We start from the raw sequence: 72,089 nt of genomic DNA, 5'->3' as shown, positions 1-72,089 counted from the left end.
TAGGGTGTTGGACAAGACTTGAAGAGACTTAAATTCAAGGCTATCATTGGGCATTGAAGCTGACTGAGTTATTTAGGGCCACCTATATCTTCTCAGCCCAGATGTGGTGGCTCAGTGGCTAAAACGCTAAGCTTGTCTATCAAAAGATCAGCAGTTCAGCGGTTCTAATCCCTAGTGTCACATAACAGGGTGAGCTCCCGTTACTTGTCCCAGCTTCTGCTAACCTAGCAGTTCGAAAGCATGTAAAAAATGCAAGTAGAAAAATAGGGACTACCTTTGGTGGGAAGGTAACAGCATTCTGTGCACCTTTGGCATTTAGTCATGCCGGCCACATGACCACAGAGAAGTCTTCAGACAGCGCTGGCTCTTCGGCTTTGAAATGGAAGTCAGCACTGCCCCCTAGAGTCGGGAACACTAGCACATATGCAAGGCGAAACTTTACCTTTATCTATATCTTCTCAGTCCAATCTCCAAATAACTTAATAAATAAAACAAATAAATAATAAATTCCAGAACGAGTAGCTCAAATGTTGACACCTACCTTATTCATTTGGCATTTGAAAATACATTCTGATTTTTTTTCAAATGTGCATATTAGTGTGGTGAAAGAGTTACATTGCTCCCTGTCAGAATTTAATTAAAAATAACTCCAAAGAAAATCATGTTTCACATTTCAAAATAGTAGTTTTCAAAGATTTCTAGGCATCTTGTGGGTTTTTCAGTCTTTCAGTTTTCTCAGTAAGAGAGAAAATACTCTTTCTGTGAAGAGGGGAAGGGTGATAAATCACAAAACAACATATGTATTAGTGTTCAACAGGACCAATATCAACACAAAGTATTTTAGTGCACTGTTCAGGTTTAGAAATGCAAGATCTGTCACATTTACCCTAAATATTACCATGAAATTTGAAAAGGTTGAACAAATATTTTCATTTGGGATTGGTATTTTGAATATGTTCTAATATTTTAGGAGAATGGTATTAAATTAGCTTTGTACAAGAAAGGCAAATTTAAATCTCTGAAGGCAAACTAGGCAATTTGGATTACATACTTGTGGATTTAACTCCTCCATTGGTAAAAGGAAAAGATGAAAAGTAGAGAATATTGTGATTATTCAGGGTTGAATTAAGGCATGGTTTATGCTGAGACTAAATAGGCTGTAATGGAATCTTATTTGTCCCAGCATATATTATTTGTGGTGTGCATATCCAAGTAAATATATTTTATGTATATAAAAAAACCTCTATATTTTGGTATGTATCTTACTGGAAAATATGTTCCATGTTTCCCATGACCAAAAGACTGATGTCTAATAAAGGAGCCTTTTTGTAGCTCAGGATTGAAATGAGGGGTCCTTGTTGCTCTCTTATCTTGCTTGTTTTCTTGCAGAAGTTCCATTACCCAAATTAGGTAACATCATCAGTGCTAGTAAAATGTGTGGTTTGCTGTCAGTTTATATTCTGGTGGCTTGTCCTATCAGTGTTGGTGGGGGTTGTCTTAGAAATTCTTTGCTTGGACTATTTACTGTTGGCTCTTTGGCAGTTTCTTGATTGCAATATTGTTTACTTGATTGTTAGTCTGATGTTAACCTTTGAGTTAATCTATGTTGATCTGGGTGCTGATTGCTGGTGGAAAGATGCTTGAATGTTTTTTTTCCTCTTTGGAATAGTTGGTTGCCTCTTTTGCATAGTCTATAGATATTGTTAATATCAATGTGTCTATTGATGGGTGAATTGTCAGAGTGCCAGGCTTTTCGATATTCCCTGGCATTTTTGGACTTGGCCCGGTCTAGGATTGTCAATTTTTCTCAATTGAAACTATGGTTAAATCTGTCTATAATGTCTGCTACAAGTATGCTGGAATTTTTTTTCCCCTTCAAATAAATAATTATTCTGCACCTTGCCTCTAGGGCTGTTTACAAACTGTAGCGCACAAGTATGGTGTTGTTGGCTAAAAACTTTGAAAGTCAGCAGCAAGTTTCTATACTAAGAAACTATCTGGTAGGATAGTGCCAGAACATTTTGAGCTGTATCACCAGTTTTATAAGTGTCAGAGATTTGCTTTTACTGCGCTTTACTTGAAAGCTGGAAATTTTGGCAAGCAAGTGGGTCCTCTGAAATGAAGGGCTGAGAATTATGGCTCCTTAAAATCCAACTAGTCTTCTGAGACTGTGCGTGTCACATAGAATTAAACTACTGGTGTTCATTTATTCATGTTCGTTTGTACACTGGTTTTTGCCAATCTCTGATATAGTCAAAGTCGTCTGTCAAGTCCTCTTCATGCCAAGAAACCCTGCAAGGCATAGCAATAATAAAGAGTAGCACACTTTCCAAGAAATACCACAAGATATCTTTGAGAAGAAATATCTTTGAAAAGAAATGGTGGCAGAGTGGGGAGTGGGTGGTGGTGGTGGTGGTGGAATTCATAATTTCAAAAGGAAAAAAAAACCACATGGCATGAAAGAAGTCTAACACTGTCTCTGCTGCCAAAAAAACCCCACATCATAAATTACTTGAATGCTCAGGAATTGCTACGTCTTTTGAAATACATTATTTGGCAAAAATTAGACTTCTCAAAAGGATTAAAAGCTTTAGTTAAAATAGATGTTTACCTCCTTTTTTATGAAATTTCCTATGTAAGTATAGACTTCTGTTTGTACAAGCTGTAATATTAAGCTCTATCTGCGAGCTCTGATATTAAATTTAGGATTATTCTTATTTGAATGAAATTGTGGAAGGAGTTTCTATTACTGATATCTTCAGTCAGTGATCTGTTATTTTGTAAAGAGTTATCTGTATTCTTCCTCCAAAAGAAAGTGTCCTAAATATCACCTACTGTTTTTCTTTAAAAAAAAATAGAGGAGGTAAGTGGCTGTATAATTGATTCCTGAGTTAGCTATATATTGACATGTATTCAGATATATTTCAGCTGAAAATCATTCTTGGAAGGAAGATTCTTGAAGACTCTTCTCTGTTGAAATCAGAAATACTTCCAAGAAGCTTTGAGCAAATTATCCCCTCAAAAGAACAAGGTATATAAAAGCAGCCCTTCGTCCAATTGTAGTGAATTATCCCCAATTTTGGAAAAAAATAAATGACCAAAACAGGGGTGTGACTAGAAAAAGTCAAACTTCATAGTTTCTTTTTGCTAAAATAAAAGTGAACTATGATGAATCAAGGTTGTATCATGGAGAGAAAATCATGACTGTTTGTCTGTGGAATACACCAAAAGGTAATCAATAGCTGGTTTGGACTAGCCTACAGGATGCAGTGGCTCAGTGGCTAAGATGCTGAGCTTGTCAATCGAAAGGTCAGAAGTTCAGTGGTTCTAATTCCTAGTGCCACGTAACAGGGTGAGCTCCTGTTACTTGTCCCAGCTTCTGCCAACCTAGCAGTTCGAAAGCACGTAAAAAATGCAAGTAGAAAAATAGGGACCACCTTTGGTGGGAAGGTAACAGCATTCCGTGTACCTTTGATGTTTATTCATGCCGGCCACATGACCATGGAGACATCTTCGGACAGCGCTGGCTCTTTGGCTTTGAAACAGAGATGAGCACCACCTCCTAGAGTCAGGAATGACTAGCACATATGTGTGAGGGGAACCTTTACCTCTACTTTTTTACAGGTCAATCAAGGAAGGGCCATGAAATGTAGACCACATTTAAATGCACACGTTAGGTTGGCCAAGACTTTCTGTGGTTTGTTAGGAACAAGATTGGTGCATCACTGTGTGCTGTGATGGAGAACAAAACTGGCAAATCTCACCAATATAGTTATCTCACCTGGACAGAAAGACATGCTTGATAAACTAAGGATTAATCAAGGTGAAATGCCAAATGAGACATTCAAATAAGCCTTACAGTGATATTTTCCTGCCTCATATTCCTTTTTTTTTTTTTTTTTTTGCAGCTAGTATATGATATAGAGGGATAACTTCTGAGTGGGTGGCATGCATATATGATTGAGCAATAAGTAATGAATAAGTAAAGGATATAGAGTTCCAGAATAGCAATGTTATGTAGCTGAAAGGCACTTGGCCTCAAAGATTTGCAAATAGTCAATGTGTGGAACTATTTTCCCTCCCCAATGTAATTTAATATGGAAAGGGAAGGGAACAGATACCAGGATAAGTATGATTAGATTGATCATCTCTTCTGCAGTTAGAAAAGTGTTCTCTATGAAGACACAGAAGTTCTATGAGTTTGCTTGCACCTGATAATACTTCTAATATGATTTATTGGCAAGGATTGTTGCATGGCACTCTTTTCACATTTTTGTACACAAAAATAGAAAGAAAATGTCTTGCCAACCATAATCATTGGCCAGCAAGCCCCTCCATCATCAATAGTGCACTTGTAATGTCCTTTTGGCTTAGTTCACCATGGAAACATTTCCAGTATTGCTCACACATTCACATCCTTTGCATCCAAACCAACTTGTCTGCAAAATAGATTACTCAAACATTTATTTCTTGTTTTCCCCAGAGGTAGTAAATGTGTGTGTGTGTGTGTGTGTGTGTGTGTGTGTGTGCATGCTCACCAGGGGTGGGTTCTACTTACCTTTACTACCGGTTTGCAATGGGACCGTGTGTGCGCTTCTGTGCATGCGCAGAGCATCAATTATGACGTCTAGGTGGGTGGGCAGAGCCTCCTGCCACTTTTACTACCGGTTCTAAAGAACCGGACAGAAGCGGTGTGCACACATACACACACACACACACACACACACACACACACAGTATATCACAGAAGTGAGTACACCCCCTCACATTTTGTAAATATTTAAGTATTGGTATATCTTTTCATGAGATAACACTTTTCACATTTCTGTGAAGAAATGACACTTGGCTACAATGTAAAGTAGTGAGTATAACAGTGTAAATGTGCTGTCCCTCAAAATAATGCAACATATAGCCATTAATGTCTAAACTGCTGGCAACAAAAGTGAGTATACCCCTAAGTGATAATGTCTAAATGGATCCCAAAGTGTCAATATTTTGTGTGGCCACCATTATTTTCCAGCACTGCCTTAACCCTCTTGGGCATAGAGTCTACCAGAACTTCACAGGTTGCCACCGGAATCCTCTTCCACTCCTCTATGATGACATCATGGAGCTGGTGGATGTTAGAGACCTTGCGCACCTCCACCTTCCATTTCAGGATGCCCCAAAGATGCTCAATAGGGTTTAGGTCTGGAGACATGCTTGGCCAGTCCATCACCTTTACCCTCAGCTTCTTTAGCAAGCCAGTGGTCGTTTTGGAGGTATGTTTGGGGTCGTTATCATGTTGGAATACTGCCTTGCGGCCCACTCTCTGAAGGGAGGGGATCATGCTCTGCTTCAGTATGTCACAGTACATGTTGGCATTCATGGTTCCCTCAATGAACTGTAGCTCCCCAGTGCTGGCAGCACTCATGCAGCCGCAGACCATGACATTCCCACCACCATGTCTTAAATCTGCTTGTCTGAAGCAAACCATTTGTGGGCTTTCTTGTGCATCATCTTTAGAAGAGGCTTCCTTCTGGGATGACAGCCCTGCAGACCAATTTGATGCAAGGTGGGGCATATGATCTGAGCATTGACAGGCTGATCCCCATCCCCCCACCCCTTCAACCTCTGCAGCAATACTGGCAACATATAGTACATACATCTATTTCCCAAAGCCAACCTCTGGATATGATGCTGAGCACGGGCACTTAATTTCTTTGGTGGACCATGGTGAGGCCTGTTCTGAGTGGAACCTGTCCTGTTAAACCAATGTATGGTCTTGGCCACCATGCTGCAGCTCACTTTCAGTGTCTTGGCAATCTTCTTATAACCTAGGCCATCTTTATGTAGAGCAACAATTCGTTTTTTCAGATCCTCAGAAAATTCATTGCCATGAGGTGCCATTTTGAATTTCCAGTGACCAGTATGAGAGAGTGAGAGCGATAACACCAAATTTAACACACCTACTCCCCCTTCACATCTGAGACCTTGTAACACTAATGCGTCACATGACACCAGGGAGGGAAAATGGCTACTTGGGCCCCATTTGGACATTATCACTTAGGGGTGTACTCACTTTTGTTGCCAGTAGTTTAGACATTAATGGCTGTGTGTTGCATTATTTTGAGGGGACAGCACATTTACACTGTTATATAAGCTGTATCCTCATTACTTTACATTGTAGCCAAGTGTCATTTCTTCAGTGTTGTCACATCAAAAGATATACTTAAATATTTACAAAATGTGAGGGGGTGAACTCATTTTTGTGATATACTCTGTGTGTGTGTGTGTGTGTGTGTGTGTGTGTGTGTGTGTGTGTGTGTAAATATAAATATATATCCATTAACAACATGTGAATAAAAGATTTGGGGAAATGGCAGCATAGGACTGTTTCTTCTCCAAAATGCCAAATGGAGATGGCAACGGAAGGACAGGGTAGAACATTCTGAATTTATGTTTCAGAGTTTTGTGCATCCAAGATTTTAAAAAAGCATGATTTTTTCCCCCAACAGCATTGCATGACAAATATTCAATCATACCTTCGTTTGTAAGCAACAGCGACTGTCTGCTGTTTTCCTAGGACCTTTACAAAGTATCAGCATTTTTTACAGACACTAAATGTATTTGGTATAAAGACTTGTTGACAGTGGAGTGATAAGCCATTCAAAGCATGACACTGCATGACAGGGTTATGGAAATCACACAAGAATATTAAAAACTCATTACCCAAATCACAGTGAAGTGTGATTTCTCGTTTCCTAAAATTGTTTATTTCGCTTAGATATTTTTGTGAAAGAGAGTGTTTGCTTTTCATTTCCCACCACTGCTTTCTGTTAGAACTTTGCATTACCAGTCTATCTGCATGTGAAATGCAGGGATGGAGAAAGATTTAAATTATTCAAGCTTCCAAATCAGCTGCCAGCTATAATTCACTCCAACTTCTTGATCAGCAATTGGAAAGGAGGCAGAGAAGGGGGGAGTCATCCTCTTTCTGAATATTTTACATACTATCTGCATAGTTATTGGTAGCATAAAATGACATAAAGCAGAAAAACCTTCATCAAAATAACGATTACATATGGGGGCCATCAATTTTTATTAAGATAACAGATTCCCCCCAAAAATGCTAGCTAGGATTGTATCTAGCCAAAAGAATACCACATTTATCTTGGTGATACAGACTTTTATTTAAGAACATCCAGACCAAAAATATTTGTAGTTATATTAAGTCATAAATATTCAGTGTGATTCCTACAATGCAATTACAAGCAGTTTACGAAGGAGTGCCCATTCATCTAAAAAGTTGTCTGTTGTTATACTTTTAAAATGACTGCACTTGGCAAATAAGCAGGTGAACATTGTTTCTCAATATAATTTTTATTTAAAAAAAAATTAAAAGGAAGTTTATTACTAATACAGACTAATATAAAAGAAGAAAAAGGAAAAGAGAAAAGAAGAAATAAGTTTGTTACTAAGTTTTCTTAAATAGAGATACTTTAGACTTTTTCAGATCATAATTCTATTAATTTAGTTTATAAAAGAAAATTGATTTTTTAGATGGACACTAAATAAATTGTTCCTACAGAAAGAAGCAATAGTGAAGAATACTAGACATAAATTATTATTTTTTAAATAATTCAAGGAAAGGCACTGATTTAAGAATGGTTTGTGATGCAAGCACACCTTTTATTAGAAATTATTTTATACAACATAATAGAGGTTAAAAAGAAGAATCAAGATAGAACAGAAACTATTTTTGATGAAATAAAGAGAAAAGAATTTTAAAAAATGGCAGAAAAGTATTTCTCAGCAAATTAAGCTTTTACAATGACAATTTTCTATGTTAATAGTAAGAGAAATTGAAAGAAAAATGAATTATGTACAACAAAAATAAGGCATTAGTGAAGTTGCTAGCATATACATTTCAAAGAGAAATAGAAAGAAAATGCTATTGAAATTAAAAGAGGGAGATACTGTATTAATAAACAATATGGCAATTTTTTTTCAATGTATATAAAAGAAGTGATATCTCTCTAGAAAAAAACAGTCAAATATCTAAAGAAGCAGAATTTATCAAGGTTTACAGAGGAATAGAAACAGATTATTATAACAATAACATTTCTGAAGCTATAAAAAGGTTAAATTAGAAAAGATGCTTGGACCAGATAGATTATCAGGTTATTATAACTATTTTGAGGGTGAACTTTATGGTACAATATGAATTTTAAAAATCATTGTTAGTCATGCCATATTGATAATATGGAATAGATACAAACCCAGATTGTGTCTGAAAACATGTTCTGGCTCTCAGCATAAGAAATGTTTATAGATGAGAAATAATAGGCAAACACAAATAGTTAATTTATCACTTATCCCTTTTGTCAAAAGGGATTAAAAGAAGAATTGGTGGCAGAGGATATAATTATTAATGAGTTTCTTGTTTACAATTAGAAAGATTTAAAGTACACAAAAGATTTTGTGGTTTTTAACAATCTAAGGTGGAATTTAAAATAGAACTCTGTACAAATGATCATCATGTAATTGCTAAAAATGTATCTATTTTTATTGAAATTTGAAATAGAAGAACAAGTGAAAGAAAGTATGATAAAGTGCGCTGAAATTTTTGGTTATAATATACAGATGGAACAATCAGAAATATGTGGTAGAAAGGTTTTAATATTACATTATATTATAATCTTTTTATTTTTTTTTATTTTTATTTATTAAATTTATATACCGCCCTACTCCCGAAGGACTCAGGGCAGTGAACAGCCATAAAAATAAAACATGGAAATACAAAATTTAAAATAGAAATAAAACAAATTAAATAAATTTGGCTGAACCATATTTAAAACCCCAATAATTTAAAACCAAATTTAAAATTCCCATTTAAAAGCGGAGAAGTTTAGGTCAGGCCGGCTTGCTGGAATAGGAACGTCTTAAGCGTGCGACGGAAGGTACGCAGATCCGGAATCCTCCGTATCTCGGGGGGGAGCTCGTTCCAGATAGTAGGTGCCCCCACAGAGAAGGCTCTCCCCCTGGGGGCCGCCAGTCGACATTGTTTGGCCGACGGCACCCGGAGGAGCCCCTCTCTATGGGAGCGTACTGGTCGGTGGGAGGCTATTGGTGGTAGCAGGCGGTCCCGTAGATAACCAGGTCCTAAGCCATGGAGCGCTCTAAAGGTGATAACCAAAACCTTGAAGCGCACTCGGAAGACCACCGGGAGCCAGTGCAGCTCGCGCAGGAGGGGCGTTACATGGGAGCGCCACGTCGCTCCCATCACCACCCGCGCAGCTGCACTCTGCGCCAGTTGGAGCCTCCGAGTGCTCCTCAAGGGGAGCCCCATGTAGAGATAATCTGAGAGATAATTATTATAAAATGATGTACTATGATATGTGTCACTGGAGAAATTGTCTAGAATGTATAAAAGCCCGTCAAATTGATGTTTTGAACAACAAGAAGTGACATTTTATCATGCTTGGTAGCTGTGTAAAAAAGAAAGAAAAATATATTTTCAAATACATATACTGATTAAAACGATTGAAAGATAAATATGATCTGTCCCCGTACCCACACACACACACACAGCCAGTCGAGGGTTAAGGAAACACTTTGGAATGCACCCAGTTCTTATCTCCCACTTGGCAGCGATAGACACACCGTCTGCCAAGTGACTTTATTTTCAAAGTAAAACAGAAAGACAAATACTCCAGAGTCCAAATGTCCGACACTTTAAATCTTTCTCTCAGCAGCTCCGGACGAGGCTTTAGTGACTATCCAAGGTTTTGCTTTGTTCGTCACAAGGATCCTTTGACCACTACCCTCTATTATATAGTCTCTGGGGTGTGGTCCAGTGACTCAGTTCTAATCCCTAGCACGCCTCCTAAGCTGCTGCAAACGTTTATCACGCCTTCGGAGGCGTGCATCCAGGAATGATGTTTCCTCATCACTCTGATTTGAATCAGCTGTCTCTTCTCCCTCGGCCGGCACTTGAGACAATGCCAGAGGGGAGGGGCCTGGAGAGGGAGGCCTGGCTGACTCCTCTTCCTCATGCTCGGAGCTTTCTTCCTCCGATGGGACAGGCTCAGAGGGCGGGGCCACAACAAAATATACAATTGAAACTAGAATTTTTATTTTGGAATTGATGGTCAAACAGTTGGAAAAATGTTATGGAACTTTGTTTTTGTATATGATAATTCCAGCAACATTATTTATACAGAAAGATGGAAACATTTTGCATTAGCTGCAATGGAGAATGGATGGTGAAGAGGGTGGAACCTGCTGCAACGGCTAAATTGATCTGGGAGAAAACAATACATCAGGAGTGTCAAACTGATGGCCCACGGGCCAGATGCATCATGCGCAGGCCACGTCCACCCCAGCTCTGCAAAGCCAAAAAGTGTCATGATATGTCATGTGACATCATATGACGTGATCGAGTTTGACAGCCATGCAATACATAATCTACACAGGTGAAGATTGTTTTTCATCTCTAGACAGTTTACACTTTTCACTTACCTATAGTGGCAGTGTGAAAAGTTTTGCTGTAGAGAGCTACTGAAAAGCTTGCAACTGTACATTAATAAGAACTTGCCCCTAAGCTACGCAATCAGAACATTATATCCCAAATGCTTAGATATACTCTCACTCAGGGGTGGGTTCTACTTACCCTTACTACCGGTTCGCAATGGGATCGAGGCGGGCGCTTGCTTCGCTCATGCACGTGCCTTGCTTCTGCGCATGCACAGATCGCTGATGATGACATCTGGGGCAGTGGGCGGAGCCTCGCACCAGTTTTACTACCGGTCCGAACCGGGGGCAACCCACCACTGCTCTCACCCCCTCGTACTTTGCCACTGGTTGGTTGAAATTTGGTATATGGGAGACAATGCTATTAACTGCATTTATTTCATTTAGTTATAATTTTAATGGAATATACAGATGAATTTGAAGATAAATTCAATATAATTGAATTTTTGTCCTGGTCATCCCCCAATGCTATTCCCTATTTGCAATTTAAAAGACATGAGCAGCTCTCAGCTCTTGTATGCACCAATTATTCAGAGTTCAGAGCAGCTCTCAGCTCTTGATTGTGTACACCAATGGTAGCTCATTATTCTACCTCTGGTCCTTTCCACTATTACAGCCTATTTCCATTTACCATTTTTACCCATTTACCAGTCCATCATATGGAAGTACTGAAATTGAATTTCTTTGATGAAGTTGTGTATGAACTTCAAGGTAGTTGGAGACTTCATTTATTCTACCTAGTGTTCCCTATACCACTACTTGCAAAAACAAGAAGTTTTAGAATATGTAGTGTCAGACCGTTATAGGATTTAAAAGACTTTCTAAAAAAATAAAAGAAACTGCAGAATTGCCTGTTTGAAGAACAAACAATGCTTGTTGTAAAACTTTATATATCCTGTTTTGCAGGTGCTCAGTGTTTTTTCAAAGCAAAACAAGAATATAGTATGAAAACAAATGATTTGGTGATTTTTTTCCGTTTTAAATAAATGTTTTGAATAATCCAGATTACAAAACAAAAGCAAAAATGCAAAACAAAAAATGAATCGACTAATAAAATTTCACATATGTTTGGTCTCATATTGTTTATTAGACAATAGCCTTGTTGATATTTCTTACATAATATGGTGGTCCAAGCAGTCTACATCAAATCAATATTTTTTTTTAGCAAGAAAAGGGTAGAATTTTGACATTAAGAACCATGGTGGCACAGTGATTAGAATGCAGTACTGGAGGCTACTTCTACTGATTGCCAGCTGCCAGATGTTTGGCAGTTCAAATCTCACCGGCTCAAGGTTGACTCAGCCTTCCATCCTTCCAAGATCAGTAAAATGAGGAGCCATATTTTTGTGGGCAATATGCTGACTCTGTAAACCAGTTAAAGAGCACTTTGAAGTGGATATAGGTCTAAGTGCTATTGCTATTGCTATTGCTATTGCTATTGCTATCACAATCCTATTTCTGTCTATTCACAAATAAGCCTCACTGAATTCATTGTTATTGTCCCCATAGATGTTTATGTTAGGCTAAATCATGAAAAATATGTTATTTTAAAAATATGTTAGCCAATGACTTACATGTGCAAAACATGCATTCTACTTTTGTGCTTTGGGACATCTCAGTCTCTGCCAACCACACAGCTAGCTAAAATACATTCATCACATATAAGTACAGCAGAATTGATTGTGACAGTAGTCTTAGGAGAAACAGAAAAGGAGCATCTGTTGTGTAACATAACCTCTCACTCATTCCATAATTAGCAACCTCAGAAAGGTAAGGGTTTCTTGTTGTAGTATGTGGAAGAATGTGTTCTTATTTACCTTATGTAAAATTTACACACAGATCATTGTCGCTCTGTCTAATTAAGAAGGATCTACTATGTTTGCAATTGTTAGGTAATATTAAGGAGGGAACTCTGAATGCCTGAGAGTAGCTCAAGCACATTTGCTTTAACGATTATTGGCAATATAACTATGTACAATAATATGTTCTCCTCCCCTTCCCCGCCATATCATCTGATCAACTCTTTTGGCCCATAGGCAGAATTATTTCATCACCTTGTTGTGATTCCCATATGTTGAAGAGGAAGCAGTGTTAAAAGAGGAAGCACTGGGATATTTGTGTGCCCGCCATTTGAAGAACATAATCTTTTCTGTATGAAGGCAACCTAAATTTGAATGGAGGATGCCCCATACATGTCAAACTATATGAAGAGACAGCCTTAACATCAACTATCAAGTACCCATAGAAAGAAGCTAGAAAAGGTATGCAGCAGTGGTGAAATCCAATTTTTTTTTTACTACCAGTGGCTTGGTGGGCGTCACTTGGTGGGCATGGTATGGGAGGGATACTGAAAAATGTCCCCACTCCAGGGGAAGGATATTGCAAAATCTCAATTCTCACCCCACTCTGGGGCCAGCCAGAGGTGGTATTTGCCAGTTGTCCAAACTGCTCAAAATTTCCACTATCGGTTCTCCAGAACCTGTCAGAACCCGCTGGATTTCAGCCCTGGTATGTAGACTAGAGTTCTTAATCCCATACTGGCATCCATGTATATGCTTTGATATCCATACATTATATAAATCCCTGCCCTCATCATCTTTGTGGCAGGAAAACAGGGGCACATTGGTTAAGAAAAAGAGAGTTGGAGAAGAGAAGTGTTTCAGTATATGAAAACAAATGGGGAAAAATGAAACCTGCCAGGGAAAGACTAAGTGGGAGATGGAATGAAAAAAGAGATGCATGTATTGCCAAGAACTACAACAGTGAAGATTTGAAAATTGGATCAAAATAAGTAAGTTAATCTTTGAGTGAAGGCTTCTAGCTTCAGCTGGATTTTGGTGCAAAATAAGAGGAATTTAATTATATGTCAAGAGAAACAATGAGCACAATGGTTTTTTTGTTTTTCTGCTCCAACTTCTTTTTTGTTTTTCATGGATCAACAATTGAAATGGATTGTTCAACTCCCATCCAAGATTTATTTTCAGTACCTTTTCTTTCCAGCCTCTTCCTCCTATATCAGTTCTTGGCTCCTGATTCACTTCTTCCCAGCTCCATAGATTTCATTATTGGCAGAATTGATAGAGTTTCACAAATGGTACCTTTTTTGACTGAACTCTATATCATCTTGGGTCAGCCAGGTCATTTCTAATTCATTTCTAGCAGGAAAAAAAAATGTCTTCAGCTGAAAGCTTTCTAGAAATCTAATCAAACAGCCAAAATCCCAAAAGTTTCATATGAAGCTGTAGCTTTAAAATCCCAAAGTCCCTTTTCAATAGGCGAACCAAAGTAAAGTTTCTAAATGCCATATAACTGTGTTTAGGCCAAATTTCCCAAAAATGTTCCTTGCTGCTTTTAGTTTGAATACAGATTTCTGTCATTCCAAGGAATTCCTCATTTTGATGGCTGAGTCTCGGGGTTGATGGTTGCATAGCACTAGAGACTTCTGGGAGAACAAAGAATTGCTCACCATGAGTTGCAGAGAACTGGGACTAAAAATTTAAAGCAGGAAGTCTACAAGAGAATATCTATTTGCATCTCCATAAATCCTGAAGAACAGCAAAGTAACAAAGTCATGGAGAAAAAGTCTAGTAACATTGTGACACACTTGCAACATGTGTGCTATGTTTGTATTCTTGGCCTTGGAGGACTCCAATTCAGTGGTGGTATTCAGCCGGTTCTATCCAGTTTGGGCAAACTGGTAGCGGTGGCTGCGGGAGGTTCCCCCCACCCACCCAGATGTCATCACATCCCGTTTTTGACGCTTGCTCACATTTGCAAACCGGTGCAAACTGATCAGATTATTAGAAGAGAATGTGGGAAATCAAACATTCCTTCAGGGCTAGGCCTGGTTTCCTAGTTCCTGATGTTGTCAACAGATATTCAGGAACTCTAACATATGACACAGTCCTTGTTTACCTGGGGAAGTACCAATCTAGTATAGGATTCTTTTTCTGTTTTCTCACCATATTAAATGGATTAATGAATACACTTAGTCTGGTTTTTCCTCTAAGACCTGTCTGAAAGGGGTGACCATTCTGGTAGAATACAGTACCATCAACAAAACTTTATCAGAGCATCACAAGCCCCTCTCTCATGACAGGGTTATGTATAGAGGAGATTATTTTTATTTAATACTAATTATCATATCATTGCCTGGGAGCAAATATCAGAAGGGCTGCAGATAATATATTGGTCCCTGAGAAGAATGGGATTATGGGACTCTGCTGTCAGAGTTTTTCATAATTTTAATAAGGATAAATTTCACACTACAGATTTTGACTTAAGAATTGCTATAAACCTACATCTTGTTTCTCATATGTTTTGGCATCTAGATCTGTAGATATGAGCTGAAGTGTTAGTTTCAGAACAGTTTATATTTTTTTACATATATACATCTACATATGTTGCTTTCTTCCCCTTGCCTCACCTGTTTTCCCCATTATCCCAAAGTTTCAGTAGAGTTGTTTTTAATATATTCATGTGGGTTGGGGTGTGTGTGTGTGTGTGTGTGACATCAGGAGTACATCAGGCATCCATTGAAAATTAATTTGGAAAATGCTAAGCAGCCATGGCTGATGTAGTCTAATGAGCTAGCTCTCTAAATGTTGCAAAAGTTCAAATCCCAGCCTACTTCACTATTGTTGATTTGTATTGGAACTGCTGGAAAATCAGTAATTATTGGAAAGCTAAATGTTCTATCTCCTTATGTCCAGGTTAATTTGATTTGACTCCAACAAGACTTAACAGCAGCATAGCATAAAAGATGGAATCTCTATTGCAAAGAGGCATCTTCCATAAACAATCAGCAAACTATCTTTCCACAAGTATTTAAATGAATCCTAGTTATGATACTTACTAAGGTAAAGTAACTAATTTGGACATTAGAAGTTAAAACTGTTTGAGACAATCCTAATATTTTGAATGTAGAATTTCAAAATGAAAATCATAGTGATAGCATTAGTTCAAAGTAAGGATTTTCAGCAACAAAATGTCTTCTTTTTCATTTTATGAATATTAATATGGGTACTTTATTTGTAGGTGCATCTGAGAGGCAGTTTCTGCATCTCTCTGGTTTAAAGGTACAAATCCATAGAAAAGGATTTTGTTGAAAATTGTGTATTGACTTTGGCCAAATCTCAAAAATCTAAATCTTTAGCTGTAAAGATAAAAGGGGCCTTCTGTGACTCTACAAGATGAAGTCAGAAAAGCAGATTTTAGGCCTCTTGAGGTATTATCTATAGTATCATCAGCAGCATACCATAATTCAAGCAAATCAGAGAGTAAAACTGCTAGATCCCACATATTATGGTGCTAGCACATGCAGAAAATGACTGTAATGAACAGTCTTCTGATTCATACAGAAATTAGGTAACTGAAAATTGAAGCACTTTCCTCAAAAGAAAATAAATAATGATCAAAATTCCTAGGAACTTACTTTGAAGTCCTCCACCAAGTTTTTATTATTTGGTGAGCCAATTCAAAATATTTTAGTATCATTTTAAAATCAATCTATTTTTACAGAATGTTAGTAGCTGAAAAGAACACAACTGCTAGGAAATAGAAAGTTGTTGCTGCTGTTGTTGTTGTTATGGTTGCACATTTTATGGGATTCTTGAAAATTAATTCCAGTGAAAATTGAAAAGTTTAAATATAAGTAAAATATAAATGCATTGCATAAAGAACACATATTAGAAAATACTAATTAAATAACCCCACTATCTTTCACTTAGCCTGAATTTATTAAACTTTAAATAGATCACAGGGCACAGTATGTCATCAGGCATTTTGAATTAAAGCCACATTGAAATCACCATGGTGATCAGATTATAGATGGCTCCTTTACTTCTGGTTTAAATAAAGGGTCAATCAGTGTGTCCACCATAAATCCTGGATTTTGTGGTTTATTATAAATTGTCACTGGGGTCAGACACATTGGGCAGTCTTTTAGTCCTTGATTATATTTTTAATGAGGTACAATGAAAGACTTCCTAATTTTGATTGTGCAGAAGATATTAAATGTAAAGTTCATTTGCTGGGTTTTATTAGAACTATGAGAGTTTTCCAAAGGCAAAAAGAAGTCTTTATTTTAGCACTTAATCAAAAGTCCTTTGTGTGAAGTTGAACAATACATCTAACTGGTCCTGGAAGTTTCAGGGATATTGCATCCCAAAAGCTATAAAACTGATGAGAGCAAAAGGTAAAATATACCTTAGGATTTGGATTATTTACAGACAGATATGTTAGAATTAACATTGAGAGGGAGAATATTTCCATCTTGATTTCCATAGCTGCAATGCAGGGGTGGGTTCTACTTACTTTTACTACCGGTTCACATCATGCCTGCATGCGCGCATGGGCAGTTTGCTTTTGATAACATCTGGGTCAGTGGGCGGAGTCTCCCACCAGTTTTACTACTGGTTCTTGTGAACTGGTCCGAACTGGGGGCAACCCACCACTGCTGCAATGTAGTCCTACATATTGAATTCTGACTCTGATTAATTTGGTAATCCTAATTATGTTTCAATTCCACCATGAAAGTTCAAGTATCATATACTCAGATCAAATACTCTTCACATCAATATAGTAGTTGCTCCTTTTTACCATGTGCTAGAAATCAATAAATATGTAGATCACTGAACTCTCTAGTCCAGCAGTCCCCTACTTTTGTGGCTTGGCGGCCCTGCTTGGAGGGAAAGAAGGAAACCGGGCTGCATGAGTGATGGGCCAGTATGGATGCACATGCACATGCAGATCAACTGCAAGTTGAGCTGCGTGCACATCCATGTGTACACTAGCCCACCACTCATGCTTGTTGAGTTGTGCACACAGGTGCGCCAGCTTGCTGCAGACATGAGTCAAGCTGCATGCACACATGTGTGCGCCAGTCCACTGCTTATGCAGCCCAGTTGTGAATAAGTCATGACCCAGTAGTGGGCTACTGCACGGAGGTTGGGGACCCATGCTCTAATCTGAACTAATCAGAGTAAAAAGTTAATGTAATTCTTTAACCACACATAAACACATTAATGTCAAAATGTAGTTATTTGAACTATTTGCTTAGAATCAGATACAGCCATATGTGCAACCCAAGTGCTTTCAAAATAAGGTTACAAAGTACCAGAAGCCTTTTGTTAGATTTCTGACAAATAAGGGGTGGGGGGGAGTTTTAAGGGTTAGGGTTAGGGTAAGCAAGATGTTTTGAAAATTTCAAGTAAGAAAACTTTAGTTGCTCAACGATAGTAGGAATTCATTGCATTGGAGCATAACAGCGACAAAACAGAGTTCTCGCCATAATATACAAATGACAAAAACATACACCTAAAGCTCTTCAGAATCTAATTTATCCCTTCAGTTGTAAAAGAGAAGCATTTTTAGTGTTTACAGCCCATGTTCAGCATCCACTTGAAGCAATTATCACTAAGATGCTTACAATTTTAACACTCACTTGTAGTAGTGTCTCTAATTATTCTATTTTGCTGGCTTCAGCTTGTTCAGAAAATCTGTCCCATCATCCTATTTACTAAATTCTTCATGCCACTAATGATCTTTTTCATCCCTATGGTTTTTACAGTTAGTCTTAATCATGCTGGTTTCTCTTGCATTGTTTTAAAATTTGTATTTTACTGAGCGGCAAGCCTTATTCTTCATGCATCATATGCCTGATAATTAATTTCTTTTTTATGTAAACAAATCTATGTGCTTATAATGTACTCAAAAAACTCAGATTGTTGCAAGATTTTAGACCTAAATTCCTTGTTTTCTAAAAAAAATCTGCTGCAACAGCAAGAACCTAGAACTTCTCTATTTCACTAGACTTGCTTTCTTCCAACTCTTTTCAATCCTGTTAAAATGTTCTCAGGAATGATAAGATATATTTTAATTACTGCAGATCTAAGTAATATAAGGACAGTAAAGTAGGTAGCTATGCATCTTTTACATGGTTACTAAGAGTAAAAAAAAAGACTTGATGGCACATAATCAATTGATTGATCAATTAAAGTTGATATATGTATGAAGTCAGAACTCTCAGAGAACTAAGCCTTTTGGCCTTTCAGAGAGGAGGAAAAATAGCATATATATATATATATTGTTTACTTGCTATCCTTTCAAGCTGACCAAAACCTAAATCCTCATCTCATTCACTCAGGTTTCACTTTATCCATGCTTAAAATTATTAAAAATTGTAGGATATAGAAGATGGGAGAGATCACAATCTTTTTCAGTGGGAGAACAAATGGCCTTTTTCAGTACAAGATAGTACAGAAATGTTATTTCTACAGCATCATTGCTTTATTGAATGTTCCATTAACACATGAATATGACAGCATTGGTCACAATTGTCTCTCTTTCCCATCAGCTTCACATCATCTTACAATTTAGACTTCATCTTTGACAGACTTCTTCGTAGAAAGACAGCTAGCGACACTCATGTTCGGTTTGTCTGCAGCCAACAATAAAAGTCAGGATTTCGCTACCAAGGTAGTATGAATGCTTTCTTTATTGGATTATTTCATTTTTTAATGACCTTTATAAATTATTGCAACTTAGTGATAATGTACATACTCTTGTATTCAAAAGATTTCAAGGTTCATTTATTCTCCAGGTATTCTACCTAAAGTGATGAAATCACAAACTAATAGGAAACAACTGTTGGTGGCAGCTCAAGTACACCAGCCTTCCCCAGCTCAATTCTCTTTGATGATTACAACATCCAGATTTCATATCATTATGGAAGCTGTAGTTTAAAAGCATTGAATTAGAATTGGAATGTCTAGAGGAAACAATATTGAGCTAAATGGTCAAATCTAAACTGAAGTTAGATAGCTTTTAGCTACTAGATATAGCTTCTACCTTTTCAAGATGGGCCAACTTCAGAAAAATAGAATCACTAAGTCCCAAGATTTGTTAACCAGCACAAGAAGAAAAAAATCCTTAAATGGCTTGTTTTCCTTTGTTTTAGCATCAGAATTCAATGCATGCTTCTTTAAAATGCTCTTCTTTAAAAATAGGCATTTATTTCTGACCCTTCCTCTCATTATTTCAACAATATAATTGTGGAATCATTTTACTGTTCCTAGTAATAAACAACTCAAAGTCAGAAATCCTTGCCAATCTATTGCTCATAGATCTGTACAGTATGTGCTTTCTGCCTTTCCTTGCTGTATAGTATCTTCCTCACTATATCCCTTCTAAGTGTTTTGGATCCCCACTTCCAACATTCCTTATCAATGGTGGTAACAGGCTTTTTTTAAAAAAATCTAGATATTGTTAAGTTGGTAAAGATGATTCAAAAGCTTGCCCTGAAGGCAATATTTTGTTCTCCTCATTTAGAGCTGAAGTATTCAGCTTGTGAAAAGGGATCTTCTTTTCTCTGCGGTTTATGAAGACGTATGAGTTATTGGTTGTCATTGATAGTAGCAATATTGCCACTTTGATTCTTGGGAGGACACCAAAACTTACAAAATGTCAATATCAGCAGAAAGAAATTGGTGACAGGAAAGAAACCAACACTTCCCATTCAGGGCTGAGCAACCTTGATGATTACCAAATATTGGTAAACATGGGTTTGTGGGGGAAAAGACAAAAGAACTAATTTAAATAAGAACAAACAGTAATATGTTATAGAATTTGTTCATTACTTTTATTTTATATAATTGCATATCCTGTGAAATGTTAAATTCCATTATTTTACATGAAATGACTTTAACTTTACCCCAAGTTTTATATATTCATATTTATTGCTCAGTCTTTCAATTGCCGCTAACACTTAATGATCTAGCAGATATCATGTTCCTCAGACTTTAATTACTGCTTCTTTGACTTCTTTTAATCTAATGCTTGTACCTTCAGTGATTTTTACCTATCCACTGGCATCATGTTTAACACCTTCTGAATTTTCAAAGTATATCAGTCTTTTCAAAATATAGTCCTTTGGGGTCTTAAGAAAATCTCCATACTATCATCTCTGTCAAATATAAAAGAATTCTCATGCTATCGAAGTTTAATTCCATTTCTTCTATGTTGAAAGAGGGAAGACTTAACAATATAGTATATATTATTCACAGAACTTCTGTATGAACTTCTAATACTGAAACAGTTGTTCACATTTTATTCTATTGCTCCCTTTATGATATTCGGCATGTAGCACTTAGATGTTCACTTCCTATCAGTTTACCCTGGCTGGTTGGCCAGAAATCAAGAGCATTCCACTTTTTACCTTCAGAGTTTTTACTGAAGATTTCCAGGAATGTTGTCATATTATGCTGATCACTATTGCGATAAAAAATATGACACAAAGTTTTTACTTTATAGGGTCATATGGCTAATCTCACTTCAAATCATTTTCTCCAATCTTCTTTTGGTGTGTTGCTTTCATTACTGTGTATTACATTATAATGCTAAAGCTTTTGTTTTATTTATTTTTAGTAATTTAATATTTCATGCTTTTCCTTACCTTTTGGGCTTTGATTTTAATCAAGAAAGTAAGTTAAGTCTTCTATAATGAGTCTTGTCTACCTTTTATTTACAGTATTCATTCCATTCCATTTCTTTCATTGGATTTTCTGGGCATGGACTGAAGAATGCTTTGAATATATTTTGAAATATGGAATTTGGGATAATATCTATCTTAATATCTTTGAGAGATTGACATTAAACTATAGGCCAGTAACACTAGTAAATTAAAGATCACCATTCATATAACATTTTGAAAAGTGCTCATATTGTTTGCATTGTTTTATTCTTTGTTGTTAGCCGCCCAGAGTCCCTTGAGAGTTGGGCAGCATAAAAATGCGACTAATAAATAAATAAATAAATACATCTAAAAGTAAAAATTTGTAACTCCATGCTTATCAGCTTTATTAAATGTTTGGCTCATTTTCTACTTTATCTCCAGTGCAAAAAAAAAAAAAAAAAGTAATTGTTGCTCTTTGCCTGATCAATTTCCTGATTGATTAAAACACAATTTAGCAAGTAAAGCTTGTCAAATACAGCTCATTATGCCATATTTGCTACTTAGCAAATAAAATATATCAAATGCAGTTGGGCAGTGAAAGCAAGAGTTTAATAAACACCTGGAAGATCATTTTCCCTTGCTGATTATTATTATTATTTATCTGTTGCTTGAAATTTTGGGATAGAATTTGTAATACATTTTACAAATGGGAGGATAGATTCTGACAGGAAGTAGGGGGATTAGATTGGGGGGATGGAGGAATTGTATTTCTTTGCAGTCATCTGGTCAACAGCTGTCAGAGAGTGCTATCGACCAGATGAGTGCAAATAAATATAATCCTTCCACCACCACCCCCATCCTATCAGAAACTATCCTTCTATCCCCCCAGCCATCAGAACTGATGAAGCTTCTTGAATGAGAAGTGAAATGTTTTCTTTTTCTTTCTCAAAGAAAAAAGTCCAGTTGCCGTTTTGAAGAAAAAAGCACCTTTGTGATATGTGCATGCATGTTTATGTATATGCATGTACATAGACACATACATGGAAACACACATATACATACCATGCTTGTATACTCTCTTTATGTTAAAATTCTTAAAGGACATGGAAGAAAAATCATCAAAAAAAAAACCCCCCATCACAAGCATAAAAAATTATCTACTGACAAACTATTCCAAAAAATCAGGGGTGAAATGCTACTGGTTCACACAGGTTCGGATGAACCAGTAATAATAAAAGATACTGGTTCATCTGAACTGGTATTTCCTTCGAGACTGACTTCTGCCACCAATAGCCTCCCACCAGTCAGTCGGCTCCCACAGAGAGGGTCTCCTCAGGGTGCCATCGGCCAAGTTATGTCGGCTGGTGACACCCAGGGGGAGGGCCTTCTCTGTGGGAGCCCCTGCCCTGTGTAATGAACTGCCCCCGGAAATGTGTAAGCTCTCCGACCTCCGTGTATTTCGCTGTGCCCTCAAGACCCTGCTGTTCCGCCAGGCCGGGCTATCAATGTAATGATTTTAAATTGGGTGTTTAAAATTTTGGGGGTTTTAAATCTGAGCTGAAATTATTTAATAATTTTAATTATTTTTAATTGATATCTGTCTTTGTGCTTTTTAATAGGCTGTACACCACCCTGAGTCCTTCGGGAGAAGGGCGGTATAGAAATAAAATTATTATTATTATTATTATTTTATTTCCGATGATCAGTTGTGCCGCACAATTTATATTCGCTAAAAAGCAGGAAATCCTGCTTTCTAGCAAATCTAAATGGCACGTCACAGCTGTCCCCCCCCCTTGCTGTTCTACTTACCTTCAAACAGCTCCTTTTTCCATGTGAAGCACACATTTGGTGTGCACTGCACATGCATGCATGTGCAGCGTGTGTTCGGCACACACTGCGCATGTGTGTGCACAGTGCACATTTGGCATGAAGCACGCATGTGCAGGCAGCAAACCGGTGGCAACCCGTGGAGGATTTCACCACTGCAAAGATTAATAGACCTATTATTTCGTATATATAACTAATAAGTTTAATAAAAGCTTATCAATTTGAAGAACTGAAGAAATTGGTCAAAAGAAGCTGCGCAGAAAACTAAACATGAAGTAGCTAATTAGATTGTGTAATTCTTGTGTTTGTTATGGTATGCAGTGAAAATGTGAGGAATTCTTAATAGGCGGAATTTCCCAAGTTTTTCTAGGGCCTTTCTTAAGAGAAAGCTACATCTTTCTTCTCACAGGAAGCCACATACTGGCTTCTGCTTAGAAGGAAAACATACCTGGCATATCTTAACACAGCTTTTAATAATGAAATTCAGTAAACTATGCACATGAGATACTCTAAAAGTTGCCAGATACACTATGCCATGGATAGGGTCTCATGCTGTAAACTTTCAAATATTCTCAGTTGATAATTTTTGAGTCACTCTGCTTGAGCTATCAAGGTTATGTTGCCATATAATTTATTTGGAGTTGTTAAAAGGGTATGTAGCAAAATCATCAGGCATTTCATCAAGCATCTGCTAGTCGTAAGGAAAAAGGAATACATTTCAAAAATGACATTGAACATGAATGTGTATAGAGTACTTGACTACCATTGTATTGCAACATAAGTTAAAATGGGAAAATTCAGTACTGCTGAATATTTTATAGATTAGTTAAACTGTATGCATGTTTGATTTTGATCACTGAATAATATTTCTGTCCTTTAGCCACACAAAATGCTGAAGTGAGTCCTCTTTCATACACACACACACACACACACACACACACACGTACATACATTTCCAATTTGTAAAGGATTCTATTCTCCCTCTTCCTTTCAGATTATCCATTTTATTCTGACCATTTTAGGAGCAGTTCAATCCATCAATTTAATTTCATCCACTTTCTTATTTTTCCACAATCTTATTTTGTTTTATTACGTTTCTACATTTCATTTTGGCCTTTCCTTTTTGAAATCCATAAGAAAATGCATATAAATTTTCATTTAAATTTTGCATGTTTATGCATTATTACACATTGTAATATTTTAATATGTATTTCTCCAAGCAAGCTTCCTAAAATACATTTCAATGTATTACTTCAAAGTATATATGCAATCGTTGCATATTTCAATGGAGAAGTGCACCTCCATATTCTGAAAAGAAGTCTAAAAAGAAGTAAATTTATTATTGTAACAACAGATCATAACTTATAACATACTATAAAATAGAATCAAAAAGGTTAAATATGACATAGTCACATTTTGGTTTATGTAATAATTTGGGGAAATTTAAATTAAGTATTATTTCCATATAGCCAAAATTCTTTGATTATTGCTTGGTCTTCAGGGAGGTGTTTTGTTGTACTTTCCCTTCAAATTAACAAGGATTAAGATATGCTGCATTTTATTTAGCTGGATTTGATAATCTTATGAGAGAGAAGGTGCCCCATATTTTGGAGTATTCAGATATTAAATTATAACAGCTACCCTGGGAAGCCTTTTGAATTTAAAACTGCAGTAAATGTTTAAAAATGCAGTGTTCTACGCATTAGTCATATAGCTCATATAATTCATAGTTACAACAAAAATACTGTTGATTAATATTTTCAGAATGATAAATTATAGTGCCCTTCAAATTGTAAGGTACCCGATTGTAGTTAAGGATAAAGTTTTGAGATTATATTAATGTTTGAATATTTAAATCCTATCCTCTAAATTGTTTGAGGGAAATTATTCTTATTTGCGCTACACAAATAAATCTATCTTTAGTTAGACTTTGTCATCTTCACTTACTTCTGTCCACAACTCACCTGTGCCACACAGTTTAGCTTTGCTAGAAAGCATGATTTCCTGCTTTCTAGTGAAGCTAAACTGCTCGCCACAGCTGATTCCCCCCCCTCGCTATTCTACTTACCTCCCCAAGACTCCTGTTGGCATGTACTGCGCACACGAACTTTCAACTGAACTTTCCACTCTTGCAACTATCAAACAAATGAATTGTTTTCTGCAAAAGCCCCCTCCCTGTTTGCTCCTCTTTTGTTTCCTATGGGAGGGGCCAATCATCTCCAAAGTGTGGCTTTACTCCCAAGTCGATCCTGCTTTCTGAGTTGTTCTTGTCTTCTGGCAGCTCTGTGCATGCACACACTGGGAATGGGCTCCAGCTGTTCCTCTGCCTTTTGTGCTATCTATCTCCCTCTCTGCCTCCAATGCAGAGCCCTCATCCGAGCTTTCCCAGCCCCGAGGACTGGCCCATGTTCCTCCCCAACCTCTTCACTGTCTGACTCTGCTGCCAGCTCTGCTGGCTGCTGGCAGGCCACAACACTGTGCAAGTTTATGTATATGTCACATTTTTCTGCCTATGTGCTATGCCAAAATTGTGTACAATAATTAAAGCACATATCAGGCATTTATTCTTATAGGATCAGATAAGCTCCGTATTTCTTCGGTATACAATTTCTAGAAAGTCTGATTCACAGATAAATGTGATAAGCATTACAGGCAGTGGAGAGAAAATAACTACACAATACTTATTCTGACAAACGGTATGACATAACACCCAAATTTACCAGATTTTGCATAGTGGTATGTGAAAACAAGCAAAGAACCTGCTTAGATAGCCAAAAATGGCTCAGGCTCAGCATTAATCATTGGCTTTGAGATGTACATACCATGGCAGCTATCTTTTCCAAGGGGTGGGTGCTGCAGTGGAGAAGGCTCTTCTTCTGGATCCCAAAAGTCAGAGTACTTTGACAGGTTCCAGAGTAAGTCCTCTTTGCCAACATAAGTAGGACAAGCTTGTCCTAATGGGACAAAATGGTTCATCAGATAGCCTAGACCACAGATGTCAAACTTGTGGCATCACATTGCCATCAAGTGACATTTTGTGACTTTTCCCCCTTCACAGAGCTGGGGTGGACATGGCCTGCATGTGATGCATCTGGCCACCAGTTTCACACCCCTGGTCTAGACCAATACCATTAAAGGCTTTAAAGGTCATAACCAACACCCTAAATCCCTTGATCAAGCAGTTCAGCTGACCCTGATCCATTTCAGACCAATAGTGTGAGGACACACTCTTCCTAACCTTCGCTCCAAACTAGCAGCTTTGGGATTTTCAAAATTGAGCAACCAGGAAGTTGATCCTATCCAGGTTCAGACTGGGTAGGTTCAGTAACCATTGCAGGAGTGTCACTAATTCTCAGTGAATCATGGAAAGTCCACTAAATGCATTCAATCAGGGGAACCCTCAGCATGTGCTGAATGTCATCCAGGTGCTAGTTATTTTTTCAATTGCTACCCTGTTTTCCCCAAAATAAGACATCCCTTGATAATAAGCTCAATCGGGCTTTTGAGTGCATGGCAACAAGGCAAAGCATTTATTTCAGGGTTCAAAAAAATATAAGACAGGGTCTTATTTTGGGGGAAACATGGTATTTATTTCCAGCTCAATCTCTACTTAGCAGAACTTCTTTGTGTTAGGTCATTGCTAGATGAAAGACTACTTTCAATCTACTTGCTGAAGACCCATTGAAGAAGCATCTTTTCAATCTTCTTAGTGAAGGACTGTATTGCTTCACGCATTACCTTCAAGAGAATGGTTCCTTCAGAGCTTCAAAGTATAATATCCCTTGGAAGATTCACAGAGCTATAATATATTGTCTGATGTATGACATGAATAGGAACTTCCAAATTGTTTGCACCACTATCATGATTATCCCAGTTTTTACTCATTTTTTTTCTGTTGTGTATTTTCTGAATCATATTAGTATTTTACATGTTTGTTTTATATTTTGATATATGCACTTATATAAACATATACCTATCATTCTAGAGTAAAACACTATTTGGATCTGCATTTGAACGTGGGGAAAATGGCAATCTCTGTAGTCCCGATCAGCAATGTAAAACAGCCATCACAGAATATTACATGTTTTTATTTTGCCCCTCACAGTGCTACAGATTGCTTCCAGAGTAGCATAAATTTATTTGCCTTTGCTATGCTTACTCTATGCATAGAAAATTTAACCAGGATTTGCCTAACAGCTGTAGGAATTCATTTGCCACCATCATGCATCAACTTCCTGAATGCATAATTGTTCATCAATGCATTGATACCTCTGAATGAAACATGCATCACCCACCATCTACACATCCTTGCAAATGAACTCTGCTCAGTTTCTCAATTAGGTGTGAGGCTGAGTATGAATAAAATTGGAAAAAACATTTCCAGCCCTTTCTCATTTCTTAGCATTCTCAACTTCCTGATGTGACACAATATAATATTCCCCGCAGTGCTTCTTCAGAAAAGGAGATAGTTTTTTGACAAATGCTTTTAATCTGAGGGGAAAACAAAACACCTTTCTTGGTAGTTCTCTGATTTTTATGGAAGAGAAAATGGAAGGCTGTTGAAACTTATTTTCTGCTTTAATGACGTTAGCACTTTCTGTCGAGTGAAAGAGTGCCATTTTGTTCCTGTGGCAAAATGTGCACTGAAAAAATATATGTGATAGTCCACTTCCATAATTCACAGCGATATGGAATGAAGGGAAATTCTATTAGTCCATCTGACATGTGAGAGTTACTTCTCACACTGATAAAGGGAATGGCAGTTATCAAAATAGGAGCAGAGACAGACTTTCCTGCCTTCACAAAAGAGCCGAGCTGTCACAAAAGACCTAAGCATGTGAAATGGGCAAGAGCTTTGCTACCTTAAATTTCTATAGCTGGAGTCACATTTGAAATAAGATACTTGCTGGAATTCTTGTTTGTATCCTTACCTATCCTTCTAATAAATGCTAATAATCAGAGCTTTTCAATGCTTACTAGGCAGCCCATGGCCTCATTAGGTCATAGTTTCAGAGATATTTCCTTAGCTAAACATGAGAAACAGAATGACCATTGGGCAGTCAAAAAAGCAGTGGGAGTGTGTGTGACTTCAGGCTTACTGCTGACTTTCCCACTGAAGCTGGCAGGGAGCATCAGCAATGAATCTTCCTTCTTTCTTCCTTCCTTCCTTCCTTCCTTCCTTTCTTCCTTCCTTCCTTCCTTCCTTCCTTCCTTCTTTCCATCATCTCTCCCTTCCTCTGAATTGATGAATGGGTGAATGGCATAGGTTGGGAATCGAGACTAGGGTGTGCTAGAAAGACTGTGCAGGTTGGGTAGGGTAAGTAAGGGAATGCACAGATCAAAAGGGGTATGTGGGAATCATCAGGGTGTATAAGAGTTGCTGGAAAAGTCAAGTAGGGCATGAGGGGGATAAACCAAGTTTTTAAAAAAGGATGCATGGGGATTGCAGGTGTGTGTGAGAAGTCACACCAGTCAGAAGTGGTAGGTGGGGGCTAGGGTGGGTCAGAAGTATGTGGGGGGCTGCCTAAAAGGTGTCTCATGAGAACATAGGTAGCAGGACTGTGAATTAGAGAGGGTGTGGGGAGTTGAACAGGAGGTACCACATGGAGCAGAGAAGATGAACATGAGTGATGCAGGTCAGGAAGGATGCATTAGGTCAAGAAAACACACAGGGGAGTTGCCCAAGACTTGCTACATGGGTCAGAGAAGGCAAGCAGGTGGGGTACAGGTGGAGGAGAGTGTGTGCAGATGAGCAAGAGATGCCATGTAGTTTAAGAAAGGCCTACAGGGAGTGCATAAATTGGTAAAAGACACTCAAGGGAGTGCATGGTTTGGTATCAGCCAGGAAGAATGCACAGGAGTCACTTTTCATTCTCTTCCCTTCCCCTTTTTATCAGGCAGGTAAGTGACTGGTGCTGGGTGGGGGGAACCAAACAAGGGATTTTGAGGCTGGCTGGAAAACTGTCATGGAATGTTGAAAATGAAGATCACATGACTGTAGCAGCAACCTAGCAGCACTGAAGCTGCCACCATTTTTCTCATGTTTCATTCTTTCAGGTTTCATGGGTTCTGACTTTTGAAGAAATTCTGTAAATTAGTCCATTTGAGGTATCTTGGTTCAGAAATCGTTGCCCTGTAAAGCACCATTTTGCCCTGTTAAAGGTCACGATGGGAGTTTTATTAGTAAATAAATTCCTTGGGTTAACTGTTCCTAGTCTAGAATGCAAGGAAGGAAGGCAGAAATCATGAAAAGTATCAAAAAGCGTGAGCAAATCCTAAAAGCTCTCTGCTTCTTATAGCCAGATTAGCAAGGCAGCGTCTCTCAGGCATAGAATCTCGGGTGCTGAGGAAACAGTAATTATCATTTGTATAGAGCAGCAAAGCTTTTTACAATATTATTTTATAATGTTTCTTAGGAGCCTCTCACATATTTGAGGTAAAAATAGCATGCAGTTTAACATTGGCTATTCCAGCTTATCCAATGCGCAGGGAGAAGGCATTATTAAAACTTGCCCAAAACACTGCCTAAGGTATATAAGATAAATTCTGCATGCAATCTGTGTTCCCAATGAACTCTCTTAATACTCCTTTAATTAATCCTTTGATTAACATTTGTAAAATGGAAGAATTCACCATAGGACCATCCTATTTAAGGCCTAACCATTAAACCATCCTATTTTAAACCCAAAAAGATTGGGGAGGGAGCAGAAGAATGACTCTAGGCTTTATGTTTGTCATGTTCTTCTTTCCTCCCCATAGTTTAGTTTCCAATCTAAACTCCTGCTGATTATTTTCTGAATCTTGAAGTGACCCTTTGGGTTTGATTTCCTTTATTTTGGTAACCTCCTTCCTACCCCAATCCAGTCATGTCACAGAATTGAGATACTGGCCATCTAAACAGCTCTTCCCTTTCCCTCTCAGCAGTTCTGCATTCCTGCTTATCCTAGCGAGAACATGGTTTCAACCAGTGGTGAAATCTAAAATTCTGTGGGCGTGGCTTGGTGGTGGTGGGTAATGTGACTGGGTGGGTGTGGCCATTTTTTTTTTTACTTTTAAAACCATTTTTTCTACAACCTCTTCGGTGAAGAGGTTGTACAAAAATGCTTTCAAAAGGCTCTGACGATCCCAGCTGAGTTGCCTGATCGTCAGAGGGTTTTTTAAAAACCGCTTTTTAAAAGAAAAAAAGCTTCTGATGATCGCCCGGCTCAGCTGGACATGGGGGGGGCAGTGATTTTTGCTACCGGTTCTCCAAACCACCTGCCTCCATCGCTACTGGATCGGGAGATCCGGTCCGAACCGGGAGCATTTCACCCCTGGTTTTAACCCACCATTCAGCTTGCGGGGAAAACAATTGCCAAGGGTATTTTCCTGTTTCACCACAAAATGTCTGTCTCCCATTTTCTGAGAGATGATGAATAGTTTGTCCACTGTGTTTTGTAACGTTGTAAGGAAATTCCCCCACTCTAGTCTGGACTGTGGTGGGAATGCCTCAACCCTGGAGTCAGGGATGAAATCCAGCAAGGTCTGACAGGTTCTGGAGAACTGGTAGTGGAAATTTTGAGCAGTTCAGAGAACTGGCAAATACCATTTCTGGCTGGCCCCAGAGTGGGGTGGGAATGGAAATTTTGCAATATCTTTCCCCCAGGAGTGGGGAGGGAATGGGAATTTTGCAGTATCCTTCCCCTGCCATGCCCACCAAACCACATCAAGCCACACCATGCCCACCAAGCCACGCCCACAGAACCGGTAGTAAAAAAAAATGGATTTCACCACTGCCTGGAGTCCCTATCCTTTTGTCTTGGGTGCTGAACTCGGCACCTTTTCCCAAAAAGGACATTTCCAGAGTTTGATACACTGAATCATTAATTTTCTGGAAGAGTATAATTAATTAGATCTTTAGATTCATTAATATAATTCATTAAATCTAGTTATTCATATGGTGTAATTATAGCCATCTATTCCTACTAGTTTTCAACCACACAATGATGAAATAGCCCTTTGCTCTGGTTTATTATTTTGTATATTTTTTGAATTTTTTTAAAAAAAGTTTGTTTTAACTATAAAACCAGTGGACCATTTAAATGTTGATTTTCTCCCCTCCCCCTCTCTTCCTTTTACCCAGCCTCAGATAAATGGTAAATCCAGTGACAGATCCTTTGCCTATTTACCCATTTAGGCTGTTTGATAGCTGGGCGAAACTGACAAGAGTTTGCTAGTTTCCCCTTCTACCTGAAGTGACAGCAAGCACAATTAAAGAGCCCATAGTTAAAACACACCCAAGTTGTGTGTGCTTGTTTTTAATCAGTGAAATGAACAGCTCAGGGAAGAAAAAAAAGTTTCAGAAGAAATTATTTCTGCCCAGGTCGGGACTAGAGATCCCTTACGTATGAAACAAACACAATAGCCACTGCACTACTACAATATTATGGCAGCTGCTGCTGTTATGGCAGATTAATGAGCCAAACTTGGAGAAACACAAGAAAGTTATTTTAAATTGGTTGATGTGTAAGCATATGGATGACTTTTCCATCACATTCCAGCAAGGTGAGGCAGGTACATATTTTGCCTTTTGCTAGCCATAACTGATCTTTTCTTTGTAAAATTGCATAGGTGACCCCGCCCAAAATATTCAACCTCAGCCCAAAACTCTTACTCCTTCCTTCTTAGTTTGCTTAATTCATTTGTTTTCTTATACTCAATCCGAATTGTTGACCATTGTAGTCCAAGAGTTTTGTATCAGCTTTCTGGCACTCAGTATTAAGAACTCTTTGTTAACCTGTAGACTGTAAATATTTTTAATCCTTTCATTTTATTTGCATGGTAGGAATCCTCATACTAATTCACGCTTCATCCTTCTTTCTTGAACAGAAAGTATTCAATGTCCCATAATCTGTGAACCTCTTAAGAATTCTGTCTTGTCTTTTCTGCTGCTACCTTCTTAAGATTTCTGTGCTGGCTTTTTTATTTTAACAATTCAAAATCTTACTAGTTTGCAAACTATTAACCATAACTATCCAATAACAAGAAATTATTTGATGGTCATGTATGTATTAGCTCAAGTGTTGGTTAATAAAATGTATTGTTTAGTTATTAATTACAGCTTCATGTATGTATGTAGGTTATATGTATGTATGGTATGTATGTATTTGGCTCCTATAAAACACAAATATGTATAATACCTATAACATTCAAACTCTGAAAAAACTGGGGCTATTGCATTAACAAGACTGAGAAGCAAATTTTCATCTAGTCTTGCAACAAAATCTATCTCGTTCCATTAATCTCAAATCCTTAGCCAGAATTAAATCCATCCAAAACCAAAAGACAGTCCAAAAGGGCACCACTTAGGACTTTTAGAGCTTTTTGACAAGCCAGAGACGGAACAAACAAACCCTAGACCTCCACCTAAAAAGCTCTAATGAACTTGGCACTTCCTCCTGAGATAATTACACAAGAAAGAAGATTCAAGACAGCCATAATGGCAAGCATAAATTCTCCTTGAAAGGGATGTATTATCTAATAGTTTAAGCTTCTGGAAGAAAAGCAGGATTCTAAAGCATTGTTATCGTTGTCATTGATAACACCCAAATCCTGCCTGGCTCCGCAAGCTTTGAAGACGCTCTTTTATGAGCGCCCGTTCTCTGGTTCCGTAAAAGCCCCAGAACAGCTGAAAAACTGCTGTCTGGAGGCTTGGAACCCTCTCCCCGGGCAAAGGGGAGAGAGAAGAGTCGACAGGCGGGGGTAGAGCCCCCCCAAGTGCACTAGGAGAAATCCTGGGGCACAAAGGGTGTGGGCTCCCTATTGAAGCCTGTCAAGCCACTCCGGACTAGAGACGGCTCCGCTGAAGCGGAGCTAGAAGCTGCGGCCAGAATCTGCAGAAAATCAACAGGGGGGACTTTTAACATCTTTACTTTGATAGCAGATGGAGCAAATCAGGAGAAAACAAAAGGAAACTTGCAAGTAACACTTTAACTCCATTTTAATATTCAGAAAATGGCGCCTGAGGGCGGGAGGAGGAAACTACTAGGGAAAGTGCTCGTTAAGGCTTGTTAATGTTTTACAGCTACTGGAATACACCCTAAGAGAAAGTTTTAAATGGAAGCGGCCAGGAAAAGAATTTGGTTCTGATTTTAACTAAAATCGGGTCTTTATACTGTGTGGAAAAAAGTTGAATTGTTGTCCTGATAGCTGGAGAAATACAAAGTAGCTGAAATATGGCTGACAACAGGGCTGGTGAATCAGCAAATTCCCAAGCCGTGACTGTCCAGGCTTTTCAAGAACTTCTAGACTTTTTTATCTCAGCCCTGCTGAATACAATCGAAAGGGCTTTTTCAAAAAATAGCTTGGGAAATTATAAGCAGTTGTTACAGGGACAGCAGGAAATTATTCAGAAGAATTTGTTTTTGGAAGATCAGGAAATGGACAGGATTAAGAGATTGGCTGGTACAGCTGAAACAAAGGTTTTGGTGGACGTTTCCATTCCAATGACAGAAAAGCAACAAATGGTTTCTTTATTGCAAGCTGACAATCTTTATGGCAACAAATTTTGGCTATATGGACAAAGAAATGGATTGAATGATTATACAAGCCAGAAGAGACGAAATGAGGATTTCAAGTTAGAAAATGTGACTTCAAGAAGAGAGTGAGTATTTCAGAAACATCAACCTCAAATTACTATTTTAAAAGTTTCCAAAATAAAACTGGGGGGATTGTTGAAAGAATTTATAAAAAAAAAGGATTGGAAAAAATATAAAAAGAAGTGAAGAACAGAGGATTAAGAAAGATATTCTCCTGTGGATTTTGAAATTGGCATCGGGCAAATATGTGTTTTAATGGTTTTAAAAGATTTTTAAAATGTTTAACATAAGGTTATATTATTCTATAAGATATATGAGATAAATTGTATAAGCTTTTAGGATGTCTAACCCTTTGAAGCGAAGAGGATTAATGTTAAACTCAGAATTTTATTGTAAACTGATAATTAGTTTTGGATAGTTAAGGGTTGTTCTTTAAAAAGTTAGAGGTATTAAGACGGTTAATTGAAAAATTGAAAGATACCCTCCTGTAGATTCTGAAATTTATATTTGGTAAATAAGTGCTTTAAAGGTATTAAGAGATTTTTAAAATGCTTAACATTAGACTATATTATTTTAAAAGATATATGAGATAAAATGTGTAAGATTTTAAGATGAATTTTTTTTTCTGGTATAGAAATGGAATTTATTCATGATTTTTATTGTTTGTAAGACTGCTAAAGTATCGGATTATGCATTAAGAAAAAGGTTTTTTCTTCTTTTTTTTCTATATAAGTAGGAAGAATGAATTTAATTTAATTGGTATTGAGAATTTATAAAAGGGAGGTTGTTGAACTGGAGCAAAGGGAGTTAAAGAACATGTGGGAGCTTTGAACTTTATAATTTAAAGTTATAAACTTTAATAAACTTTAATAAACTTTATTTAATAAAATAAACTAAAAATTTTAGCATATGTTTGTTAGATGCTATACCCTGTTTTTGCTCCGGGAAGTCAGGGGTGGAGTGGGGAGGGGGGGATAAGGGAGGGGGGAGAAGTGATGAATAGAGAAATGTTTTAGCAGAAGAAAGTGTATTCTAGAATATAGGAGTTGCTCAGATACTAAAGGAGGAAAATATTTCACAGCAAAGAAGTTAGAAAGGAGAGAGGAGGAGGGGGTAGGAAGAGGAGAGGGAAGGAGAGGAATGGAAGAAAGGAGAGGAGGAAGGGAAGGGAAGGGGACAGGAGTAGGAGTGAAGGCGAGAAGGGGGAAAAGAAGAGAGAAGTGGGGGAAAGGGAAAGGAAGTAGGATGAGGTGGGAGAAGAGGTAGGAGAAAGTAGGAGGGAAGAGGAGGGAGGGACGGGAAAGAAAGGAGGAGGAGAAGAAGGTTTGTTGTGGAATGAGGGAAGAAGAAGAACAGCAACTCCGAATGTAATTAAAATGTTTTAATTATTTAATTTGATTTTATTCTATTTTTTAAATTTTTAAATTTTGTATTGCATGTGTTTTTATTGTTTGGCTGTGCACCGCCCTGAGTCCTTCGGGAGTAGGGCGGTATAGAAATCTAATAAATAAATAAATAAATAAATAATGCTTTCTTTAAGGGAAACATGTATATGGAGGATTTCTTATGTATAAGAAAATGTATAATTCATGTGGGGAAGGGGAAGGGTGGGGGGGGAGAAAATTGTTTGTATTTCTTATAAAACTTTTTAATAAAAAAAAAGATAACACCCAAATCCTTAATTTGACTCTGGAATATTCACAGTATGTGCTGTTAATTTGAGCCACAGCAACTCCTTACGACTTTCCAATCTCGTGGGGGAGAGGCCTAAATATGATTGACCCCCCCACCTTGAAGATCCTAGATTCTGAGCCAAAGCAGATACTAGATTTCCTCCCATTTCAACCATTGCCACAGTTATATGGAATAAAATTATCTGACTCTCAATGTTGGATTAACAATGTGCTAAATACTACAGAACTGGATTATGCACACTTTCCTTCCTTACCATAGCAACATCTCCTCTGCATCAGTTAGAAAGAAGACCAGAGGGATCAAAACACTCCCCACCACCACACTGCCAACAGACTGCCTTATAAATAGGAATCTAGTATCCTAAAATACAAAATCCAATTTCCAAGATTCTGTGGCTCAAATCAGACTGAGACTGTAAAGTAGGGGTGTCAAACTCGCATCGCCATGGCTGGGCGTGGCCAGTGCATGACGCATCTGGCCCATGGGCCATGAGTTTGACAGCCCTGCTGTAAAGAATCTAGAAATCTTGACTGTGAGAAGTTGCTAGAAGGATTGGGTAAAATCCAACAGCCAGTAGTGACATTTCTACTATGGAGTCATTATTGTTTCCCACTGACCTTATCTCTGAAGGTGTTGCTAGGGGCAGGTTTCAAAAATGAGTGTGAATGCAAGGAAAGGCAATTACTCATTGAAACAAAATCCTTGTGGATTTAAAGTCCTACATGTTTCTTTTTTTTCCCCCTTCCCTCTTAACTAACAGAAATTTCACCTGTGCATCTTTTCTAGCAGGTTTTTTCCACTCCACAACTACTGGTGCTTTGCAGACTCTAAAGGATTTTTCCTTATTATTAATTGCCCTTTGTGTTTTTGAGAAGAGTGTTTTAATTTTCTGTATCTCAACTTTCACTGTTAAATATGAGAAGGCCTGAGAAGCAGTTGGCTGTTATTTTCCAGACAACATTGCATATTTATATCTTACCACAATACATGAAATCAGCCTGATGGATTAAGATCCCAGATGAGCTTGAAAGAGTTCTAGGAGATTAGATCTCAAATATCTTTTAGTATACCTTCCTTGGTTCGCTGCATTTTCTGCTTGCCTAACAGTGAGTTAAATATGAATCTGGCAGAATTCCAGATAGACTTATTCAAGTTTAAGAGCAGACAATTGAGTGAACATTCAGTTTGCTTTCTGCTAGACATATTTTAATAAGAATGTGCCCAATGTAACACTTTGAACCAATGCATCTTCAAAACTGCTTCTCTAGATTTTGTGATGCAATTCTTTCTTCAGTCAATTTTTCCAGTTCATATAAAAATCCATGCATTTATGCAGCTTAGTTTTTGGGGAGGAAAATAGGAAAAAAAATCTGTCTACCAGGTATTCATTTGGCTAGCCTCCTTAGTCTGGTCAGCTTCAGCACATTCGTTTTCTGGTTTTTATCCCCTGCTTGGGGATAAAAAACAGCTTTTAAAGCACAACTGATCTTTGGAGAGAGAAGCAATGAGAAAAGCAAGCAAACCACTGAGATCGCTTCACTCGCTAGCTCCTCGTTAGGGCTGAAAAAAAAAACTTCACAGCTGAGAGTCAGAGGGAGTAGGCAAAGTGCTTCACTTACTAGTGCCTCATTAGGGCTGGAAAAAAGCTTCATAGCTGGAGGGAACAGGCAAAGCAGGGACGATCGCTTCACTGAAAAAGCTTCTAAAGCACAGCTGAGAGTAGGAGGTAGATCGCTTCACTCGCTAGCGCCTCGTTAGGGCTGAAAAAAAGCTTCAAAAAAGCTACATTCAGAGTATAAGATGCACCCAAATTTTCAGCCTCTTTTAGGAGGGAAAAAAGTGTGTCTTATACTCTGAAAAATACGGTATATATTATATTTCACCAATAAATACGTTGGTGAAAATAACAGAATAAGTACAAAGGAATACTACTTACAAAATAAATGCTTTAGTTAATTATTCATATGTGTGTGTGTAAATGTAGGCATGGTGGCTCAGAGGTTAAAGATGTTGAGCTTGTCAGCTGGAGCTGGGAGCCCAGGTTTGAGGCCCAAGCACAGTACTCCTGTTCTTTGCCCCAGCTCCTGCCTACCTAGCAGTTCAAAAGCATGCAAATATGAGTAGATAAATAGGTACCATTTCAATGGGAAGATAACAACATTCTATGTTCCTCTGAATATAGTCATGCTAGCCACATAGCCATGGAAAATGTCTTCAGACAATGCTGGCACCCTTGGCCAAGAAATGGAGATGAGAACTGCGCCCTAGAATTGGAGATGACTGGACAGGAAAAATACATACATACATGTATACATATGACTGGACAGGGAAAATACATACATACATGTATACATATACATACATATATATATATATATACAATATACATATGTATTTCATATATTTTGGTCCAATATATTCATTAAAATGTGTGATTAGGGAAATTCTAATTTCCAATTTCTATATAATGATGATATATTGGGATGGCTTTCCCTAATACACAAGTGGAGTTGCAAGAAGGAAAAAGTCTGGACTTCATTGAAATTAAAAAAAAGAACTGCTATAGAATGATGGAAGAGAATAATTGACTGCATGACCAGATTTATTATCCACATCTTTCTTGTCTTACATTCATATAACGTACGGATGAATTTGATCTACTCACTGTCTGTCTTCTTTACTTACCTCAGGATTGTTATGAGGATAAAAGCTTATTGAAAGAAAGATGTAATGAAAATGAATTAAAACTACTGTTAATTGCATTCAGAAAAAAGTTTTTGGCTAAAAGCTCTGAAGATGAAATAGAATAGAATATAACTTTATTACAGTCATAGACCAGCAATAGACATCACTGTTTACAATATATTAAAAAATAGTACTGACATTAATAGTGGATAATAACATCCCTGTTAAGAAAGGATATTCTCAAACAATTAGGGTCATTCCCTAGTTTACATGAGTGGAGAGCTGATACGTATGTGAGTAAATAATTTTCGAAAAATTGTTAGGGATATCCAAAAAATTGGCACAAGTTGACAGCTATAATTCTGTAACCAATTTTTTTCTCTGAAGATGAAAAACAATAGTTGTGTTTAAAGACAGAAATTGTAGATCAATGTAACTGAACTGATTTTATTTCAGTAATTCTTTTCTTTGAGAAATCATAAATGATGTAAATTACTTGGACTTCATTTTGTGACTCTGGAGAAAGATATTATATTTCATAGAATCTAAATGTTTGCTTTCATCAAACTTGTGCATGGGTCTTAACCAAAAGTTATAATTGCTAGTGTTCTGCTTTGGGAAGTGCTATTACCACCTAGAGCTATTTCATTTTATTATTAATGATTGCTTTCTATGTTTGTTTGTTTTAGAATTTTAATTTTAATGTGTTTGTAGCTCTCCTGCAAATGACCCTTTTTATAGAATTGTACCCTAAAATCAAGAGGAAAATGGAGTTTGATGGCACAACTTGACATCAAATGAGATAGTCCAACACTATTCAAATATTTCTTTTAGGATTATAAATCCTAGACTCAAAATCAATTCTGGATAACTCTGGTCTGAGAACATAGGTAAATATCAAAGACAGCAGTCTTCCTTTGATTCTTATCTGAAGGATTATCTAATTAGGAAATTCTTCCAAGTCAGTGGGACTCTTGTGGTGGTTAGGAAATTCTAAAAGTTTCAAGTTTAAAGTTACCAAGTTTGAGAAATGCTGCTGTAAGCAGAACACAATTTTCCTCACAAATCGGTGCTAGAGTTGCCAGGTGTCCACTATTTGAGCGGACAGTCTGCTTTTTTCACATTATGTTCACTATTTTTTTTTCACAAAATAGTAGACATTTTTTTTATTCAAAAGCTTTTTTGATGAAATGGTACGTAATCTAAAGCTGTACAGTCTAAGAGAATAAGGATAGGAGAATCGCGTTTTGTCTTTTTTTTCATAAGTTAGAATGAAAGAGCCAGCTCCGAGTTTACTGAAACTGTTCCAGTATTGTGCATCAATTCCGGTATCAAATGCAAACGTTGAACGAATTTTCGGCGTCATGGGAAATTTGTGGACTGATGAACGTAACCGACTGCTTGTACCATCAGTCCGAAGTGAACTTTGTATATTTTTTAATATTTCTCAATGTTGTACTGAAATTAAAGAATTATTCCTTAAACACAAAGAATTGATCAAAGCTGCGCAGTCAAATAAAAAATACACACAACAGCAAAGTAAAATGTAATTTAATATTTTACATATTATTATAATATATTTGATGTTTTGAATTTTAAGTAAAGTTTTGAAGTGATTATTTTAATATGTGTTAAAATGTTTGTAAGAAAATATATAATTTAATTGTAATTTTTTTTTATTTTTTTACTACTTAACACCCCCCCCCCGCTTGTCCGCTATTTTTTGGAAGCAGACCTGGCAACCCTACAAATCACTGTTTTTGATGAGAAGCTGAATCGGGAGAACAATTGAACTGCCAATTTTACTAGTAGACAGAATTTGGTGACAGTCAATGTTATCTGAGGCACAGGAAGAAGGACATAAACTAAGGACCAGTTCTTAGGAAAGTAATTGAAAGTTGTTGACCTTTGCTGCAGCAAAGTCAATGATAGTTTTTAATTAATGTTTATTTGCCACTCTAAAATTCTAGACATGGAACTGATATGCAAGGCATCTTCTTTTAGTTTTCTCAGCAGCAGCAGCAGCAGCAGCAGCAGCAGCAGCAGCTTTCTTTTCTCTTTAAAATAAAATGGAAAGAAAGCAATGATTCATTTCTAATGAATATGGAAAGGGCCCACAGTACCTGCATCAACCTGGGGGAAAGGTTGATGCAGGTACAGAATTTCCCTACAGATTTTGTTGCTTTAGGTTCAAGAAGTGACCTTCTCCTTCTCCATCTCCATTTCCATCTCCTTCTCCTTCCTTCTCTATCTTCTTTCCTCCTTCCTCTTTCCTTCTTCTTCTTTCCTCCTCCTCTTCTCCACTCATCTATCCTCCCTTCTTCCAATATGTTCTTCTTTGAGACATTTAACAACAGGGAAAAAAAAAACCCTAGTAAAAAAAACACAAACCCTCAGCTAGGCTAACAAGTCCTTTTTTGCATGTAGTCAGTAGGCAAAATAATCTGAGTCTGTTCTGAGAATCAGTTACACTTTTCAAGGTGTTTTTAACACAGAGGTTATTATTTTTCCTCTTACATTGTCCTACATATGATCCATTTTAAGTTCTCTGTGCAAAGCCCTGTTCTGCACAGAAAGGAAACTACACACAAGCAAAAATTGCATTTGATGATAATTACATATTATAGCAATTGTTTGTGAGTGAATGAATGAATGTGTGTGTGTATTTGAAGCAGAAACATCATTTTTAAAAAGATGGATTACCTTTTAGTATTTCTATCTGAATCATTGATTGCTTCATTATCTAAAAATAAGGCAAGATTATTGGGTATAATAAATGCAGCAGCGAGCTATATGCAGACAAGATAATTCTGCTCTGACAAGAGAAAATAAAATACTTTAGAATATGTCCGTGTTCTCTTGCTTTCATATTTTTTTTTTAAAAAAAACCCAACTGAGGGCTTATTAATCTCATAGAAGAATTGGGAGAATATCCAAACTTGCATTTGAATATTAAACTATATCTGCTGTTCCAAAGACAGCAACTGGTAGAGCAGAAGGATTGTATCACAAAGCAGGAAGGGATTTGAATATCTGAGAACTTAACATTCTCCGGATTCGTTGCAGTTCACAGTTCTGTAAGCAGATGTTCCCACAATTTATTATTATTATTATTATTATTATTATTATTATTATTATTATTATCATCATCATCATCATCATCATCATCATCATCATCATCATCATCGCTATAGACTACCAAAAACAATACACTGCTGTTATTGAAGTGGCTTGATTACAGATGCATTTGTACCAAAGGAATTCTAAAATTTGCTCTTTAAGTGAAATTTCAACTTTTTAGGTTCTAGAGCAGTGGTTCTCAACCTGGGGGTCGCGACCCCTTTGGGGGTCGAACGGCCATTTCACAGGGGTCGCCAAAGCCCTCTCTCGCCCCCCCCCATTCCTTCACTCACCCTCACCCTCTGCCTCTGTTGGATCGCCCAGTCGCCGTTCGCTTACCCCGCCCACTCCCAATCTATTGCTGCCTCCGGAGTCCCAGCTGATGGCTAGAGGGAAAAAAAACTTTAAATTCTTGCCGCGGAGCTTCAAAGAGCTAGCTGCAAAGAGGTAAATTCCTGGAGCAAGTTTTTTTTCCCCTAGCTATGCTGAAAAGAGAAAGCGAAAGCAGGGTCAAAATGAGGCAAAGTGACAAAATGAGGCAGAGAGATTTCTTTTTCTTTTTCCTCACCAAAAAAGGTAGGTACAAAACTGCAAACAATGGGAAATTTAGGGCAAGAGGAGGTTCAAGATTTTAAAACACAAAAGAAAAAAAGCTCTATTTAACTAGGGAATTGTAATAATTGAGATACTATTAATTGTATATTGTGTTGAAAGCAGAAACGGTTAAGTTGTGGTTTGGAGGAATATATGGGGGAAATTATTTGGTTTATTATTATTGGTAAATATAATTAATTGATTTGTAAGAAATTGGATTGCATGGAAATAATTGGAATATTCATGTTCATATTGATTAATATACAAAAAAGGTAGTTATATAACTAATTGATTTATATTAAAATGTTGAATTTGTATTAAACAACTGTATTACATAATTAACGAATGTGAGGATGGATATGAAAATAGATGACAATGTGAAGGGGTATAATATAGAATAGAAGGGAAAAATTGAATTTGATTAAGATTAGAGATGAGGATGAAGGGTAATATTGGTTTTTTTAAAAAATAGATGAGGAATAAATATGGCAAAAAGGAAATATAGAAATTGTAAATTTAATTGAAATGACTAAATACTGTGTTGGAAGAAATATCCTTCTGGGTTCTGCTCCAAGTGGGGAAAAAGACACTGAAACATGGAGACTGTTTGGAAAGATGTTTTAATGGTGGACAGGATCACATGGCTTGATGGGGCCCATTGTGTTAGTTTCTGTTGCTATTGTGTTGCAAATGTCCTTTGACAAGGGATTGACTTTCTGCCTCTGGCCCATTAACAAAGGGTGGGGGGCAGGAAGGTGGGAGCTGCTTTGTCTGTAAAATATGCTTCTCCATTTCTCATCCAGGGAAATATAATATTCTGCCTTTTTAATATTTCCCAAAATATTTCTTTCTTCTAGGAAAGGGTTGGGTGCTAACCTCCTACAACTGTTTAAATTTGTGGACCGGCCAAATACTCTGTTCAAAGAAAATATGTTGTATGTTTGTATGTGTGTTTCTAATTATTGCTATTTATTCCTATTTGTTCTCTTTTATTCTTTAAAGTTTAACAATTCATTCTTTATCTTAATATCTTTATATTTGTTTGGGGTTGGCTTTCTTCCCTTTCATCTTTTTTATTGTACAGCAATTTTTCTCCTCAAACCTACCACCTCTGTCTTTTCTTTCCTTCTTACTTTCTCTTCCCCCCTTCTTCTTCTCCCTACTTCCTCTTCCTTTCTCCTTCCCCTCCTCTCTTCCTCCCTCTCTTACCCTCACTCCTACTCTAATTTCCCTTCCCTTCCTTCATCCCTCTCTATTGCTGTATCCTTTTATGCATATGAACTACTCAGAGGGCTGAAAAAGTTATTTTTGACTGATCCTCGCACTTTTGACCAGTCCTCGAACTTACGACTGTCCTCACAATTTATGTTTTTGCCCTATCTTGTCACCATGGTGAAGAGAAGCAGTTGTGAAATGAGTGACACGGTTGTTAAGAATGGTACAATGGGCATAAATGATGACCAGTCATAACTGCGAAGACCAATCAAAAGTGCGAGGACCTGTCAGAAATAACATTTTTCAGCCCTCTGGGTAATTCTTTTGTGCACAGGGACTACTCAGAGGGCTGAAAAAGTTATTTTTGACTGGTCCTCGCACTTTTGACCAGTCCTCGAACTTACGACTGTCCTCACAATTTATGTTTTTGCCCTATCTTGTCACCATGGTGAAGAGAAGCAGTTGTGAAATGAGTGACACGGTTGTTAAGAATGGTACAATGGGCATAAATGATGACCAGTCATAACTGCGAAGACCAATCAAAAGTGCGAGGACCTGTCAGAAATAACATTTTTCAGCCCTCTGGGTAATTCTTTTGTGCACAGGGACTACTCAGAGGGCTGAAAAAGTTATTTTTGACTGGTCCTCGCACTTTTGACCAGTCCTCGAATTTACGACTGTCCTCACATTTTACGTTTTTTGCCCTATCTTATACCATGTTGAAGAGAAGCAGTTGTGAAATGAGTGACATGGTTGTTAAGAATGCTGCACAGGCATAAATGTGAGGATGGTCATAAGAGTGAGGACCAGTCAAAAGTGCGAGGACCTGTCAGAAATGACTTTTTTCAGCCCTCTGAGTAGTCCCTATACACATAGCCATGGCCACCTGGTCACATGACCAACTAGCCATGCCCACCCGGTCACATGACCACCAAGCCACGCCCACAAAATAAGCCACACCCACAGAACCGGTAGTAAAAAAAAATTAGAACCCACCCCTGGTTGGGGGTCACCACAACATGAGGAACTGTATTAAAGGGTCGCGGCATTAGGAAGGTTGAGAACCACTGCACTACATCATCTATCTCTGGTCTACAACATAATCCTTTCAGCAGTTTCAAGAAGGCTCCATACCCATTTTCACCACTTAGGTGACCCTGAGGACACAGAAAAACCTCCAAGTGGCCTCAACAACTCTCTAAAAGAATGCAAATGACCATCTGTCTGTGAGAAATATAAATCCTTCTATTCCCTATCACCCAGTCATAGCTGAAGAAACTTCTCGGATGAGAAGCGGAACATCTTCGAAGAAAAACAAGAAAGTCCAGTTGCTTCTTGAAAAAGCACTTTTGAGACAACCATGACCTGGATGACTGAGAATCTCCATAGATATTTGGTCTGAACTGAATAGGCCATATTCTCTTATTTCTTGACAGTATTTAATAGCAAGTAAATATTTCCAGTCAGTCATCTTTTATAGATCAATGATCAGAATTCTACATATTTCTAAAAGAATTGCATTTTATTCTCACTTTGTCTCTTACATTCAGTGGTGGGATTCAATTATTTTAACAACCAGTTCTGTGGGCGTGGCTTAGTTGGGGGTGTGGCTTGGTGGTCATGTGACTGGGTGGGCGTGGCTAGCTGGTCATGTGACCTGTGGGTGTGGCTATCTGCATAGGGACTACAGAGGGCTGAAAAAAGTCATTTCTGACTGGTCCTCGCACTTTTGACCGGTCCTCGCACTTATGATCATCATCACACATTTATGCCCGTTGTGGCATTCTTAACAACCGTGTCACTCATTTCACAACTGCTTCTCTTCACCATGGTGACAAGATAGGGCAAAAACGTAAAATGTGAGGACAGTCGTAAGTTTGAGGACTGGTCAAAATTGCGAGGACCAGTCAGAAATATTTTTTTCAGCCCTCTGAGTAGTCCATATGCATAAAAGGATACAGCAATAGAGAGGGATGAAGGATGGGAAGGGAAATTAGAGTAGGAGTGAGGGTAAGAGAGGGAGGAAGAGAGGAGGAGAAGGAGAAAGGAAGTAGGGAGGAGAAGAAGAAGGGGAGGAAGAAAAAGTAAGAAGGAAAAGAAAGAGAGAGATGGTAGGTTTGAGGAGAAAGATTGCTGTACAATAAAAAAGATGAAAGGGAAGAAAGCCAACCCCAAACAAATATAAAGATATTAAGATAAAGAATGAATTGTTAAACTTTAAAGTATAAAAGAGAACAAATCTGAATAAATAACAATAATTAGAAACACACATACAAACATACAATGTATTTTCTTTGAACAGAGTATTTGGCCGGTTCACAAATTTAAACAGTGTTTAGTCATTTCAATTAAATTTACAATTTCTATATTTCCTTTTTGCCATATTTATTCCTCATCTATTTTTGTAAAAAACCAATATTACCCTTCATCCTCATCTCTAATCTTAATCAAATTCAATTTTTCCCTTCTATTCTATATTATACCCCTTCCCATTGTCATCTATTTTTATATCCATCCTCACATTGGTTAATTATGTAATATTACAGTTGTTTAATATAAATTCAACATTTTAATATAAATCAATTAGTTATATAACTACCTTTTTTGTATATTAATCAATATGAACATGAATATTCCAATTATTTCCATGCAATCCAATTTCTTACAAATCAATTAATTATATTTACCAATAATAATAAACCAAATAATTTCCCCCATATATTCCTCCAAACCACAACTTAACCATTTCTGCTTTCAACACAATATACAATTAATAGTATCTCAATTATTACAATTCCCTAGTTAAATAGAGCTTTTTTTCTTTTGTGTTTTAAAATCTTGAACTCTCTTCTTTTCCCTAAATTTCTCATTGTTTGCACCTACCTTTTTTGATGAGGAAAAAGAAAAGAAATCTGCCTAATTTTCCAACGTTGCAACAACAGCAAAGCCAACAGCCTGCTTTACTTTCTGTTTCATTTTTCAGGATAGCTAGGGGAAAAAAAATCAGCACTCTTTGCAAGCAAGCAGCAGAGCCCTGAGCAAAACAGCTGAGAGCAAATCAGCTGAGAGTTGGGAGCCGATCTAAGCAAGGGTTAATTAGCCTATGCTGAAGCTTCTCGGGCCAATAAAATTACAAAAAAACACCGAACCCTTTGTTAAATTGCTGGCTCGCCCGCCCCTCGCCCACCACTATTTATTGGCAATAAATAGTGGTGCGGAGGGGTGGGGCAAGGGGCGGGGCGAGCCAGCAATTTAACAAAGGGTTCGGCCAAACCCCCTAGAACCGGCAGAATCCCACCACTGCTTACATTCCTCACTAGATGACCTCCCATACAAACAATGGACCAACCTGTCAGCTTCAACAATACTATTGTGCCATTTGCTTTCAAGCAGCATCCAGAAACTTTGCATTTACTGACCATAAGTCATCTGTTGCTAAAAAAACCTAGACAAATTAACAAAAATTCTTTAAATAAACAATCAACTCTCTATTATAGGCATACAAGCTACAAATTTTGAGCCCATCCCTTCCTCCCCCCCCCCCCAAAAAAAAAAAAAAGCAGAGAAGACAAATGACATTGGAAGTTGGCCCTGGTTTCTGAGCAAAAACACATAGCGGTAAGAAAATTCATTTCTAGAAGAGTTCTTAGAGCTTTGGTTGATACCTTTGAATCAGGGAATTATGCTTGAGATCAAATTATAGAATTGCTCAGTGGAAGTACAGTTGCCAAATAATTCAAGAAAGATTCTGAGCTTAATAAAAAAAAAAAATCCTAATATGTACACAGGTTTACAAGAAGCCTCCCCTTTCCTTTTGCCATTCCAGTTTTGCTGAAATGGAGTCACACCTGTACTGAAGGATAGCAGACCCATAAAATGCAGTCGTGTCTCCAAGCAGGTAAAAGAAAAACAAAGTGACAGCAAAGCAATATTATTTTTAAACAGTAAAAATGCATGTAGATATTAAATACTTTGATTCCAAATCATTTCCCCCGTCCATTTTATTTCTGGGTTTTTCCACTGGTATAGAAAAAGAGTTTTAACTTGCCAGGAGAAGGGAAAGGAAGGGAGATTGAGAAAACAGATTTCAGGAGTAAGAGTAGTAGATTCAGCACATTGCCCATACTCACCTTGGGGTCTGAAATCATACTATACATGAGCCAGATTTATTACATACTGTTACCTAAAAGGAAAAAAAGTAAGATTGTGCTCAGGGCTGGATTTTCCTATAGGCTAACTAGGCTTCAGCCTAGGGCCTCAAGATCAAGAGGGGGCCTCAAGATCAAGAGGGGCCTACATTCAAATTGTTAGCAAAATTAAAATTACACTTTCACTATAAGTGAAAGGGCCTCATAAGTGGAATAGCCTAGGGCCTCTTTTTATCTAAATCTGGCCCTGATTGTGCTTCAGACAGAAAGTGAATTTGCTGCTGGAGATTAGAGGAACTCAGTGCGCAAGTGATCGTCACAAGATCTCCCTGGAAGTGATCAGTTATCTATGAGAAAACAGGGACTGAAACTGATAAGGTCTTCAAACACATATACCGAGAAAGATGAGGAAGAAGAGGGGGTTTGCAAATAAATTCAGATTTTTAGAATTTTTGCTTGTTGCTGATCTATAGATTCCAGGATAGATAACTGAAGAGTTCTTGGAGAAAGAGTAGATCACTGGAGATAGAAGAAGATGGCACAATCTAGAATCATATATACCTGGTGTAAATTTCTCAGGATCTGAATATTTACTGATCTAGAGCAGATAAATTGGTATCTCATACATGCAGTCCAGTTTTTAGGTGATGTCCACCTCAAAGTGTCAGGAAACATTATTAATGATTTGGGGCACTTTTATTCAGAAGAGATGTCAGGAAGGATTAGAGTGTTACCAATAGCCTCATATTTTTCACCTGGTGATATTGATTCCTTGATCAGCACATATCACATAAATTGTTGAATTGTGATAGGTGAAAGAATTCTCTTGAAAAAAGGACTGGCTAGCTTCATTCCAATTTATTTTGTTTTATTAGCATATTTCATTAGAGGGAAGAGTAATTCTTTTTCTCTTCCCTCCCTCCTTTTTTTAAACTTTGAATTCAAACAAGTGAGCAACATAGAAAGTATGAATAGATCACATGAAGCCATCTGCTTGTTCAAATATTGGGGAAAGTATGAAAATGAGATACATTTTTTAATGAAACAATGATTTTTTTTAATAAAAAAGTTTGTTCATTTTTCAATATTGACATCTGGATTTGAGAGCTACTTCTGTAATGATCGTCTGAGGTAAATGTAATCTCTGTGTAGGAAAGGGTAAGCGTGTGGAGAATTCAGTGCAATGGTTTAATTCTCTCTCTGGACAGTTTTTATTCATTTCCTGTCTTTTTTACCACTTTCTGCAGTGATTATAGAAAGTTATTATGTAGTCGTAATGCAAACAAGAAAAAAAAATGATTTCCCTTCCTTCCATTAAAAAAAAAATCTCCATATGTTGAGCAATAATTTCATTTCCTTGCAACATTAAAATCTCTGCTGACAACAAAAGAACTTTCTTTAACTGGAACTGTTGTTTCTTTTTTTTAAACTAATTGAGGTTGACTGGGGTGGAACTAGTACATAATTTCCTTCCTCTTTTTTTGCTTTTCTTAACAAAGTCACACCATGACTTTGATTTCAGTAGAAATTTAGGCAAGGGTTTCAAAAGAGAGAAATTTTTCCAAAATACATTCAAAGCATATTTCTGAATTTCAAGTTGCATCTTCAGCTTCACATTTGGCATCTGGGTGTGGGAAGGGAATGTAGAGTGGGGAGGATCATTATTATAATTCATTAGTTCATTATAATTCGTTAGAGCTCTTTTCAGGGATGGATGTTCCTCCTGAGAAAGGTGATAACATCCCTTCCCTCCTGGCAGTCTGAAAATTCTTTAGAGCATTAAGAATAGACCAAGGCTACAAAAACTGATACCATTGCATTACTCTTTAAGATTATCCTTTGCATTTCTGTAGCTGGACTACAAAAACTCTGCCTTGTACAATTCACCTAGTATGAGAGTAAGGTGCAGGCTACAGTGCCCTTTTTTCTGTCTCTCCTCATTTCTGTGAATCTTCTGTCCCTGCTGTGCTCTCACCCACTGCAGTGTGTGAGAGTGTGTGAGTGTGATCGCTCTCCTTTGCTTTTCCTTGGCCATTGCAAACTATACATTTCTCTTTCTCTTGCTGACTTGCTGCCCTTCCTGCATTTATCGCCTGCATTGCTTCTCAATTCTTAATCCCTGCTTTTATCTTTCCCCAATACTCATCCTTTTCTTCAGGTTCTCTGTACACCATTCCCTAATCCAGTCCATTCAATCCTTCCAGCCTTTTGGATGTGCTATCCTTTGAGCCTACCTGAATTTTCCAGCTTTCCCACACATTCTGTTCTTGATTTCCTATGTTGCCTGAAAGAACATTTATTAATACAATAAATATTAACAGAACATGATACATCATCCATTTATTCCAAAATAAATAAAAATAAACACTGCATCTTTCATTTGTTGTCATTAAAAGAGGCTATGAAACAGTTTCAGTGCCATAGCATCCTCTACTGATAAAGAAAAAAGTAATTCCTGCTTCTTCTACTTATTAACTGATTTTGTTGACTGGCTGTCAATCAGCCCCAATCAAAACCTCCAGATGTGGAGGAGTAAAATAACCAAACATATCCCAAATTAGCAAAAACTACAAAAGTTCATGTGTAATCAAGGGGAGGGGGACAAATTGGTTAAAAAAAATACAAATCCAATTTTCACTTTTCAGAGCCAAATCAGCAGGCTCAAATTATATTTTTAATACATTATGTGGTGACCTAGCTTTTTGGAGAGGCTGTAATGTTGGGAAAGACAGAAATAAAGAAAAGAAGAGGAGAACCAGCAGTAAGGTAAGTGGATACAATTACAGTGGCAATGAATACCTGGTTGCAAGACCTGAAGAGCAAGGTTTGGAGCAGATCATCTTGGAGAATGTCTGTGTCATAATTAAGGGTTGATAATAAATAAAACTTTAAAATATTTTTAAAGTTTGCCCTTACCCTAATTCATTTGTGCAGTGTCAACGTAGACATGTCACAGAAAATCCAGCAGAGGCCAGAAAATCCAGCAGAGGCCTGACAGAAATTGTTAGCCCTGCTTTAGAAGAACAGACTATTTATGTAAGAATGGGTAAACAGTCATATTCTTCTTCCAAAATCCTTATTGACCCTCTCCGAGGTGAGTTTGGATCAGCCCCTTTAACCTGAACTGACCTATGTCACATTCATCTCTTAATTTTGACTCCATGAGTTTGTGGATTCTGATTGTCCAAAACTGCTTGCTCAGATATCTTCTTCATATTCCCTCAATGCCTTCAGTAATCCTACATGAAGAGAATTGACTTCTATCATGCCCAAACAATGCCCCCAAAAAGCATATCTCCATGTTTTTATCATTTGTACAAATGCTTCATCTGGAGCAAATATTTAGGGATCTGATAAGAAGAGTCATCAAGCTCGGGATATATCTTTTAGAAGCTGATGTTACAGGTTTTCAGTTTTGCAGTGTAATGAAATTCTAGAATCACAAATTTGTGACAAGTTTTGTGACAACTTTTGAACTGTTCCAAATGTTTCTGCCCATATGTTCAGGTCAAGTTGAGTCGCACACTTTGCAACCTGGTGATTAAACCATGTCAACTTGTAGGACCCAGAAAATAGGTCATCTCAGTTTAGGTGCCTGCCCTTTGGAATGACATCCCTCTAGAGATCCATATTGTTTCAACCTTTGATTTTCTAGAAATTATTTAAAACCTGGTTGTTCTCTTGGGCCTTGAGAGAGAATGTTTGTGGGGGGTGTGTGTGTGAGTGGTGGGTTGTCCCCGTTCGGACTGGTTCTATAGAACCAGTAGTAAAACCAGTGGGAGGCTCAACCCACCAACCCCGACGTCATCAGGAAGCTTCTGCGCATGTGCGCACAGCTCCATTGCGAACTGGTAGTAAAGGTAAGTAGAACCCACTCCTGATGTGTGTGTGTGATATTGAGTTAAACTACCAACTCTGTATCTCTGTGTGTCTCTCTGTGTGTAATTCCTTTTCTTTCTAATTATAAATATTTTAATTCTTTTAATTAATAGGTTATAATAAACAAAAATCTTTCCCAAATTTGACTCTTTGTGCCAAGTCAAATAAATGGCGTTCTAGATGGAGATGCAGTTGACAGGGATAGAGGCAGAGATCCAGTGGTCCCAGTTCTATCCGGCTCCCAGTTCTATCCAGTTCTTTAGAACTGGTAGTAAAAGTGGCGAGAGGCTCCGGCCACCCACCCAGATGTCATAATTGACGATCTGTGCAGAAGCACGCACACGCTCCTGTTGCAATCTGGTATTAAAGGTAAGTAGAACCCTCCCCTGGAGAACTATATGGGATGGGAGTAATTTGACAAAAGCCTGAAGCCAAAGTACTTGCTGATACCCACCATTCCTTCATCAGCTTTCATTGTTGCATTATAACATTTGCACAAAGCTTTCTATCACATTCCATTCCTTATGCATAAGTCTCCTTCGGGAGTCCTGCTCAGAGTACATAATAATTACCTTAACTTAATCTATTACATCAGGAACCTTTCAAATTCATTTCCATGGTAGTTTAATGGTCAACTGATGGTAAAGATGTTCACCTCAGAATGATATGTATCTATATCTTCTCATAGGGAGGTTAAGTATGATGTTAAAACATCATAAAAGTATGATGTTAGTTACCCGGGGGTGGGGGGTGGGAGGAGGGGGGTAATCATAACCACATTTAATTGCTGAGAAGCAGATACTTCGGTCAAATGGCAGATAATGCTCCACTGTTCTTCCCTTGATGTGCATTATTTTTCTCCATCTGGTGCATTATTTTCCAAGTTTGCTTCATTTGGTTTTTAAATGTTAGTTAACAGCTGGTGGAAAGATTTTTCTGTTTGTTATTGTGCATGTCCATAGTTCATATTATTTCAAATATTCTCTGTAGCATTTAGCTTCTGGGGGCTTTTGATTTCCATCTAGATTTTTGTATATTCTGAGACAAACAAAAATGTTTCTTAAGTAAACTGGTCGACCTCCTTTAAACCTCAACATATTTCCAATACGTTTTAAGGATGACTGCTATATGATTTGTTTCTTTTGTTTGGGCTCTTGAGCTATTTGTATTTAGAGGAATGGGACATTTTAAAAAAAATTAAGGAGATTTTGCTGAAACAACCTAATTCCAAGAAATGCTATGATGTTAACATTCAGAAAAGTTTACAGTTTGTAAACTCTTGTGAGTTTTACATACACATTTTATCTAGCAATAGGCTGCATTTTTAAATTTGCTGCTGAAAGCTATAATGCTGGCATCATGACAGCTAACCCCTTAAACGTAGCGAGAGTAACTGAACTTGCCCAGAATGTTATGTGAATCTGCTATTTGAGATGGAATTGATTCATCAGATATACTTTTCCCTGGCATAGCCATTTTCTTTTATTGCTAGTTGTTTTTTTAATGTTATTAGCCATCTTTAATAACCATCTTACAACCATTTACCAGAATTGTTGGTAAATAATCAGGCTTAGAAATTAAAATTATAAATGAAGATACAAATAAACTGTATGATCATCCCTCATATTTCCCATGTTTGGAAGAAATCGATAAATATCAGAGCTGAGTGAAAATAGTGCCTCTGCCTCCATAACTTTAGTTTAAAAAGGGATTATTTTAGTTTAAAACAATCCTTGAAATGAGCTCCTTTGTTACCTAGATTTACTCCTTCGCATCATTAGCCATATCCTTCTGCCACTAACAGACAAACATCTTAAAGCAGCCTTAAAAGAACGTCAGATTTTGTATTTTCAATGAAATTCTGAGAGACCTTCCTATCTCTTCATTTGAATCAACAGATCCCACAAAAGTATTTCTTCAATTTTGGAGAAAGTTGGAAGTTAGATAGTGTCAAATCTGAACTATATAACAGATGGATAAGATAATGAGATCCAACTTTGGTAGCTTGTAGGATGTAAAACATAGTTTTGTCATATTGCATCAACATTTCCTTCTTATGCTTCTGAACTCTGTTTAATAATTGTTTCACAGATTTTGAGCATTGTAATGTAGTATTCTGAATTGATAGTGCTGTCATGTTCAAGGAAATCTATGTGAGTGGTATCATCCCTCTCCCAAAATAACTGTAACCATGAGATTTTCTCCCTGTTGAAGCCAGGGTTTGATTTTTTTTTCCTCCACATGTAAAGCTTTGAGATGTTATTCCATAGAGTGACAGATCATTTGTGAGTCATAATGATGAGCCAATTTTCATTGGCTATCACAGTGCTGTAAAGAAATTCCTCACCTTCATTCTTGTAGCATGATAACAACTTTTCAACTCTTGAGGTTTTCATATTTGCTGTCAGCATGCAAAGAACCCATCTTGCACAAACATTCAATATTAAAGGACATCAATAATGTGACCCACAAGCTCCTATACAATGCCAATCTTCACAGCAATTTCCTTTCTAGTGACTTATCAATTATCTTGACTCCATCAGATTTTCTCATGTGAAACTCCTTAGTTGCTGTCTCAGGTCGTCCATTCCATTCTTGATTATACACATTACCACACTTATATTGTTTGTGATCCAGAAACACATAGTGCTCACATTTCATAGTGCATTTCAATTGGAGGCACTTTAGTCAAAAATTCAACCATGCTATGTTGCTTCAACTATATTGGCAAGTACAGGCTTTCATTTCACAAACAAAAGCAGCACAACCTTTTCTCTGAGCAACTTTCTGCCAGTTGAAATGAAAGAACAAATGCTAAAGAACATGTCAGAACTTCTAATGCATCAGTATCGCCATCTACTGGCAATTATAACACTGCAGACACTTCCATTCATTCAACCAGATGCATTTGTACCGAAAAAGCATTGATGTTGGGGTAAGATTAAGAGTTAAGCTCTTGACAAAATTAAATAGCTGTTGATTCAAAGCAAAATATAGTTTTGCCTATGATAATTTCAATTCTCTATAAACTGTTATTCTCTTTGCATTTGGTTATCTACTTCCCTTTAAACAAATTGAAACCCACAAGAAATAAGCAGGAATATCTTGAGGTTCAGCTCTCTGCATTGACACGTCTAATCCAAAGTTAAATAGAAACTGCACTGCAGCATCCAAACTAATTAAGTTTTGAACAGAGGAGAGGTGTTTAATAAATACACAACAACACTACAGTTTAGAGAAACTTCACTTTTATTGCTAAAAATGTTTTAAAACAACTGTCCATTCAAAGTGTAAACATATGAAAATAATTACTCTCAAAAGGATTTGAAACAAAGGAAACCTAAATCCTACTTCTGTTATTATGATTTCGGACAATTATTAAGGAAAGATCCATAATTTTTAAATTCACTGCCAATTTCTGCTGTTGCAACTTTCAATGTGTAATATTCAGCCACAGGATATCAGAGATGGTAAATGTGATGTTGCAACTACTTCCTGCACATTACTGTTGCTTATATACCAATACCAGCTATTTCCATAGCCTTAGCCATCATTTGGCACACAGCATATTATATAACTACAAAAAGACTTTACTGTTGTGTCTTCTTTCCCACTTCCCCAAAAAGGTTCTGTAGTCTCTCCCATCATTTAAGGTTGATTAATGGATATGTCCTAAAAATGCAGCAATATCTTGTTCCTCTGTTAACAACTCATCATGTGGAACAGCAACACTGGAGGGGGGGGCGGAATCATATTCTTATCTTAAATGCTAAGGCCATCAGTATCATTTTGAAAGGTACATAACTGAGAAAGGCTGAGATGTTGATCACAAATTCTGTTCAGATTTTGACCATCACCTAGGCAGCAGAAACTGATCAGAGGAATGCTTCATGAGTTTTAACTAAGTATTTTTTTTATAGAAGACACTTCTGATCAAAGAACATGGAAGATGTATCTCAAAAAATTGACTCAAGGTTCAGAGCAGAGGGTTCTGTAAGGCAACAATTTAAAAAGACTAATGTGAAAAAGGGGGTTCTGCAAATGAAGCACCGCCCATTTTTAATGCGCATTGCACAAATAAAAATACAACCACACAACACAACACATTGCACAAAGAAATTGCACAATCGCATGGACCCTCTTGATTTTTTTTGATACCCCCTGCCCCCGGTTAACACTTCTGCTTAGAGCTATCCCATCCAAATGGTAGAGCAGTACTACTTACCCAAAAAGATAATATAGAAGAATTAAGAATGGCAGTATTTGAACTTTTTATGACAAAAATCTCAAAAAAAGTCACAGTGACTCAAAAAGACACAGAAAGGGAGCTTTATTCCCTAAGGTCATGGGTGGGCTGCTGGGGGTTCTCAGGGGTTTGGGAGAACCTCTAGCTAAGATTCTGTGCAGTTTGGAAAACCCCCAAATCCCACTCCTGGCTGGTCCCTCCTGCCCCTCCCGGGAGTCCCAATGTGGCCCATTTTGGATGCAGGTAAGCGCAGGGCGCACACGGAGGCTCGGGGAAGGTAAAAAATGGGCCTACCGGAAGTTCAGGAAGCCTCCAGAGCGCCTCTGGAGCTGGGGAGGCTGTTTTAACCCTCCTGGAGGCTCGAGGAAACCAAAAATACCCCCCCACCATGGTGCAGGAGGCTGACTAGGCCATGTCCACCATGGCCACGCCCACCCAGCAACCAGGCAGAGAACCCCTTGCTAACATTTTTGAAGCCCACCCCTGCCTGAAGTATACACTAAACCTCACCTTACCTTAGACTCTAAATCAGGAATAAACAACAGATTCCTGCAGGATTGGTTTGAAAGCTGTATTTCCTGACAGTGGTAGGCTAAATTGAAACTTAATTATTTTCTTGCTAATAATCCTCTTTTTCTTCTTTTTCTCTCTTCACCAAATTAGGCTGCTGGGGAATAAAATCCTCATCTCCTGATGGAGGCCTGCTATCAGAATAGACCTAGTAGGATAAGAATTACATATAGCCCTAGAGCTGAAGATTCTCTGCCTCTGTGGTATACCTTAAGTGTATTTAAACAAATACAGCTGTCAATACAGACCTTTGAATAAATTAATGTAAAGTCAGTCATGTGGGAAATGTTCTAATTTAGTTTCCTTCCAGATGTGCTGGCTTCCTATTTGTTCAAATAATGTCATATTTATGTTCTTTTTGGTAAATGTTAATTTTCTACTTGTTGATTTAATTATTATTATTATTTATTTATACACCTAAAATAGTGCATTCAATTTTACCACTTTAACTCTGTTCCATAGTATGGTCTTACACGCTCGCTCGAGAATAAATTTCAACTGAATAACAAAGGAATCAGTTATGAATCTATTTCCCTATTTATAGTCACATAGCAGAGATGATTCAGTTCCTGAATCATCAGTGGCCCAACCAATATGAATTGTTTCTAAAAATAATGGGAAAAATCACAGTCTATATTCAGGCAAACACTGAGAATACAAAGTATTGCAGTTATAATAGCTTTAAAGCTTCATATTTTTTGGAGTGTGTGTGTGTGTGTGTGTGTGTGTGTGTGTGTGTGTGTGTAAAAATAACATTCTGACAAAAACTTTAAATAATAAGGAAGCTCTTGGGTATAAAGTGCTCATGTGTGCATCATTTGGGGTGTCCAGTTATGATGTTTGTTTAGATTGCCCTGAGAATCATTTTTGGAGAAGTAGAAATGAATGAAAGAAAACTTGAATATATATTATGGCTTTTGCTTTTTGAAACTTAACTGCATAGTTACACAAACAAAAATCAGATTTTTTTGTGAATCTATTGGAGTGCTGCCATACCACCCGCAGAGCACCAGATGTCCCACATAACTTCTTTAGATAAGCTGGCAAGAAAATCAGCAGGGGACAGTCAAGCTGTTGATTCTGTGTGGGTGCACAATATTCCACTTGATACGTTTTACTCCTCAGCGGTTCAATTATATCTATTTACATGACTTGTAGATAATATACATTTGAAAAAAAAACCCAAAAACCCATCATTCCTCATGTAATCTTATCTCATAAACTAAGACCAGAAGAATTGCACATTCTTGTTAGCTTTTCATAACAAACAAATCCGCAATTCATGGAAATTATTTGAATTTTGAGCATTTGATCTACTAATCTAAAATTATTTGCACCAGCTTGATATACAATCGTCCTCCAACAGAAACCCCTGAATGGAAAACAAAGTTGAATGGAAAATTATACTCTCTGAAGAAGTAAAATGAGACTGATACAGCTTGGCTACTTCTATTGCTTTATTCTCAATGTTTCTAAGAAACCTCTTACCCGCCACCCTCTTTTTTCCCCCTTTTTTTTATTGTTTGTACTGTACTTGGTGCCCAAATAATTATATTATATGGTGGATGTATAAACATAGTAATAATATCAGCAAAATAAGGTATAAATGCAGTCCTCAATCTACTACTCTACAGGTTATTAATTTTGGCTTTCTACCAAGACTTTCTACCACTGGTGTAATAAAGTAGAATATGTGTCTGACCTGACTTATCTTCAGAGCAAAACTGCTTAAATCTTATGACTGAGCAAAGTGTAGCCTGATGTTATTTGGCCTTGCTTATTTTCTGATCTATTTTTCCTAAATGCTCTTGTTGTAAGTGATGGGGTCTCCTTTTTATTAGAAAAGCATGATAATAAAATATCATAAGTAAATAAATAATAATAAAAATAATAAACAAACAAACAAACAAACAGATAGATAGATAATTGAAATCTTGACTCATATTCAGCTTCTATTACAACTAAATACACTTTCTGGTGGAATATATATTAATTCCAGAACTAGTAAGTGAAATGAGAATATAAACATCTCCAAATCAGAGCTTATTTCCCTTATTATTTCTTGACTTTATTCTGGAGTTTGGGAATTTTTTTTTCTATGCCACACTTCATCATGACATGGTAGAAAAATCCTTTGAGTATTTTTTTAAATTTGCAAAAATAAATAAGCAAGGAAAAAACATTGTACGTGGGAATGTAAAATGGGACATTGCTGCTAAACATTTGAAAGAAATGATACCAGCAGTTTTGGGTGGGGAATGAATTGCTTTTGCTTTGCTCTGAAAATTTCAGTATTTTCAACAGTAAAAAAAATTACTTATTGCAATTGAGACATCTAGATCAAGTTGTTTAATAGTATCAGGGTCAAATAATATAAAGGATTTATTGAATAGAAATGTTATTTGCTGTTACATATTATTTATGAGCAATTCATTTGAAAACTTGCTCAATGTCAAACAACCTTGCTATTGCTACTACTATGTAATAAATACAGGTTTCCATCATTATTATAAACAACATAACACTAAAACACTTTCTAATGTTCTTCAAACAATTCATATAAACAAAAAACCCTGTTCAGACATTATCAGTGTTGCTAATAGAGAGTCCTAATTTGTATGAAACCTTCTGTGGTACAAAGACTTATCTTCTAGAGACTTTTATGCTTACATTTGCAGCAGCCAATATCATTTGAATTATGATGGGAGAGTAGGTTCATCAAGAATGTTCAGATTCCAGCAAATGTACCTGTAATGTATCTCTATCAAACAGAGTAGATAGATATAACAATATGTTGCTAAAATTGAGGTCTCATGGAGTGAATTCCATGTATGTAACAGCTATATTGTATCAACTTGCTATGAAATTAATTGATTGATTCCACAGTTAATGCAAGTTTTTAACATAGAATGAAACTGGTTGGCAGAGAGTTAATATGGCTGTTGATTTGAGCTCCAAGCTTGGCAAATTAGTTGCAAATGTTTCATCACCATTCGAGGAGATATCGTCAATGTGTTTTGAATTGTGCTTGTCTGTCAGAGCACAGGACTTTAAATACCTTTTTATGAGATGCAAATTAGTCTGAATATTGTTTGTTCAGATGCTTCTGAGTCATGGTTTGATTTCAGACTGTTTGATTGGCTGGCTGTTGTTGCTGGGCTGTAGTTAATTATGTCTGTGTGATGCAGATTAGGATTAGAGTTGTTATCTTGGTGCTTCTGAATCCTGGTCTGGTTTTAGCTTGTTTGATAGTTTGAGTGGCTGTTGTTACTGAGTCACGGTCCAATTTCCTGTGAGCCAATGAGTTATAATTTTGTTGCTGGGTAGTGAAGTGCCTGTTTGTTCATTTTAAATACTACCTTCGGGATCATGGTTGATGCAGTTCTTTCGTTCTCAGTGATTGGTAGACTAGGTTGATGTCAATGTGTCTGTTTATTAACTTATTTGTGGAAAACCAGGCTTCAAGGAATTTTCTTTCTTTCCTTGATTTAGCCTGGGTTAGAGAGAGTTAATATATCATAACAGAGATAAGGAAGGACACCTAAAAAAATAAAGTTTTATTGTAGATATGTGGTGGTTAGGTAAAATAGGTTGAGATCCAAACAATGATTAAGGAACTTAAGTTGGTGTGATTCACACAAACAAACAAGCCACTGATGATTTGAGGGTTATGAAAAAGCTCCTATGGAAAAACTTTCATGGTCCTCAAATTCTGTCCGGGGGAGGGGGAATTTTTCATTATGTTGCCAACAATAGGCCAATATTCTTTTCAATCTTCCGAAGATCTTCTGTTACCAGGTAGTTATAGACCCAATGTAGTTACAGGTTCAAGTATTGAAATACTTGGGAACAACCATGTATATATGATAGTATCTATTTTGTGAAATAAATTTAATTTAGTAACATGGTATTTTGAAAAGAATGTTTTTGTAATATTTGAAGTTAATTTTTAGATACATACTTAGTGAAAATCCTCACACTACATAAAGACAGGATGCAATTCTATTGCATTCCTTGTGAAGAATGTAAAAAACAAAACAAAACTCATAAAACCACTTTTCTATTCAAGTAGATATAGCAACTATAACAAAAGTGAAGTATCAAAAAGTAAGGGAAAATAAATCCAGAATCCACTTGGATTATATATGGAAGAGCCACTCTCAATGAACTTCTCTGAATCAAGGGTGCAAACCATTAAACAGAATCCAATAAAAAAATCAAACCACTTAGAAGTGTATAAAACACATATATCTTTATATTACCAAAGCATATACTTCAAATAAATTTGTTCATCAGAAAATATCAAGAGAGCATAGATTGTTTTTCAGATATCTACCCTCTGGGAGGGAACAAAAAAGACTTCTCCATTAGCAAGGTAACCAGGTCAACATTCCACATCTATATTGTGCAATCCAGCTGCAGTTGAAAAATAATTAAAGGACATACTGTAGCAGCAACATCCAGAAAGAGGGGGTCAAAAAGTCAAGACAGTGATTGTAACAAAGCAAGTCCCATATTTTTTTCCCTTTCCAAGCGTGCACTAATGTCACTGGAATGACTTTGACAGAAGTAAAGAAGTTCTAACTTGGCTGCCAAAATTCTGCCTGCAAAGATCAGTAACTGAAAGTTAGAAGCGAGAGGGAAATAGAAACCTCTAAAGAAAGTAAGTAGGCTGAGATAAGGGGAAAATAAACTATTGCCAATCCTACAAGGTGGACTAGGCTAAGAAATCAATGCCATATAGGTCAAAACTATTTTTATTGTAACAGCTGTAGCAACAGAATATTGCAAGTCTGAATGTATTTGCCCCTCCCTCATTTTATCTTTGCCTGAATTAGGGAGGGGCTGTCTTAGATTTATTTGAGTTACTTTCTAAGTAGGTACTTTGAGTTATCTACTTTACTTTAGGGTTAGGGTTAGGGTTAGGGTTAGGGTTAGGGTTAGGGTTAGGGTTAGGGTTAGGGTTAGGGTTAGGGTTAGGGTTAGGGTTAGGGTTAGGGTTAGGGTTAGACTTGGCAAGCAAATTGGCTATGGAAGGTTCAAGACTGGAAGAGCCAGCGGGTGGATAAGTAAATTAGATAAAATGGGACAAAATGGGGAATATCCAATCCAAAAAGAAGAATCAAGCAGCCAGGCAAAAGAGAGTGAGAAAAGTTGTGGGGGGCATTTTGCAAGGGGTAGGTGAGTTGAGAGTTGGTTTGTTTATGCAAATGCATACTATGCCTATGAAATGTACTGTACTGTAAGGAGGGAGGGAGGGGGAGAGAGAGAGAGAGAGAGGGAGGGAGGGAGGGAGGGAGGGAGAGAGAGAGAGAATGAGAATATTTTGTAATAAAAAAGATATAATATCTGTGTCACAATTAGCATAATATACAAGGCTTATACAGTATGCCTGGAATATATACCAGTAGCTTAGTTTAATAATAATGCTGCACCTTGAAATAGAAATCCAAACTTTAAATTTGTTTCATTCTACTAGGAATCATTTTCCAGAATTGTTCAGCTTTGCAACTGTGCTGTCAAATATGAAGAAATGATCCCAACTGCTCACGATTTTTTAACATTTCGATAAAGACCAGATTCCTTTAAAGAAAAAGGGAAAAAAAATGGCTGAAATTGTACAATTGTCAGAAATCTCAGTTCTTGAGTTTCAGGCACAAATACTAAAATCTTGTTTGTTCTGAGGTGAGATTTGCAAGAGTTCTGAAAACTTATGAGAGTTGTCTCATAATGATCAGCCATCTTTAGTCTGATTCTTTTCTTTTCTTCCTTTGTCCTCTATCAGAATACAATGGTGACCATACACAATTACCCAAAATTAAGTCCTATGGAACATAATGAGTCTTAATTTTGAGAAAGACAGGTAGGTTTACTCAGTCTCATTTTCTTTTCTTCTTTTACTATTAATACTTTGGATTCAGTCTATTGATTTATAGCCTTTCACAATATCAGCAATGTTTCCTTTTGTGACATGTTTATACAGTATGAAGTTTGATCCTTTTCTCACATGTTTAAACAGTATGAAGCTCGACTTAATCACACAAAACCAGCATGAAGATTTTAATATTCAACTTGGACGTAAAGAAAATGCACCAAAGATGTACCATTTCAAGTCATTAAATCCATCAATTTTGAAAGTCCTGTTCAATATTTATTCCAGTTTACGTTTCCAGTTTTTATAGTGTGTTTTCTTGTCACTGTAACATGCTGAGTTGATGGAAAAGCGTCTCTTTTCTATAGCAATCCCCCAGCGTTTTTGACGTTTTATAAAGCATCTGGTGCTAACATTCTATAAAAGTGAAGTTATTTTGTGCTCCAATACCAAAGATGCTGTTTTTATTACCATTTATATAGCAATTTTATATATAATGTGCTTTAAAATTCATAGTTCACTTTCTCACAAATATTTCTTAAAGGAAGGTTATTTATTTATGAATAAATATCATCAAAAGAAATCAAAGTCTAGGACAGGACTTGAGTTTTTGAAACTGTTGGCTGTATCCAAGACATCACCCATTGTTGCTATCTATTCATTTTATACTTTTGTATGTCACAGTTAATCTATTGTATCCTATTGAGACCACATAGATCATCCATGTATAAAAAGGATATCATAAAGTAAACAAAAAAATGTTATTGTTCTTGAAAACTCTTTGTAATACTTAGGGCTTTTCTACCATTCACCTTGGTTGGTGGATTCCCCTGCCTCCATATACCTTGAACTATGCTGGGAATGCAAGCATCAAACGCTTTCATTTCCAGAATGAGTTTTTAAGTACATAATTCTTTTAGTCTACCTCCTGTGCCTAAGGGGCTCATGACAATAGATAGCATATGCATATTAAGCTGGCCTCAAATGGTAACATAAATGTCCTTTAAGTTGAGCTATGTACAGGTGAGGGATGTGGTGGCTCAGAGGCTAAGACACTGAGCTTGTTGATTGAAAGGTCAGCAGTTCAGCAGTTTGAATCCCTAGTGCCGCATAATGGGGTGAGCTCCTGTTACTTGTCCCAGCTTCTGCCAACCTGGCAGTTTGAAAGCACGTAAAAATGGAAGTAAAAAAATAGGGACCACCTTTGGTGAGAAGGTCTTTGGACAGCACTGCCTCTTCAGCTTTGAAAAAGAGATGAGCACCACCCCCTAGAGTCAGGAATGACTAGCACATATGTGCAAGGGGAACCTTTACCTTTATGTACAGGTAAGTTCATATGCAATAGTTTGTCACTGTATTATAGGATATTTTTTATAAGTTCCTAGTCTAGCCTAGTCTAACCATGAGATTCTTGGTGTCTCCCATATAAGTATTAATCAGACCCAGTCTTGCTTAGCTTGTTGAGATCAGCTAGGTACTGCCATTCAGGCAAGCATGCATACAGACATAGGGATTATTCAGGGACTAAATATTCTTTATTATGTTGTTCATGATTAAAGTCATTTTTGTTACATAATTCAATTACTGGGTTTATGTATTAGCTGGAAATATTAAAAGAAAGTTGGGTTTGTTTATTTGTTTTACATTCTGAGAGGAAATACCAGGATCACAATGCAAACATAGGCTAATTTCAAAAAATTCTTGCAGATAGGTGTAGTGAATAGAAAGGGAGAAATGGTCAGATATGCACTAACAAAATAATTGCTGGTGCATCTCCATGTTTTCCCATAATAATATGATAATGGTAATGATTCTTCACAGTTCCTAATTTGCTCTAAGAAGAAAATAGTCAGAAGAAACAACTTTAGGTCAAAGGTAAGTCTCTGGTTCCTGCTATAGAACATGTAGTAGTGATGTGTCCTCTCTTTATCAGAGTAACATTGGGTCTTTGTTGAAGGCAGAATGAAAGAGACAAATAAGAGCTGTGTGAGACCTCCTGGAGAAATGTTAATTTTTCACATGTTTGATTGTTGATAATGACCTCTTTTTCAAAGTTCAAAGTGCCTCCTGGTTTCTCAGAACCATTATTTCTGATTCATAAATCCCAGAATACTCTGAGTCATTAATCACCATTTCAAATGCTGCATTATGTCTGAACAAGAAGTACTTCATCATTTGAAGTGATTGATTACAAATAAAAGAAGCAGGTGCCTACTAATGGCAAAAGAGCTTGATGGATAAATCTTTAAGTAAAATCACCAGGAAAAGAAAGATACAAAGGGGAGGGGGGGATGTCAGACTTATATCAAGCTCTAATGAAGTATGAACCTAGTTTATATATACTTTCTATGGTGAATGTATTAAACATAACCTTGAATGGCATGTTAAATGTGGTTGGCAGGCATTTGCCAATCTATGCATAATTGTCAACAACCTCCCCCTATGCCTGAAAAGAAAAGTTTTAGATCAGTGTGTGCTTCCTGTTCTAACATACGCTGATGAAACATGGACACTAACCTCACAATCGATACAAAAGCTATGAGTGATACAAAGAGCCATGGAAAGATACATGCTCAGCATTACAAAACAAGATAGAAAAACCTACACATGGATTAGAGAACAAACAGAAGTATACGATATCATCAAGAGAGTAAAAGAATTGAAATGGAAATGGACAGGTTACATAGCAAGAAGAACAGATGGCAAGTGGACCAAGGCAATCATAGAACAGATCCCACTTGATTAAAAACCATCCATGAGAGAGACCTAAAAAAGATGGATTGATGACATCAGCAAATATTGCGGGCCCAATTGGCAAAAAGAAAGTTCTGGACCGTATTGGTTGAAAACATGAGGAAGAGGCCTTCATCCTGCAGCTGATAGACAATAACTAAAATGATGATGATGATGATGATTTATGAGATAAAACATGTTAGCTCTAGCCCATGAACTGTCCCTGAATCTCTTTTTGTGGCTATTGAAGCTTCCTGAGCTTAGAGTACCAAAAGTAATCAGCAATTTCCTGACAGTTGGCAAACCCCAAATCTGCAAGCAGCATTTAATTGTTATGTGTTTTCTATCATAGGCACTAATTAATTTTCCTATGGCATAATGTCCTTGATTGGTAACACCAATAATTTTTGTTGCAAAAGTTATTGCATTTTTTGCATCCCTTCTATTTGCATCTTTCCTGATAGTGATAGATAAAGCATGAAAGTCAAATGCAGACATGCCAATGGAATCCCATCAAATAGGTTATATTACATTGCACTCCCAACTGTTCCAAAAGAATTCCAATTTTTGCCTCATGGTCAATATTGGTACAGTTACTTTTTTTTTTTTTGTAGCTAATTTCCGTTATTTCTTTTTAAAATTTCCCCCTGATCATACTATTTACAATTTCTCAGCAAATGCCTGTAACTCGGAAAAAAATATTGTATCCATCTGTAGACTGCAGCTCTTACACACACAGAAACCAAACAAAAACATATGCTTCAAGACACTTAGCTTTTTTTAAGTGCCACAAGATGCTTTGGTGCTTCTAATGCAATAGACTTTCAAGACGTATAAAAGAGAGAGATTTCAGCATATTTAATTTTAAAATGGTTATAAGAGAAGTGACCTAGATCATGATATGATGTAAGTGCATAGATGCAATCTCCTTAGAGATGGGAATCATTTTTTTTTTTTTAAAAAAACATAGCATGAAGCAATGTTTTAGGACTAAACACTGTCATATTTTCATGGGCAATTTTCTATTTAATCTTTCAGACAGATACAGAAGAGAATGGATCAAGGCAACAGAATTTCATATCAGAGATCAATAATAGAATAATGAACCTTTTCCCCTTATACCAAATTATTTGGATTGTATTACATCTCTTGAAATGCATCTAAAAAGGGATGAAATGACTACATTTCTGAGAAAACAATCAGGAACAGATATGCTACTTATGTACCCATGAGCAAATACAGAGGCAAAGGAACAAACTATTTTTGTGGTGATATCATTTAAATACTGCCAATTTATGCTAATATCTGATATCATGATACAAGTATTCAACTGTGGTGTTTGTGTGATGATGTCACCATGTATATATAATCCTCTTGGCATCAGATATGCATGTGGTTGTTACAGACCCTGCTGAATCCATTTTAAATTATGGGAAATCCTTCCTAGACCAGATGATCCATAATTGTTATATCTTACTTTTTTATCATTACCTAATGGTAAGGACATGGGAAGGGAGTCATACCTTTCGCTCATATCCTGAATTTGCTCCTCGATTTTTCTCCCCTCTTATTTAATGAAAACAAATTTCACTAAGTATATGTATCATTCTGCCACAGAGCAGGATAAATGATGTATGAAGGCAGTCATGGGAGCAAAACAGAACAGAAGAGCTAAAGTTTGAAAGAGTTTTCATTGAAGGCTCTCACCTCATTTATAATTATGTTTATATAGTTATTTTTCCACAGATCATCATTCATTTGTGGAGCAAGTCTTCTAAGGAGAAGTTTTTTAAGGGGAAGTCTCCATACACTCCTCCACCCATCACCAATCACTTACTTACCTTTTAAAGATCTCCAGAGTTCAGGAGGATAATTAGGGAAAGAGGTTAGATTGCTCTGTTGCTGGGCTATGTTGCACAATTCCACAAGTGGCAATTGCTTTTCTGAACAAAAAATAATACTAGTGAAGCTCTTGGTTTTCCTTTACTCGGGAGATGTTAGTCTTAGTGCACTAACACTGGGGGAGCTAAGGTTCACATTAGCAAGGGAGAAAAATCTTCTTGGTTTTCCTTTCCTCACTAGACACTAGCCTTACCTCCCACAAAATTAGCATCCATCAGTGAAAGGAAATCCAAGAGCTTTATTCAGAAAAAGATGGGAGGAGGGAGAAAGCAGCTACTGGAACCAGCGGGGTGAGATACACAGCATGAGGTTTCTCAGAGGGTGGGGGAGGCCTGAGGCAGGTGGACTTGTGCCTGCACTATGCACTCCATGGTCCATCTCAACCCTGAGCCAACCCATTCTTCACTGAATGACCCACACATTCATTTAACAATTCACTGGGGGAAGCAGGGATGGGGAATTATTGGGTAAAACACTTTCACTTAATGGCTATCATGACATGTGACCATAATATGCAGGTTTGATAATGGTCAGATCTCAAACACTATCTGTAATTCAAGAACTACCTGTAATACTTTGTTGCCTTCTAGCTGGTGTTCAAATATTTTAGCCTAGATTTTATAGCCCTGCATATATTAGCCTCAGACAATCTTCATAATTCAGAATCATTCCCTGGCAGCCATGTTCTGTGCCACTAGAAGAAAGGACTATCAGACTCAAGTAGTAGTGCAAAAAATAAGGTGGTTCTAGCTGTAGCTTCTTGTTGAACCTTTTCCTTTTCATTTCTACCTACAGTTAAGAGGGAGAATTAAACAGGATAAAAAAAGGGTGTGAGAGTGAATAAGATTGATCCCTTCTCAATTTTATCTACAGTAGCTCCAACCCTGATCTATTTTTTTCACTTTTCAGCCTAAAATACCACCAAAATCTACTATTTTTTAGGATAGAAAATGACATTATTATTTATTAAATTTATCGGCCACCCATCAAACCTCAGGGCAACATAATTCCTGGCCACCTTGTCCACCCAATGGTTGTCTGTAACTGGAGATTTATTTTGGAATAACAGCAGACTGGATTTTAGTTTTAAACCTATGAATTTTAATCTTACAGACTGAATAAGAACATATTTAAGGGCTTCTCACATAAAGTGTTCCCATGTTTCTCTTTAATGCTGTTGTCAGGCCTGGAAGCCACTGTTATCTATCATATTACACTAATATTCACTGAATTTTCCTTCACAGGAATAGAAGATGTAACTCTCTGTTTTGCAATTTATGTTAAACAGTAATAGATGATGATGATGATGATGATGATGATGATGATGATGATGATGATGATACCATCTACAAAGCTGAAGAAAGAGCAGAGAAAACTTTTGTTGATTGAAAAGGCAGAAGCAGAAGGTGAAACAACAGCTAAAATAGATGCTTCGTTCTCTGTTTCAGATGCTGGTTATCAAAATGGAAGGAACTGTTTTTCCTCTCCTCTTATGTTCTCAGTCCAGTGATCCTAAATTCATTTTTCACCTCCTGATCTTCAGAAAAAGCACCTGTGCTACAGGAATAATTGCAAATTGTAATATCTCGTTTCTTAAAGTCAAAGCTGTAAATACTTTACTGTCAGAGGTTGACAACAAATTTGTCCATCTGAAAAGCTTTTTCTGTATAACATACCAACTCCTGTGGTGCGTGTTATTGTTTTATTTGCAATGCCCAAATGTCAGCAACTAAAAGTGATAGCATATAGCTGAATACAGCAAAGTCTAGGAGGGTGTTTGGTGAAATATCCTCAAGTTAGGCATGTTGGGGTAAATAAAACAGAGACTTTGCCACTCTTTGCCCTTGCTTTTCACATACCAGCCTTCTTGTGTCTCACAAATAACTTGGTTTCCATAAATAAAGGTTGGAAGATCTATTCCTGATTTACGTTTTTTCCTGATACCCTAGGAATCATATTTATTTTTATTTATTTTTAAAATTTTTATACCGCCCCCTCTCCCAAAGGACTCGGGGCGGTGAACAGCCAAAATTAAAAACACACAATACAAATATTAAAATACTTTAAAATGAAATTAAATCTATGGCTTCCCCAATTTAAAACCCCTTACCCATAAAATTCCCCAATTAAAAGATGAAATAAAAAAGTCTTCAGGGCCCGGCGGAAGGTCCGGAGGTCCGGGATCAGTCGTATCCCTGGGGGTAGCTCATTCCAGAGGGCGGGTGCCCCCACAGAGAAGGCTCTTCCCCGGGGGGTCGCCAGCCGACATTGCCTGACAGACGGCATCCTGAGGAGGCCCTCTCTGTGGGAGCGTGTTGGCCGGTGGGAGGTTATCGGTGGCAGAAGGTGGTCTTGTAAATAACCGGGCCTTAAGCCATGGAGCACTTTGAAGATGAGAACCAATACCTTGAAGCGCACCCGGAAGACCACTGGAAGCCAATGCAGCTCGCGCAGGAGAGGTGTCACGTGGGAGCGCCATGTCACCCCCATAAGCACCCGCGCGGCCGCATTCTGCATCAGTTGGAGCCTAAGAGTGCTCCTCAAGGGGAGCCCCATGTAGAGACCATATGATATTTTATTTGAGATAGCCAGGGATTATCAATGTAGAGATTTCTCATTGATAATGGCAGTATAACCTGATTCTAAGAACAGAATTTCATTGGGAGAAATCCCAAAAATAAAATGTAAGAAGCAGTTAGATTGCCTTCTTGAAAAAATCCAAAACCTTGGTAAGCAATTATCTGTACTTAAAATCTCTTTGATCTAAATGGCATCTAATGTTTTCGGGCCCAGATTTGTTCATAAGAATCTTCTTAAGTAAGAGTTTAGGATTTCATTTAATTAAATTTTTCTAACAACATACTCAACTGTTTTGTAGGTCTCTTTATAAACAAAGTAAGTGTACTGAGAAACAAAAAAACATAGCTAGAGTGGCTGGATAGTATAGTGATTAGAGTGCCACCTTTGACATGGGGGACCAGGCCATACATCCTGTCTAGTACCTATATTACCAGTAAGGTTCTTGGGTGAAGACCCCCTAATGCTTCACACTCACTTGTGTGAGTGACACAAACTAGAAGAGTCATGCTGTCTTGGACATTGATTCAGATTCAGGAATCCTGGATAATCTGACAATAAAAGGACTACTAGAACAAATCATATATTGACAAGACAAGAGAACCTGGAATTGATTGAATGCTACAACAACAGTAGCCCTAACAAGAGAAGATATATTACAACACCATAAAAAAAGAGTATGAGAAGCTGGAAAAATACCAAGGCCTGAAGAAGGAACTAAAGAGAATATGGAAAGTAAAGGCCAAAGTGGCCCCAATGGTAGTAGGAACACTTGAGGCTGTGACTCCTATGCTGAAAGAGCAGCATCAGAGTTCTCTGTCCAGAAGAATGCAGTGCTAGGAACAGATAAGATTCTGTGCTGAACCCTCAAACTCCAGGGCTCTGGTACAAGACCCAAGATTGAGGAAGACCACCCATTAGGATGATAAAGATTTTTTTTTTCATATATACATTTACACATACATTCAAGATGGATGCACACATACCTGTACACCCTGATAAAACAGAATAGTCGTAGGTCAGGTCTGCCCTTGAGTATGTTTGGTTTAATGAAAAGAAGGACTAAGGGTGACATAGTAGTGTTCCAATATCTAAGGGGCTGCTACAAAGAAGAGAGAGTCATCTATTCCCCAAAATACCTGAAGGCAGAACAAGAAACAATGGGTGGAAACTAATCAAGGAAAGAACCAACTTAAAGCTCAGGAGAAATTTCTTGACAGTGAGAACAATTAATCAGTAGAATGGCTTGCCTCCAGAAGTTGTGGGTGCTCAAGCAATGAAGGTTTTTAAGAAGAGATTGGACAACCATTTGTCTGAAGTGGTATAAGGTTTCCTGCTTGAGCAGCCAGTTAGATTAGAAAACTTTCAAGATCCCTTCTATCTCTGTTATTCTGTTTTGATATTCTGTTCTATTCTGTCCAGTCCTTGGTGCTCGCTGAGCTTGGTTGTTTTCTTGCAGATGCTTGGTAGCATCAGTTCTAGTAGGGGATGCGGGTTTGTTCTCATTTTATATACTAGTAGCTTGTCCTACCAGGGTTGCTAGGAGTAGTCTTGGTGATTCTTTGAATGGGCTATTGTTTACTGTTAGCTTGCTTGTCTGAGTTACTCAGAGAGCATCAAGCTCTGAGAGCACCAAGGACCCTACACGCAAGCACGCGCACACACACAGACAGAGAGAGAGACATTTACTTTAAACACACACACACACACACACACACACACACACACACACACACTTACTTTAAAATAGAGGGAGGAAAAGCTTTTCTTCTGAAACCTTAACATGGGTTTGGGAAATTTTGAAATAGGAGAAGTAAGTCAATGGGCCAATTTTTTTAATAAGAAGAGAAGTACAGAAATCTGTTTTTTTTATATAAAAAGGTTATTTTAAGCCTGCTTTAGTTTTCATATATTTTCATGTACTCTTTGACTCATTATAGCAGAAAAGTACACCACTCAATAGCTTTGGCCACAAAAGCTACAAGAAGCCACAAAAATAATCTGTTTGTTCCCAGGTCTTTTTGAACTGTATATATGCTGAATTTGTTTTGTTTCTTTTTTTTTCTGTCATGTTTTGATTATTCAGTGGAAACATCAGACTTAAATACAAAATAGGAGAATTAAAAACAGTCAAAAATAATCTGGATAATTTGACCCTCATGGAAATGCAGCATCTCTGGATGACATTGAAAAATAAGTCTGTTGTTTGAAGGCATCTACACTTTACTTTTAAAGCAGCAACAAAAGCTGAGCGACCTTAAGTACCACAACAAACTGTTCTGTTTTGTGTGAAGTCTGATACACTTCTTCTGAATCAATTTTGCAGCATTTAGAATCTTGCAGTCAGTATTTCTGTGCAGAAAAGGGCTGTGCCTCCTGAATTTGGTTTGATTCTATTCATTACAAATCACAAATGTCTTCCTCCACAGAGAAAAAGAAATTTGAGTTTAAAAAAAATAATGCTGAAGAACATGAAACTGACAGCTTAAGAGAGCACATAGTGGACTAAAGATTACCCGTTATAGACAATAGGAGAGTTTATAGGAATTCTCTCTTTTTGCACATTGACTTCTGCTGAGAAATGGGTACCGTTACTCAATTATCAGAATGAAAAGATCATATACTACAGCAATAATTGAACCTAACTACTTTGTTCTGTCAGGCACACTTCAACATACCCAAAACATATATTTATGATTTGCAAAGTGTAATGGCACAGTGATCAGCAGAACTTGCCTCTTATTTGCTAGGCCAGCAGGACTAGCTCTGGGATACAAAAAGTGCATAAAACTCTTATTTTCTGCCATTGAATTCTTATCTAAATTGTTGCAGCTCAAATTGGGTCACATGAACATGACATGGGGTCAGTTTTAGTGAATTTTTCAATAAATCTTTCCATTTTTGTAATGCATTAAAAATCAGATAGTTTATCATGCAATGTTTCACTTGTTCTCTCTATATTTCTGATTTTAATAGCAATTTACATATTTGTCCTTGTAGATAGTCTCAATTCTCTGGAAGTGTTTCAAATTTTACCACTTGTCTCAAAAATCTTTCTTTTTTCTCAAAGTTGCTTTTATTTTCTAGCAAGTTGTAAATACACTAACGATGGTACATTTTGATTTCAACTGATTATTCTTGCTGTATCTTTGTTCTGTTTCTAGTGTCTAGATCCACCATATCTGCATATATAATTAAACTTTTCTTGCAATAATAATTTTCAAAATAGAAAGCATTTGTGGGTGAGGATAAAGGCAAGATTTCTGGATTTATTATTGCTTTTGTGTAATTTTATCCCTCCCTCCAGTCCTGTCCTACATTATATTTTTTTAAGTATTTGGCCTTTTTTTTTTTTTTTTTTTTGGTACTCTTATACCATAAGTATCTGAGAAGTCCATTAGTTAGGCTGAAACTTTCTAATATGGATATACTTCTATTCAAGGATTTTATCTATTCAGATATCCATGACAAACAACTTGAT

This window comes from Pituophis catenifer, unplaced genomic scaffold, assembly GCF_029215685.1.
Source record: "Pituophis catenifer annectens isolate HBS135680 unplaced genomic scaffold, rPitCat1.0.hap2 SCAF_3, whole genome shotgun sequence".
Classification (NCBI taxonomy): Eukaryota; Metazoa; Chordata; class Lepidosauria; order Squamata; family Colubridae; genus Pituophis; species Pituophis catenifer.
The sequence above is the reverse complement of the archived record's forward strand: the minus strand, read 5'-3'. Positions refer to the sequence as shown.